At 36.3% G+C, this 51,278-nt stretch overlaps 3 protein-coding genes across 5 annotated transcripts in view; 2 read left to right on the forward strand and 1 right to left on the reverse strand.

The window, feature by feature from the left end:
• Nucleotides 1-6,089: 6,089 nt before the first annotated feature.
• LOC130742695 (protein FORGETTER 1-like) lies at nucleotides 6,090-25,428 on the forward strand. Of its 2 annotated transcripts, none has more exons than XM_057594796.1 (32): nucleotides 6,090-6,679; nucleotides 8,114-8,179; nucleotides 8,300-8,473; nucleotides 8,555-8,685; nucleotides 8,906-8,982; nucleotides 9,722-9,903; nucleotides 10,025-10,102; nucleotides 10,995-11,127; nucleotides 11,395-11,455; nucleotides 11,559-11,640; nucleotides 12,793-12,918; nucleotides 13,032-13,175; nucleotides 13,269-13,368; nucleotides 13,451-13,588; nucleotides 15,558-15,628; nucleotides 15,713-15,885; nucleotides 16,031-16,124; nucleotides 17,970-18,067; nucleotides 18,150-18,285; nucleotides 18,456-18,562; nucleotides 19,678-19,773; nucleotides 19,898-19,985; nucleotides 20,082-20,202; nucleotides 20,370-20,484; nucleotides 20,574-20,697; nucleotides 20,792-20,869; nucleotides 20,964-21,082; nucleotides 22,655-22,708; nucleotides 22,788-22,890; nucleotides 23,494-23,622; nucleotides 24,045-24,156; nucleotides 25,025-25,428. In XM_057594796.1, exons 1-32 carry the CDS (start codon nucleotides 6,251-6,253, stop codon nucleotides 25,054-25,056), a joined length of 3,771 nt encoding a protein of 1,256 aa, XP_057450779.1. In that variant the 5' UTR covers nucleotides 6,090-6,250; the 3' UTR covers nucleotides 25,057-25,428. The 2 variants fall into 2 exon arrangements, with proteins under 2 accessions (XP_057450779.1, XP_057450780.1); XM_057594797.1 differs by having other exon boundaries at nucleotides 6,424-6,679; nucleotides 8,300-8,468.
• A 1,200-nt stretch (nucleotides 25,429-26,628) lies between these two features.
• LOC130745763 (metacaspase-4-like) lies at nucleotides 26,629-28,934 on the reverse strand. The gene is made up of 2 exons (XM_057598136.1): nucleotides 28,434-28,934; nucleotides 26,629-27,736 (listed from the first exon to the last, which is right to left on the reverse strand). Exons 1-2 carry the CDS (start codon nucleotides 28,777-28,779, stop codon nucleotides 26,796-26,798), a joined length of 1,287 nt encoding a protein of 428 aa, XP_057454119.1. The 5' UTR covers nucleotides 28,780-28,934; the 3' UTR covers nucleotides 26,629-26,795.
• Nucleotides 28,935-47,027: 18,093 nt separating this feature from the next.
• The window catches only part of LOC130748637 (fatty acyl-CoA reductase 3-like), a 5,440-nt gene continuing 1,189 nt past the window's right edge, over nucleotides 47,028-51,278 (forward strand). For both annotated transcript variants that reach the window (XM_057601869.1, XM_057601868.1), the window contains exons 1-5: nucleotides 47,028-47,213; nucleotides 47,328-47,431; nucleotides 47,532-47,745; nucleotides 48,294-48,394; nucleotides 48,653-48,845. In XM_057601869.1, coding sequence (XP_057457852.1) covers nucleotides 47,546-47,745; nucleotides 48,294-48,394; nucleotides 48,653-48,845 — 494 coding nt within the window. In that variant the 5' untranslated portion in view covers nucleotides 47,028-47,213; nucleotides 47,328-47,431; nucleotides 47,532-47,545. The remainder of the gene's footprint in view (nucleotides 47,214-47,327; nucleotides 47,432-47,531; nucleotides 47,746-48,293; nucleotides 48,395-48,652; nucleotides 48,846-51,278) is intronic.

The raw sequence follows: 51,278 nt of genomic DNA on the forward strand, positions 1-51,278 counted from the left end.
TGGCACTGTTATAAAAGGAATTCATTTCAACAAAACGCCTCAATCAATACTTAAATGAAGATTGCACCGACCTAAGGTCATAACAGAAGGGGAACCTAAAAGGCTAAAAGGACTAAGAAGATAGCAACCCAAAAGACTGATTTTAAATCAGAAGAAAACCAAACCGGCAAGAGGAAGAATGCAAGGAAAGCCAAAGGGGAATGGTATAATCTTAGACCAGAAAAATGCCAGAAAAACATGCTGAAGGTCATTAAACTTTGACTTGGCCGAACGATCAATGGATGAAAATTCTGCAAGCAGGAAAAATGAAACAACTACACATTGGAGAAGAGAAATTGGTGTGAAGGTCAAGGAAACACATGCTTTAAATAATTACATGTCATTACAATAAGATTCACAACTCCCCAAGACCACAACAGTTTCCACAACAACTTCAAAGGCGCCAGGAAACTTTTCCGGCCAAGCAACAACACCTCCGGAACATGCTTCTAAAGTTCAAGCGACACATGATCTTGAAGGTTTGGTAGCGAAGCAAAAACAACTTCTCTTACCACAACATTTTTTGCAACAACTTCAGAGTCGTCAGGAAGCTTTTCTGGCCAAGCAAAAGCACCTCCGGGAACATGCTTCTTCAGTGCATCGTTGGTGCAAGAGCTCGAACAACATAATCACCATCATTGTCGGAGGTGGTGGACGTCCACTTCTTGAACGTGAAACGAAAGCGGTTGGTCAGGTGCTTTGGCAGCGGTGACACCGCCGAAGCTCAGGGTGAAACAACGAAAAAAAGAGCGGCGACCATGACAGAGGGTGGAAAAAAGGCAAGGCAGCCTTGCAATGGCATAGAGAAAACAATGAGGGAAAAGCAACACAATGTAGTGACAGTTAGTTACTATATTTATAGGCACCGAAAAGGGGAAATGAGAGAGAAATAATACAAAGGAATTGTGATACCACTATCAATAGCTACCTTTATTGCATACTAGCTATCGCAAACTGCTTCTTCTTAAGTTCCAGCAGCACATGATCTTGATGTCGAGTAGTTTCTACGACGACAGTTGTTTCCGCAACTTCAGAGTCGTTGGAGGGAGGGAACGACTCATTCATCTTGACCATCATCGTCGCTAGAGCTTTGAGCAGGCTGCTTCTTCTTCAGTGCATCATGATCTTGAAGCCGAATAGTTGCTACCACAACAATTGTTTCCGCAACTTTAGAGTCGTTAGAGGGAGGCTGGGGCTGCTTCTTCAATGCACTTTTCGGATGAACCGTCACTTGTGAAAACATGAAGTTTTTAAAACTAAGTTTTTATTGCAAATTGGTCCCTTATTTTTTAACTCTTACTAATATGACCCTTGGTTGTTCTGGCTAGAAAAGTCTTGGTACTTAAGCACATCCTTCGGGAGAATACCTCACTTTCTTATGAATTTTTTCGGATGAACCCCCGTCACTTGTGAAAACATGAAGTTTTTAAAACTAAGTTTTTTTTTGCAAATTGATCTCTTATTTTTTAATGGTTACTAATATGATGTCCGGTTGAAGAATTGGGGCGAGATATATATATATATATATATATATATATATATATATCTCCTCATAAAATATTGAAAATCAATCCCTTTAGTAACTGAAAATAAAAGTTTTAAAACAAAAACTTCTTCAAAATAAAGATAATATTAGGGGTTGTCTAAATGACTCATGTGGGTTACTAACCCACAACTCAATTGACCAATAAGGATTTTTTATAAATAAATAAATGAAATAAAGAAATTCTAACGCACTTATCTTCAATGTGATTGGACGATGAGTTATGTAACCTGAACTTTCTTATGGGTCAATTAGACAACCCCATAATATTAAATTTAATCATTATATAAGGAAAATATAACTAATTTAGTCACTATCATTTAAGGATTGATATATAAAATTAATTAGTGTAATATGAAAATAACTTTTTGTTCATTGATCAATTTTACTATGGATTCAAATCCCTGTTTGGTGACCCTGCTTTGTCCCACGCCACGAATAAAGTTATGTTATGTTATTTAAAAACCACACGTATAAGGTAATAATTGTCATATTCATAGTCTTTTTTTTACATGACATAAGTCAATAGGTGGGGAAGGGAAGAGGAAACCAACTGAGGATATAAATTAAGATCCTTTCACTATTTAGTCATAGGGTCGGAATTGAAAGAAAGAAAATAATTTTTCTCCCTCTCTTGTTCCCAAAAGCAAAGAAAAAATGGCACAACCAACAACACCCAGGCCTCCGCCGAATGCTGTTCCATCCCGACCCCCACCTTGTATCATCTCTATTCAATGTCCCGACTGCCTCATTATCATCAGTGTATCACATGGACTAACTACGTTTGCTTGTCATTCCTGCGGAAGGGTCTTTGTGCTTCCTGCTAACTTCCAACCATGCCCTAGCTGCAATGCCATGCTCGATATCCGTCCTGGCCACACATGCTTTGTTTGCCCTCTATGTGGAGTTCTCCTTATTAGAGGTGAATAATTTTTCATCACTTAATTTGTGGAGGAATAAGTTGTTAAGAGCATTTAGCTACTGTCTCGATTGTTTGAAGGGTTTTCATAGATTTCTCTTTTGAATTGATTTTTCCTATTTTGTTTCTCACCCTTTTCATGTACTCATGAGATTTATGATGGGAATTGAAATTTCTATTGCAGAGATTGGGGATGAACCCTAATTACATTCCAATATTTTGGTTTTTGGTTAAACAAGTTGGATCAACCAATCTAGTATGCTTTATTGTTACATGTATGAAAAAGGCATCTTATGAGAAAATTAGTTGGAATGTGGTTTATTTGAGGTCGACTTTAACTATGACAGTCTCTCAATATGATGTTTCAAATTCGATTTCATCCCTTCAATAAGGGAAAGTATCGTATCGGAAAATAAAGATATTATAAGGGGATTTTATTGGAAAATTCACCTCACATAACATGCAATTATGACTATGCATAACATTATCATATCTGCAATATTTGTTCATGGAATTTTACTGCTAATGAGTTTTTAACAATATATGCATTTATGTTTCTGATGCTATATGTTTCTGATGCTTGATTGAATATGGATTTGCTAGACAAGGTATGACTGAAGATTTCATAGTTTAAATCTGTTTCAGAATATCAAAAGGCACTAGCATTATATTTTTCTCTTAGGGGTTTTCAACATTTAATAGTTGTAATCTAAAACATTTGAGCAAGCAAAATCATGTAATTTGTAGTTTAAGTCATAGTGAGATTACAATCTGTTTGTTTGCAGTTTTCGAAATAGTTTTCAGTTTTTAAATTTGTTTGATACGACCTGCGACACGGTTTTTGAAAACAGTTCTCATTTTCAGTTTTTAAAACTAAAAAACCAAAATAGCTAAAAGATGTTTCAGTTTCTGTTTTTAGTTTTCAGATATCAGTTTTCTACATGTTGGAACACATGTCATTCAAACTGTTTTCTTATTCTGAAAACTGTTTTTAAAATTTGTTTCTGAAAACTGTTTTAAAAACTGATTAGTGCATAACATTTTTCAAAAGCTTTCTAAGGACTTACTGGTTGTAATTGTTTGATACACTATTTTTCTATTATGACATGGAGTTGAGAGTAATTGGACATGGTAGATTGTGGAATTACGTAATGTTGTTCACTGAATAAGAAAGACATATTAAGTTGAAATTAAATATATTATGTTCTTTTTGGGGTAAACTTGCTTTGGTTAATCATGGGGTGATTGAGGTGGATCTGGGTGATATGGAACCGTAGTTGATTGGTTTGATGGAAAATGAATTTGTTACTAGAAGTATTAGTAAGAAGATGTTCTATTAATTACTGAGACCTTTGCACCTTCTGTTTTGCCAAGTTGAACTCTATTTAATGGTATGAATTGTTCACTGAATAATAGAGACATATTAAGATGAAATTAAATGCATTGTTTTCTTTTTGGGGTAAACTTATTTTGGTTAATCGATCATAGGGTGATTGGTATGGATCTGATTGATATGGGATCATGGTTGGTTTGTTCGATGAAGATGAATTTGATTAACTACTTCTATGAGAATGACTATGTTAGAAACAAGATCAAAAGGTTGATGTATTATTGGTCAAGGAAATGAAATGGAAAATGCACCAGTGGAAAATAACATCCACAGAGACTGTAACTTTTCTACTGGATATATCGTGTAGTTTAAGGCCTTAGTAACCTAAAAGGGAGCCTATAAAATAGTGGCCACTGATCTTGAGCTAAATCTGGATCTTTGAGGTCTGTTTGTGCATAGAACATTAAATATTTTGAGGTCAGTTTGTGCATAGATCCGTAATTGAGTATGACATTTTCCATTTATAATTAATGTTGTTGTATGCATGCACATTCACCTCAAAAGCATATCGGTACCCTTGATTGTAATAGTGGTGGTCTGGTTACGTTTAGTAAATGTTGATGTTTTTTCTACAAATAACTGTTTCTCTAGTTTGTGTGGGTAGATAAAGTAGTCAATTGTTTTTATAAATAGTCAATGAGCGTGAGATTCTTTGCATAATTTTCAAACTTGAGTTACTTCATAGATATGTCAAATTGACGAGTCTCAATTTTTTTTATCAATTAAAGAACTATTTTCTTATTTCATCAATTAAATCCATGTGAATCTATCAAAGTCGTCAACTTATGTTAGAAAATTTGTTTTCACATGATCACATCATGGGCCGGCTGTTGGAGAAGGCCATAGACATCACAACACAAAGGATCAATTAATTGTTTACGGAAATGATTATGGGTATTTATAGTAACATATGCGTTTAGTAGAGAACATAAATAATGTATGAAATGCGTTTAAAATTTATAGGTAAAGAAATGAAAATTTTCTTACTAATAATTTTCATAAAATTATTAAACGAGCAAACATTTAGGGAAGTGTCACATGAGAAAGTAAAGATGTTATGAGACATATAGGAATAAGATGTTCTCCTAAGGGTTTTGGGGCCGGAAAAAAAGTCTTAAATGTTGACCTTAGCGGATGCCTTCGCTTGATATTGGTGTATGTTGATAAATGAGAATTTTTAGAGTTTTGCATGTCATTATGCATGTCATTTTAGCATCACATAGGTAGATTGTTTTATACTTTTATTTATTTTTCATGGATTTGCTACCTTTTTGCCTCTTGACATTGAAATTGGCTAAGAAGTCAAGAATAAAGACTATTAAGGGCCAAAAGTTCAATGATCAGCAATGGAAGTCCGATATTAATTCTTTCGATGATCCAATTAAATCAATTTTTTGCATTTTCTGACTTACACTTGAATATCTTTGATGAGATCTACCAAAATTGTAAAACTGATGGTGCGCCGAAAACCTGTTTTGGCGAATTCACCACATTAGATCAATAGCTTCACCAGTTCACCATCAGCCCTGAATCACCAACGAGTTCAAGGAGCGCAAAGCTTGAACTGCCTTTGCCACCTAGGCGACGCGGGACACATCAGAATGTTCAACTATCTTGTGCGTAAGGTCATGGAGCAAGTGTAGTGGCTGATGAGGTTCATAATGTAAGGGCTCCAAACGTGGGAGGGAATCTTGAGAACGACTTCAAATGCATAAAATTGAAATGAACACTTACAACTGCTATTATGGAAAACCTACTCAACCAATTGTTTATGCTCAATCTAAATCATTGACAATTTTAAATATATCTATAGGCATCTAACGATGGAAAATGGAGTGCTATATCGCCGAAACACTTGTAAGGTACTTCACCTTAGACACCACCCATATTAGATAAGGCCCCAACATCAACTTTATACAAGTCAGCATTAAAAAAAACCTATTGCGAGAAGCAAACTCTTGTACAGTTCGGTCAGCCTCGCTCGGTTTTCGTAAACAGTCCGATCTTAGGATTTGGTCTGTTCCCCTACGAGGTCTAGTTCCGCTTCTTGCGTCGTACAAGATGTGTCGTGTAGCTTCTTGCATCGTATGTTTTTAATTTTCCTTTCGCGAAAAAATAAATAATGGTTTTATCACGTGAGCATGTCACGTGCCCCATTTTCCTAGCTTGTGCAGAAGAAATGAGCCCAACTTCCCTAGTCCACAACTCCACGCTCTCCATCCATAATCCTCCAGAGAGAGAGAGAGAGAGAGAGAAAGAGGCGCAAACACAGAGAGAACGAAAAAAGGAGAAAAATCCCAACCCGCCAAACGCGAAACCCTTTCTATCGCGATTTCTCGCGGAGGAGAATTATTCAGAAATGACACAGCCATCGGTTCCCACGCCACCGCCGCCTCTTCCACCACCGCCTCCGCCGTCCGATATTCGCGTCCGCTGTGCCGGCTGCCGCATGATCCTTGCCGTCGCGCCTGGGCTGACGGAATTCGCCTGCCCTACCTGCCGAATGCCGCAGATGCTTCCGCCTGAACTCATGCCACCTAGGGCCGACCAAACCGCCACCGCAACAACCACATCGCCGCTTCCTGCTCCTCCTGCTTCTTCCGCGCCGGCGCACGGCATTGATCCTACCAAGATCCAGCTTCCCTGCGCTAACTGCAAGGCTCTTCTCAACGTCCCTCATGGCCTCTCACACTTCTCTTGTCCTCAATGTGAGGTTAACCTCGCCGTCGATCTCTCCAAGGTTAAACAGTTTCTCCCCTCCGCTCCTCCTCCCGAAGAAGTTAACGAGGTTCGGTTCCTTCACTCCAATCATGCTTTCTCAGTCCTTTGGTTTTTGAGCGTGTGCTTTTCATTGGATTTCTTAGTTGTGAAATGGTGAATGAAATTCGTGTCAGTTCTTTACTGTATAGGCTGATAATGACAGGGATTCTATATATACTTGGGTGCATTTTTTGATTGATATTGATGACAGACAATGTTGTAGTTTCTAAATACTTCAATGCTGGGATTAGCTACTAGTTCGAATTAGATATAAGTTTATATTTCGTGGGAATTCGTTGGAATGTGTTCTTACCTAATAGGATTTTGGTTCAATTGTCCCATTGCAGCTTATGCTTGTAACAAAGCATTTTGCACTGATCTTGTAGGGGATTTTTGGTTTATTATTAGGAATTCAGGTCTTTATTGGATAGTAGGTAATTTGGAGTTTCGGTATTTATTTCAAATATTCAGGAACTTTATTTATAAAGATGAGGTTAATGTCTTTTTTGATACTTTGTGGCTCAGTTGCGAAAATGTAAATGTTTTCAATTTTCAAACCTTATGTCCTGTCAATGTACCCCTTTTTCTAACCCGTTTTTCCAAATGTTACCTAATGTCCTTTTTTAATTTTGATATCGAATTGATCTCTGGACCTTTCCCTTCCCAACCCATGTGTCCCTCACCTCAGTTTTTACCACTTGAGCTATCCTTCGGTAATATTTGTATGCAGCCTCCTGGTGCATTTGCAAGTTGGGCATCAATAAACCCATGATTAGGATAGGAAGACGACAAGCCTTTCAAACAGAATTTTTGGTGGAAGAATTTTTTTTGCTAAAATTGTTCTTCACATGGTTGTTTCAAGGGTGTGGCTGCCTTGGAACTTGATTGATCTTTTGATGTTTTTCCTTTTTTCTAGGTAACCTATTTTGTTGTCGATTGTAGTTAGGTCGGTTCTGATGGTAACTGAAAATTCAATTAAAGAGAATGGTGATAAACCCTGCAAAATTTTTAGGGTCTGCAACCTCCCATCTAAAGGCTTCCAAAAATTGCTCACTTTTCCGTGTCCCATGCCTTTTCCCTCCTTTTATTACCATCGCTTCTGACAGTTTCCTCCATCTTTTCCACCTTCTGGCAAGGTTGTTATAAGTTACAACCAAATTCCTTTTTTTGCACCTGCCTTTATTTCCCAAGTGTTGTCTAGCATAAGAGTGTCTAATAAGTTCCCCGTTCTACTATTTATTTGTGAGCATAAAATCCTTTCAGGGAAAGCAGAATGGATGACCTTCCCGCTCTTGATATATCTGTTATTTCTCCATAGTCCACTGACATTTTGTTCCTTCTATTGATTTATTGGTTGCTTTTGTTGATTTCTGTCAAGGCTCTTTATTTTGAAATTTTTTGTTTGTATATTCTTCTTATATATATAAATATTTGTTTTTTGTCCCACATTAAATGAAATCAGGTTGCTGTTGATGTTGAGCGGGATGAAGATGAAGGTGGCATGGTTGGAGAAACATTTACAGATTATGTGAGTTAGTAATTATCTCCTTTAACAGCATTGTGTGTTAGAAGTTTGTTTTACTGAATTAACTATTCATTTTTTATTCCAAGTTACGCAAGCACAGTATTAAAATGTCTCATTGTGCAGCGACCACCAAAAGTATCTATTGGACCTCCACACCCTGATCCTGTTGTGGAGACTTCTTCCTTGGCTGCGGTGCAGCCACCTGAGCCTACTTATGACCCAAAAACTAGAGATAATTTGGAAAATTCGAAGTCTTTATCATGCCTGCAAATTGAAACATTGGTCTATGCTTGTCAGGTTTCTTCTATGACATAATTGACAATATATGATTCTGTTTTGCTTTGCCCTTCTTGTGTGTAATGTTAATTTCTGGGACAGAGGCACCTTCAACACCTCCCTGGTGGAGCTAGGGCAGGTTTCTTTATTGGTGATGGAGCTGGTGTTGGTAAAGGTCGAACAATTGCAGGTCTAATTTTGGAGCACTGGCACCACGGAAGGAGAAAAGCATTGTAAGTTTAGGACTTTAGGTCACGATCTTCGTATGCATTCATGCTTGTTTGTGATATTCAAAATTAAGATTGATGCTAATTTGTGCTTTTGATGCACATCAGTCTGCTGTTACCTGAGCATATCTCCATGCTTGTTTGTTATGTCCACTTGTTGTCTGGTTATACTTAAGGAGTTTATTTGTTTTGATGCTTTTGTCCTGTTTCCAATGATCTTACACAGGTGGATTTCTGTTGGTTCAGACTTGAAGTTCGATGCTAGAAGAGACTTGGATGATGTGGGTGCAACATGCCTTGAAGGTATTTTTCGGTGTTCTTATCTGGATAAAGTTGTATTGTATAACTTCTCTGACATACTTACTAATATGTTTGCATGCATGGTTAAGTACATAACTGGTACAATGTTATGGAATTTTTTAGTTTTTTTTCTTTTCATTTTTTAAACTCTAGGATATGTATTGGACCTGGGTATTTTATGGTGTAGTTTTGTGAAATTACATTCACATATGAAACTAGGATTTTCGATATATAGAGGTGGTTCATAGTTTGGTTTGTGGCCAGTGGTTCTCAACAGGATCAACTAGGGTTCTTATTAATCCATGAGTCTTTTTACTGTTAGAGTTAAAGGGCTAGGCTTGTAGCCTTGTACTTAGTACACTATTACCCCGGGTAAGTATTTGGCTAATTACCGACATAAAAACGTGTATAGATTTTAATGGTGTGACTATGTCCTCTTCATCACTTGCTATTTTTTTAGTCATACTAATACTCTTATGTACTAGCCGCAATATAACCAATCATTTGTTATTATTGTCTTCCTTCGTAGATTCTTACCTCTAATTATACTTCTATTATCCAAACATGGAAAATTTTCTGGTCGTTTTGTTATCTTGCTGGGAGAAATTTCCTTTTGTAGTTCATTACAGGTGTTGTACTTATGTGGGATTCAATCCAATTTTTTTTTGGTAATTATTTCATCTATGTTGCAGACAATGTTGTTTTAAATTTAAATGGACTCTTTTCTTTCCCCTTTATCCAGTGCATGCTTTGAACAAACTGCCTTATTCTAAGCTTGATTCAAAGTCTGTTGGAGTCAAGGAGGGAGTTGTTTTCTTGACTTACAATAGCCTCATAGCATCTTCTGAGAAAGGTCGTTCTCGTCTCCAACAGCTTGTACAGTGGTGCGGACCAGGGTTTGATGGTCTTGTAATTTTTGATGAGGTATGCAAGTATTTACTAATATCAATTGGTATTTCCAATGCTAATTGATGATTTAAATGCTTCTTGGATTCAATTTTATTTCATTACCTTATGTTACTAAGGCTTAATCAATTCATTGTAGTGTCACAAAGCAAAAAATTTGGTCCCTGAATCTGGAAGTCAGCCAACACGAACTGGAGAAGCCGTGCTTGAAATCCAGGTTTGTTCTTAATTCTCAATGTCTTGGAATAGTTATGAAAAGTTTCTACATTATTTGTTCTGTTTTTTAAAATTATATTCCTTGATTTTATATTAAGTTGGGTGTTCAATGATGGGCAAGATATATATTTTTTGTTTTTTTAATATAATTTTGGTTATGCATTTAATCTTTATTCCTTGTTATGTCTTTATGAATAATAATTTTTTTGGATTGTTTTGCAAAAGGTGAGACTTAGTGAACAGTGTAGGATGTAAGAGGAGAAGAGCAGGAAAAAAGATAGCAGAGGTCTGATATTAGTATGCCTATGGTAGGAAAAGGGGATTGATAGTTATGGGTTGGTAGATGTTGTTATTGTAATAATAGCTAACTAACCTGAGTGTGAATGGGTTAGTGATTTAGTTAGGAACTTAATAGACTATGGAAAGGGGATTCATTGTGAGGCATCCAGATGGTGAGCTTGTGGATTCTAGGGAGGGGAGCTGAGGCCCTCGAAACTCTTAGAAAGGCTTTACAAGCTATTTGAAACATCCCCTTCCCCCACCCCCACCTCATCAACATGAGGTCATATGGGAAGTAAATAGTTGCAGTGCAATTTTAAAGTGATAAAGTGACGCTTTATTTTTTATGTTTTTTTGTTTTGTCTCTGGTTTTAGACAATAATGAGTTAATGACTCCTATACAGTTATATATAATTTTTGGGCTTATTTTACAAAATCTCTTCACCTCTTAATGCCCTCCATCTCCCCCGCTCTTTCTCTTGCATGTGCCTGCATTTCTCTCCTTCTCTGTCGACATCTACGTATGTTAGGTCACATTATCACGCTGCAAGGTTTAGCATTGAAATGGTGGATAGAGAATGCAGTTTCTGAGTTATTGCAATCTAATTTCACAGGATCGACTACCGGAAGCACGTGTTGTTTATTGCTCAGCAACTGGTGCATCTGAACCTCGCAACATGGGTTATATGGTTCGACTTGGTCTTTGGGGAGCTGGGACTTCTTTTTCTGATTTCCGTGAATTTTTAGGTAGTGTTCTTATTTTGCTTTCTGTAGTTGATGATTTATTTATTTTCATCAAAATACTACTGCTTGTTTAATAACCATTTGTTACCTGTATTAGTACCTTTAAAAGCATTTATGGATGCATAGATAGATAATATTTTATGATTGTTTAATTTCAACTTATTATAGCTAATTTATGTAGAATGTTCAAGAATTTCTGCATGTGTGTTGCCTCCCATGGTCCCATCCCCTAAATGTTTATAGTTAACTAATTTGAATTTATACATCCAGGTGCTCTTGATAGAGGGGGTGTTGGAGCTCTAGAATTAGTTGCGATGGACATGAAAGCAAGGTTGTAATATTTTCACGTATACACCAACCCTCAGCCTTATGAACATAACATATGTGCTTACATGAAAAATATTTATTGGTTTCCTTCATTTTTCACATTGTAGGGGAATGTATTTATGTCGAACTCTTAGCTACGAGGGTGCTGAGTTTGAAGTTGTTGAAGCACCATTAGAAGATAAAATGATGGTATGCAATACTGTTCTTTTGACTAGTGAAAATTAGTTACTGAAGCTTAAATTGTCCTACTGATTAAATAATAGTGGAGATTAGCTGGTAAGATATTGACTGGCATCTGATATTAATAATCAGTACAGCATAAGCTGAAGAAAAAGGAATTCCATCTCCCAGTCTCAACGGGCTGTTTGTTAGTTTTGTGATATGCTTTCTCCCTTACATTTCGTTTACGTTTCATTGGTTTTCGTTTGTCAATATCAATGGTATTTATTTAAAAAAAAATTATCAACATTATACGCAGACATTCACATGTATATATGTAGATTGTATGTATATTTTACATCAGTGTTAATGTGTTATCAAATAGCGGCCATAGGAGTCAATAACTGTATAGGAGGCTTTGATGTGTTTTTCAAAATACAAAAGCATATGAGAGACAAGTACCAATTTTTTTCACAGATTCGAGTTTGAAAAACACATAAAAGCCACGAACAAGAACATATCCAAAAATACAAAAGCATATGAGAAATGATAGAGAATGAGAAAATAGAGAAGTGGAGGAGTTGCTGGTGAGAACTGGAGGCGTGCCGACGAGAACTGGGTGAGTCGACGGCGACGGTGACTGGAGTAGAGAGGTGGCCGTGGGTCTGCTGTTGCTCTTGGGTGAGGAAGACAGAGAAGAGAGGATGGGGTAAAAGTCAAAGGGTAAAAAGGGGGAAAATTTTATAATCCTATATGGTTGTTTTCTATCCCAAGTCCTCCCATAGGGTATAAATTATAGCTAAGTAAAAGAAGCATAATTTATCCCATCCTGTTGGGACAACAAATTGGAATATGGCCGGATATGATAAGTATCATATCCTATCCTATCATGTCCACCAAACGAGCCCGATGGGTATTTTAAGAATGTCAAATTATGAATGTACTTTTTCATTATGTTTTGAGTAGTTTAATTCCATTTTCTGCGTAGTATGACAGGGATTGGCATTGTAGAAAACTAGGGATATCTCCTGGCAGCTGATTGTTTAACTTTCTTTTCATACAATTAATAATTTTAAGTTTTTAACATAAATAGTCTTGTATATTATCCGTAGTTGCTTTTATTTATCCTTTGAATTCAGTATTTTTATCTTATGATCTTTTTGTTCATATCAAACTTCTTAGAACATGTATAAAAAGGCAGCAGAATTTTGGGCAGAATTACGAGTAGAATTGCTCTCAGCCAGTGCCTTCTTAAATGATAAACCTAATTCTAGTCAAGTTTGGAGATTATACTGGGCAAGCCACCAGGTATTGAAATTTAAGTGGTGTTTAAAGATACGACCTCTATTTGATGTCTCTTTTATGTATACTAAATATTTTCTTGAATCTTTTGTTTATTAATGCTCCTTGTAACGCTGTAGCGTTTCTTTAGTCACATGTGCATGTCTGCTAAAGTCCCTGCTACTGTGAGGCTAGCGAAACAAGCTTTAAGTGAAGAAAAGTGTGTAGTCATTGGTCTTCAGAGTACTGGAGAAGCAAGGACAGAGGAAGCTGTGACAAAATATGTGTGTTTTGAGTTCTGTATTCATTTCCATATAAAGCAATTTTGTTTTCTGCTGTTTCAACTTTTCCATTTGATTTATTTATCTTTTGAATAGGGTTCTGAACTCGATGACTTTGTTTCTGGACCTCGAGAATTGCTGCTTAAATTTGTGGAAGAAAATTATCCCTTGCCTGAAAAACCTGAACTTCTCCCAGGTTTGAGCTTTGTTTTTCTCAACGATTCTCAGTTTCCTCTTTGTTGTGCATTAATTGGATCTTGTTTTCAATTCCATTATAGGGGAAGGGGAGGATGGGGTTAAGGAGCTCCAACGGAAGAGGCACTCTGCCACTCCTGGTGTTTCATTAAAAGGAAGGGTCAGAAAAGTAGCCAAGTTGCAGCCACCTAGTGATGCTGAAAGTGATGAAGAATCCGAAAGTGAGTCTCTTAATAACAAAATTTGATAAGTCTTGTGTACTTCATCATTGTACCTGTTGTGCTTAAGCTCCACATGGTATTGAGCCAGTTTTCCAACCATCAACATCCAAAAGGCTTTATCGCACTATGTTGGGTCAGTTAAATTGAACAAATTAAACCAGTTTGCTATTTCAACAGTCAAACATTCAGAAAAGCCATTAGATGATTTTTTGGATGGTTTCTCTAAGTTCTCTTTGGCCTTCCTCTACCTCCACACCCGGCTAGTATTTTGATCCACTTTTCATACAGGAAAAGTTTGGCGTTCTCTTTTATATGACCAAACCACTGTATTATGAGTTTATGCAACCTTTTCCAAAGTAGATGCTATTTCAATTTTCTCTCAAGCACTGCTGTTACTGATTTTTCTTTCTTTCTATGTTCCCTAATTCACCAGAAATCCTGGTGATTTTTTTATTCTATTGCATGAAGTTGTCCAAACAAAAACCTTGAGACTTACATGTTAGAAGGAGCTTGCAAGCCTGTTTGATTTGAAAAATGATTTTCTGTTTTTATTTATTGTTATAGTAATGCCACTTTCTTTTCACTTTGTTTCCTGTTTTCGAATATTTGTATGGGAAATGTTAAAAATAACAATTTGCTGTCTTCACAATTTCCTATATAATTATTTAAAAACAGGAAACAAAATGAAAGACATATGTAATATTGTAGGTTCGGTTGTATTAAAGCTAGTTAGGATGAGATGTACTGGATTACTAATATAATTAGCTAGCTATAACTGGAACTGTTTGTGTAAGGCTTGTAACTTGTTAAGAGAAACAACATTTAGGGGAGAAGAAAGAAGAGAGAGAACAAAGAGGAGAAAACAGCGCTAGGGTTAACATTGTGAATCACGTGTTGTCTTTATTCTCCCTTTTCTTCCTGATTTTGATACCCTTCTATACCCTTCGATTTTGTTTTTACCTGCCGCATACTTGATACTTGTTTATCTCTCTCTTTCTCAAATTCTGGTTCGTTCTTGTAACACACAAAACCTTCTAACCAAATAAACATAGCAAGGGAGCTGTTACCATGGGAAAGCGTAATTCTCAATGTAAAAGTGCTGCAGCTTTGATACCGATGATGACAGTAGCGTGACCTTGATACCATGTCAAGAAAAACAACTCAAAGGGGAGAACAAAGAATAGAGAACAGAAGAGAGAGAGAGAAAGAGAGAGAGAGAGAGAGAGAGAGAGAGAGAGAGAGAGAAGAAATCAACAAAGAGGATAAAGCCGCGCTAGGGTTTACATTGTGAATCAAGTGTTGGTGCTATTCTCCTTTTTCTTCCTGATTTCTATACCCTTCAATTATGTTTAAACTTATTGTTATAATCAGTAACAGGCCATGTGCTTTCTTCTCCTTTTTCTCTCGACCTCTCTTCATCTTCAACAAACATTGATGTAACTGCTCATGAAAACAGAAAACAGAAATAGAAAGCCTTTTCGGAAACCAATCAGGCTGTTACCAATGCTAATCCTCCCTTGTGGGAGAACATCTATGAGAAACTGAAAGTAAGATTCACAATAATTGTTTTCGTTTTATACCCGTCCCTGCATTCCAATTACCATTCACAGCAGTAGTTGAGGGTTTAAATTTGCATGATAGCTGCCAGAACGGGGCTGTTACTGCTTGGTCTTTTGTTTGTGCTCTTTTGATCTGTGTCGCTTCAGTACCATGGATAGGTGTTGATTTCAGTTTGCCTTTATGTTTTATCCATTTGGTCCATTTCATTGTGCTTGGAACCGGCTTTCTTAGTTGGCATGTCAAACTTAAGGTGACATCGCAATTATCAAAAATCAAAATATAATTTGTCTATTCCTATGATGTCATTTTCAAAAGTCCGATGAGTGAAATTTGATAGTTTTAGAAAACATTTGAAAGTTTCTGGGTTGCTTGTTTGCATTTTTATCAAGATTACTCTGGCTTGATGCAGCTGACTCTGGTATTGAATCTACTGACTCTGATGATGAATTTCAGATATGTGAAATCTGCACTACTGAGGAGGTAGTTTTTCTTTGATTTTATTTTTTTAATTCTCTTCAATTTTTTTGATGCTTGGAATCGACAAATCATTAATTTTCCATGCAGGAAAAGAAAAAAATGCTACAGTGTTCCTGCTGTGGTAAATTGGTCCATTCCTCTTGCTTGATGCCACCAATTGGTGATATAGTTCCTGAAGAGTGGTCATGCCATTTATGTAAGGAAAAAACAGATGAATATCTTCTAGCAAGACAAGCCTACATAGCTGAACTCCAGAAGAGGTATAGAATTGGGGTCTCGTTTTCGTGAAGTTGAATATCTTTTTATGTTGAAACTGCAAGATGCCTTATCTCTTACTAACCAAATTTAGGAGAGAAAAGAAAATAGAAGAAGGGAAGTGATGGATGTTCTATTTAATTTTGACAGGTATGATGCAGCCTTGGAACGTAGGACCAAAATATTAGAGATTATTCGTTCTTTGGACCTTCCAAATAATCCTTTGGATGATATTATTGACCAGGTAGTGATCATATGTTTGATTCTCTCTCTTGCTTTGAAGAAATTTGCATGTATGTGCACAGAATAGTTTAAACATCATGCTTGAAATGAATTTTAAAGTGACTACATAGATGCAAAGGGGAAGTACAATAAAGATGTTGGCCTTTTCCTGATATCGCAATTGGTGTTGCGGATCAACTTAAATGTTTGGTTGATAAACCAAGTTTTGAAACTTCCTTCCTTTGCTCGTGCTGATTGTTTGAAATTACCTAGAACTCTCCTCAATTTGCTTTTTGATGTCAAGACATCTCCTTCTGTTCTATTTCCATTATACCTAATAAAATCCAAATCTGAAGCCCTGTTAGCCTAAGAAATTCAAAGCCACTGCAGAATTGCAACCTAACTCAAATTAAATTCAGGCAAACTGTTTTTTTTTTGGGGAGGGGGGGGGGAGTACCAATCTTTCCCTAAATTTCTCACTTGTCCTCACTCACGACACCAAATGGAGTAGGGGAATGACAAACATAGGCATACTATTACTGTTGGTTTCTGTTTATCCTTGCCTTTCTCACTGCAGTTTACCTTATCAATAGACTTCTCGGTACCTCTGTTAACTTCCAAATACCGTACTTCAAACTCTATCATTAAGTTGCTAATTACACTTTCGTCAAAGTCTTTCGCTGCACTTGTTATCCTCTTATACGACCCTACAACTCTCATCAATTAAGACTTTCAGTCTCAAGATTGTCTTTTTCTTAGATATTCAAATTCTCATTGATGCTATAAATGCCTTGTCACTAATGGCCATATCTGTTAGAATTATGATATACAATCGTTCATGTGTCCCCCAAGATAGTTGCTTCATGAGATGGTATCAGGGTTTCTATAACTAAGTGATCTAGAGTTTGATCCTTGTTTCCCTCATTGTTCTAATAAAAGTTGAATTTTAGTACATTGTAGGTGGGCATGTGCATTGTCCACGCTTCAAGCCTAACGGGCACTTGTGTGAAACTGTGAAAGTGACGTGTTAGAAATAAAATATAAAGCCATTCATGTGTCCCTTACCCAACACCTTAGGCAACGTTTGTTATATAGGTTGGGATGGGACGTACGGTTTTTTATTCTTGTTTGTTATATTTTTTTAGATTGAACAGAACATGACATAAGGCTCCTTGAATGGTATCCTTTGGTTCCGTGAAAAAGGGTGGAACCAAGGAGAACGAAATATGTAATATCACTTATCCTAGATCTGATAATTGACCCAAAGTTTTTATCTTCATTGTGGACCCTTAGCTACCTTCATTACAGCCACCCCCTGAATTTCTGCCTTATTTTCTAGCACCCTATGCTGTCTTCATTGCAGCTGTCAGTTCTACAAACTCCACCCTCTAGGTTTCTAATCTTGAGCTGGAGGAGTGTGTTAAGATCCTAGATTGTCTAGAGATATGGCCAAAATAGTCTGTATAAAGGCTTAGATATTCCTTACCTTACAAGTTAGCTTTTGGAGTAGAGCTGGGCCTAGCCCAAATTCTCAACAGTAACAAATAATAACTATTTCCAATTCCAAAACTCTAATTACTAAGTTGAAAACGTAAAGTACATATGTCCAGTCTACATCATTTTGGAAGGAAAGGAATGCTTTCAGTCTGGATTTTATTTGTTTTAGGGTTATTTTTTAGCTTTCTTCTAGTTGTTTGGTTTATGGTTTCTTTAAAGGTGTTTCTCAGTCCAACATGCAGAGGCATCGTTGACATGCTTTGTTACATTATTCAATCTCATAGGTTCTAGTTTTCCTCATTTGGTTGTCTTGTATATCTTATCCTCTTACTGGTCTTTCCTAGCTAATATATTTGCTATTTATATACAGCTGGGTGGCCCTGACAAAGTTGCAGAAATAACAGGAAGGAGAGGCATGCTCGTGAGGGCCTCTACTGGAAAGGGTGTTACTTATCAAGCTCGTAATACGTGAGTTGTTGTTCGTCTCCGGTTCTTATTCATAACTAGCATTTGATAGTGGCTGCATTACTGATTTTGTGTACCCATTTAGAAAGGATGTCACTACGGAAATGGTTAATATGCATGAAAAACAGCTCTTTATGGATGGTAAAAAGTTAGTTGCTATTATCTCTGAAGCTGGATCAGCGGGCGTTTCTTTGCAGGCAGATAGAAGAGCTGGAAATCAGGTTTGTCAAAGTGACTTGAAATATATTTGTCAAGGATATCATTTGCTGTCTTATATTTACGATGTTTAGTCTGGTTTGAAACTTTTGGTAGATTGAACCTTAGATATCTGTTTTATGCTTCATTTGGTGTTGTGTTTGTCATTATGTGTTCTTTGACCTTTGTACAACAGAAAAGAAGGGTTCATTTAACTCTAGAACTTCCATGGAGTGCTGACAGAGCAATTCAGCAGTTTGGAAGAACTCATCGATCAAATCAAGCTTCAGCACCAGAATATAGGTTATTAATTAAAATGCTTGTTGTTCTCTGTCTGTTTCCTTTTTGTATTTCTCTCTTATTGCATATTTGCAAAATATTTTACTTAAAGAAGAAACCTGGAGGGAAAAGATTTTGGTTGTTATTATTTGGGGTGACGAGAAACAGAGAAGTAATGTTATAATCACCTATGCACCGCACATAAAGTAACCGGAATTGCATAATGATACAGCTACGAACAAGGTTAAAACTAGGGGTAGGAATAGGCTTATGTCAGGCTAGGCTTTGTGTTAATAGGTCTGACTTGTTAGTTGTTACCTGTCATATGCTTTTTTTCAGGTTTGACCTGACATTCTTGATACCTTGGTCTTGTCTGGTAGCCTATTTAAAGGTCTGTTTCATAATAAGACCTTTAAGTAGGGAAAAATAGCTATTTGTAGATAAGTCGACAAACTTATAGGTTAATGAGTTAGAATAAAGAATTCTTTCTATAAATAGGCCAATAAGTAGAGATGAAAATAGGTTGAAATATGTTTGGTTTCCCAAGGTTTGAAAACCTTTTTTAAATTTTTACTTTATTATACGGTATTTAAATAGCTCTTAAATTTATTTCTAAATATAATTATATGCTTACTCATTATATAGGTCAACCTGTTTTAACTTATAAATATGTCAGGAACAGGAAGTATATAATGCCAAGGTATTTTTATAAAAATTGAACAATAACAATAATAGCAGTGAAAATATATTTTTATTAAATATACTTACTTTAATAGGCTAGCAGTGATTTTATTCGATGAAAATGAAATTGAGACATTGAGTACACACTATTATTTATAGGGATTCAGCTAACTGATTCTGTTAGCCTCTAATAAACTTACATTTTTCACACCTGAACTGCTTTATGTACAGTTAGCACTTGTGCCCAACGATCCTAGCAACTAAGACTCCTAGCTAAAAACTGGCTGAATGTAGCTAAATACTAGCTACTAGCTGAATGCTAGCGAAATATTAGCTAATGCTCCAATAAGATGGAAGCACATTAACCTGATCTCAATTGGTTGTAATGATAGTTTTTGTTGATGCTCTCTTTACTGGCTAACCAGTTTTATTAACCACTATTCTCATAAATACTTCAGGATACTCTTTACTAATCTTGGTGGAGAACGACGATTTGCATCAATTGTTGCAAAGAGATTAGAATCCCTTGGGGCTTTGACTCAGGGGGATCGCAGGCATGTTGGATTTCTTATTTTTTCTATTTTCAGTGAGGTTTTTTTTTTGTGGTTCTGTGAGCTGGCTTTAATGAATTCTGACATCTTTACTTTTTTGGTTCCTGACTTCCTTCATGGCTTACAGGGCTGGACCTTCGTTAAGTGCTTACAATTACGACAGTGCTTACGGAAAGAGGGCTCTGGTGATTATGTACAAAGGAATAATGGAGCAGGTTTAGTAGTTTTCTTCGAAAATGACAAATTGATATATGGAAATGCCTGTTAGGAAAACAATGCTGAAGCACTTCTACTGATAAATTGTTTTTTAGGACTCTCTACCTGTTGTACCTCCAGGATGTTCATCTGACAGACCAGATACAATTAAAGATTTTATTGCACAGGCAAAAGCTGCTCTTGTATCTGTTGGTATAGTTAGGGACACAATTCTTGGTAATTCATTTATTACCCTCAAATATAAGTTACATGGAATTGTTTGATAATATTGAATTTTTTTCATCTCTAATAGGGTTGGTTATTGACTGTTGAATATTTTTGGTGATAACACATTCCACTTCCTAACCTTCTTATGACTATACATGTGCCTCCTATATATGTAGGTAATAATGGTAAAGATCTTGGAAGGTTATCTGGTCGCATAATTGATTCAGATATGCATGAAGTTGGACGATTCCTCAACCGGCTTTTGGGACTACCTCCTGATATTCAGAACGGGTCTGTATTTTGTGAACTACATAACATGATGGTTCTAGTTTTTAGTATTAGATTTCTTATTCTAATGCTACATACTACTATATCTGCAGGCTGTTTGAGTTATTTGTGAGTATCTTGGATCTTCTCATTCGAAATGCTCGAATTGAAGGTAACCTTGACACCGGCATTGTTGACTTGAAAGCCAATGTCATTGAACTACAGGGGACGCCAAAGGTTTGTTTGCTAGACTCATTGTGAGTGATCAGTTATTTATGTTAACTTCATTGTATTGCTAATATGGACGGGAGTACTCTTCATTTTCATGCAGACAGTTCATGTTGATCAAATGACTGGGGCTTCAACAGTTCTGTTTACATTCATCTTGGATCGTGGGATCACGTGGGAGGTGCTTGTTCTTTTCTGTTTTACCCCATCAATGGTGTGTGCTTTACTCGAATGAATTTCACATGCTGATTAGTTTTTTTTTTCTTTCATGTCAGTTGGCAAGTAACATGCTGAATGAAAAGCAGAAGGACGGGCTTGGTTCAGCCCATGATGGCTTCTATGAGTCCAAGAGGGAGTGGTTGGGAAAACGTCATTTTATTTTAGCATTTGAAAGGTATCATTTATGGTTTTTGCTACGTGTTCCTGTTCTACTTTTCGGATTCAATTTCATTGAATATCAACTTGAAGTTGATTTTAAATTTCTAGCATCTCTCTCTGCTAAGTTAAGGTCACTGAGTTAACCTGAGCTTATTTGTGCTTGAAAACACAGAAGTAGCAGAGATAGCTTTCCTAATAATCTCCTTACCTTACCTTTTCTTCATTTATTTTGTTTGTTTCCCATTTCTGGTTTAGCAGTTCAGTTTTTGCAACTTGAATATGTTACATGCTTCTCAATATTTATTTTCAACATCATGACATTTGACTTATTTACCACATCAGTGCCTCAGACATCGAAGTATATCTGAATTGCATATTATGTTTTTGTTTGAGTGGGTGCTATTTTTCATACCTGTAAATAAAAAACATTTCAACATGCAAAACCTATATTTGAGATTCATGGCAGTGAACTGGTCCAATTCTATGTCTGAGACATGGGTGGATGGGTTCACATGTCTCTCGATTTTCTCTTCCCTCAACATGATATCTACAGCCTAATGAGTAATGAGAGATGACCCTCATTTGCGATGTAATCCTTCCAGCACATTGAGTCATTCAATGCAACTGGGTCCTGTTTTTCAGTAACTGTGTAGTTCAAACCTCTGCCACCTGACTTGTCTAAAGAGATCTACAATACAAGCTTCTTAAGTTTCGGCCTCATCTGACAAGCTCACAACCACAAACGGCAGCCCCGCAGGTGTGCACAGCTGCGCATCTGGCAATATCTCCTCAGCTCTCCCTGGAATTATCCTTTCTTTAGTCTGACCTGCCTTGCATGTCTCTCTTAAATAAGTACCTTTCCGGCACCTGTTTCAACCTATTCCTAATTACCTGATGTGACCCTTGACTAGTTCTTGATTCCGTGCTATAAAAAGTTGTTCCCTCTATTTTACCAAAATGATAACCATGGATATCAACATTAAATCTTGGAAAATTGGGTATGATCTTTATGTTTCAATGAAGCCTAATTTGCATTTAAGGCATGGAACTGACCCAAGCACTCATTTAGTTCCTTTCTTAAAAAGATGGAAACAGGTAGAGTCCATTGAAAATCGATGTCATTCATGGTAAAATGAGGAAGAGCAATTGATCTCCAATAAAGTTGTCTTGTTTAAGTTTTTATTTGCGTAGCTTGGGCAATGGGCATGGCTTAAAATGTTATTTTTAATAAAGAAATCAGTAGTAGTCCAGAACAGGAGAAAAACAATAAAAGAGAAAGCTATTCATAAAACAAGTATGAAATGTCTTAATGTTCTGGTGGTCATTGTATTCTAGATTGTTTGGTTTTTTTTTTTAATTATGTTGTTTGTTTGATGCTTTGATTTTTCTCCAGATTGTAATATATAACTGTCAAATTCTGAAATTAGCATTGTTAACCTGCATTCTTGATTCCAGTGTTTTAATTTGTTCTTATTATAGATGTAGTTTCTCAAAATGCACATAATGATCCTGACAAGAAGCAACCACACACGCACAATGTCCATATTGTTCTTCTTATGTCATTATTTTGCTCTCCTTTCTGTTCCAGTTCTGCTTCTGGTATGTATAAGATTGTTCGTCCTCCCGTTGGAGAATCAAACCGGTATGTATTGCAGTAGTTAGGCCTTGTTGAGCCATTCAGTTAATTGTTTCCGTAACCTTGATTTCCCCCAATTATGTAGGGAGATGCCACTGTCTGAATTAAAAAGTAAATATAGAAAAATCTCATCTTTAGAGAAGGCTCAAACTGGTTGGGAAGAGGAATATGAAGTTTCATCTAAACAGGTACATTTCTTCAGCAAGTTATTTTTCCTGTTTGTAAATTTGCCACAAAACCAATGTAATTGAGATATTGAATCTTGATGTTTGGCATAAGTTTTGCTCTTTTATCTGTGTTCCAGTTTTGTTACAAGTACAACTGAAGTGATAGTTTATCTATATGTTACAGCCAATGATTATATGTGAATTTTAAGAGTAACACCATTCCTCTGTTACTGTCCCTTTCTTTATTCCTCCATTCATAAATAAAATCCACTAAAAAACACAGCAAGGGGACTACACAATGTTGTCATATGCATTAGGAACTTGGTTCTTTCTACTGTTCTTTTAAGATAACTGATATGCTATTGTCCTTTCTAATTATGAACTCCTGGGACAATTATCATATATATTGAACTGAGTCATACACTTAGTGATAGGTTGATCATCATCATCAGTTTGTATTGCTCCCTTGATATATCATCTATACCAACTAAAACCTCATCGATCAGTACCTAAGTATGCTGGAATGCATGCATAATAGTACCTAAAACACATTATAACAAACTATGTAATCTTTGTTGAAACTACCTTGTCTCACATTGACTTCATTTTCACCTTTGTTGTTAGTGCATGCATGGTCCCAAATGTAAGATTGGCGACTTCTGTACAGTTGGCAGAAGACTACAGGAAGTAAATGTCTTGGGTGGCCTCATTCTTCCTGTTTGGGGAACCATAGAAAAGGCTCTTGCTAAGCAGGTATTTCTTTATCATATATGATGCCAGGAACCAAAACATTCTAGTGAAAAAATTGTCTTGATGATTGACCTGCTGATTGGAGTTGAGTTTTGGCATAATAAGGTTTGCAACATGGTTATTGTAATGGATGGCTTGGATTATAATATAAATTGAAGTAATTTATTATAGTAACAGGTCACACAGATTCGTTCTGCAGGGTAGATGAACATTTAAACTTCATAAAAGTTATATCCTTTTTGAAATGGTTTTCATTGTAATGAGATTCTGGTTCCTTGCTGAATCGTTATCATACTTATCTCATGTCTTTACGTGTGACTCGTATGATATTTTTTTTAATTGGAACTACTTTCAGAAATTACTTAAAATATTTCGCTGAAGAAAAATAAAAATAAAAACTAAACCACAAATCAACATCCATGCAGGCCCGCCTTAGCCATAGGAGGCTTCGTGTTGTACGCATTGAGACTACTGTGGATAACCAACGTATTGTTGGGCTTCTTGTTCCTAATTCAGCTGTCGAAACTGTGCTTGAAGGTTCTTTCTCTATTTCTCTAAAACACATTCACGTTCGTGAATATGCATTTATGTTTTGCTTACATAAAGGATAGAAAATGGATATATTTGTTTGTACTATGTGCATGTTGAATAGTTTTTTTTTTGAAGTTAGACCTGGTTTTTGACAGAACAAAATGGCTTTATTTGATCTATGTTGCTGACATCACTTGGTTGTAAAAGACTTTTGTTATTGTTGTATTGTAAACCTAACTTAATTGAATTTATTTTGAACTATAAGTTTTATAAAATTTATTTGATAACCATACATAAAATTCTGTCCACATTATATGGAAAATATTGTATTGAGAAATGGTTTGATAGTGCCATCTAATTGATATGCATCAAAATCTCTATCATGCATTATTTTATTTTTTTGATAGGCAAATGTTAGTTGTTAATTGTTAGTAAATTAGGGTTCCTTTGCCAGGATTTGAACCCTGGCTCTTCACCCTGCAAATCCCTTCATTTCCCTTAGCTCACCACATTATTGATATCAGATTTAATCAAAATCAGTCTTACACAACTTAATAATTATTTTTAGATTAAGCATTCCACAAAATATTCTGTTGGATTGAAAGCATCTTGATCCTATATCTCTTATTAATACCGTCATTGTTTCCTATCCCATTCGATTATATTTAAATTCATATATATTTGTTTACCAAAAAAAATTCATCTATATTTATTATTTTTAAACTTCATTGTTAGATTATTTGTCTGATGGAAAGTTGGTTTCAGTTCAATACATATGAAATAAGTGAATGATAATTCTCTGAATTTTGAGCTCATTCATTTTTGTCAACTGTGATGAAGAAACTAACCTAACTTTTCCTGACATCATTTGCAGGTTTAGCATGGGTAGAAGAAATTGATGATTGACCTGTGATAATAGCTCTTTTTCTTTCTTTTTAACAAAGTTTGAGCTTAGGTGCTGCCTTCTGAAAGTTGCTACCACTACTGCCAAAGTTTCTCAAAATGCAATTTTTGTTTTAGGAGAAGGCTCAACCTTTATGCTGAATTTTTTCCAGAAGGGAAGGACTCATCCTTTGCGCCACGCTACGCAATTGTGCAGTCTCATTTTTAGTCATTTTATTATTTTTACCACCCCATTGATTTTGTATATTTGTAAAGATAATTGAGACAGTAGATGGCTAGGTTGTATCACTTCTAGTCCAGTCTGAACTTGAACTAGTTTGTATCAGATATCATAAATGATTACTTTAATCATAGTTGAAGTAAATATTTCTTGTTTCTTCTTTCAAAAAAAAAAAGAAAATTATTCCTTGTTTCTTTTGTCACCAAGTAAATATTATTTGAGCAACATTGACCGTCAAAATTAGTGTTTTGCAAACCAGTGGGTTCATGGTTGTTACATCATTGAAACCTGGAGAAATTGATCTCAATATATTTTAAGATTACATTATAAATAAAAGTTTTTTAAAATATTATAGAATCGAGATAATTGTTCAAAATTATATATAAATGATCGTGTATATTATTGGTAAGAATTTGCGTAAATGAATCTTTACAGTACCTAAAAGAAAGTAAAGTTGAGAGAAGCTTCTGAGTATTCTGTGTTCTGGATAATGTACAACATCTGTCAATGCTGGATTTAATAACCTAAGTGTTGACAATATAATATTTTTTTTTGGTTACATGGAGGGCCTGAAGCCCAAGCTAACTACCAAAACCTCTGGGAAAACCTATGCTGCAAGTATCAGCAAACAAAGCCAAGGCGCATTCCGCAGGGGGCTCTCTTAGCAACAGAGTATCAAAGTTTCCACCATGAGCCAAACCTGCAATGATATCTGCCACCTGATTTCCTTCCCTCTTGATATGGATGATCTTGACCTGCCAGTCTCTCTGTAGAAATTCCTGAATTGAGTTGATCATCGCAGCACAGGAGTGCTTTGGTGGGCAAGGTTGGTTTATTGCCGAAACTGCAAGCAACGAGCGGTTGGATCAAATGCAACGTGGACGGGTCGGTAGTAAACACAGGAAGGAATGCCGGATGTGGAGGGGTTTTCCGTAATAGCTTGGGGAGCTGGACAGGGGGATTCGTGAGGAATTTGGGAATGGTTCCAGTACTTTTGGCAGAGCTCTTGACAATATAATATTGTACTTTTAATTAAAAATATTTTTAAAACAAAAATGCAAAATAAACATATAAAGTTTAGAAAAATAAAAGTTAATATGATTAAATTGGTTATTCACTATCAACAAGGCATTTATCTGAACAAGAGTATAAGTTCGAATCTCAGGGATAAAGGAGAAAAATGGGTTCTTCACCATTGATTTTTTATTATTTTCACTGGATTTGGCACATTGCTTCAATCAGTTGTTTTTTTGATTTTGAGATCAATTTAAGTATAAGTGAGGATTTGACCAAAAAAAAAGTATAAGTGAGGACTAAAAGTGCAATTAAACCGATTAAACTGATACCGCGAAGCATAACACAACACAGATGGGGACTGTAATTCAAATACATCTCAACCGCCAACCAAGTTTGTTTAGCAAACAAATAATACAAACTAAACGTTTGTAGCACACACATTCTCTCTGTATTTTTTTTTACCAAAATAAATAAATAAAACACATTTTCTCTGTATGACAACAGATCAGCACACAAAAGAAGCATCAACATGGTGGTCACTGCAATAGAGTCCAGGTCTCTGAGTGAAACCCTGCCTCTCCAGCTCCTTCCTAGCCTTGAGAACAAGCTCTGAATTTGTGATTTCACCATCACTCTTCTCAAGTATACCCTGAATTGCATTGCTGAAAGCTCCATAAGCATTGTTAGGATTTCCAGCAGGAGTTGCATCTGCTGAAGTCTGGTCTGTCTGGCACCCACTCAAGAGAACCCCACCATCTGGAAGCCCGCGTTTGGCTGATCCGGCATAAACCTCTTGCTTGCTTCCCACTTCTGTCTCCATGGCCGGTTTTGCATACCCCTCATCATTCTCATCCAGCTTTTGCTTCAGAAACTCCTGTGCTAGGCTCCCCACCATCCCCAATATTCCTCCACCACCACCACCACCACCACCACCCTCACCATGTTGGAGCTTGTTCAGGATAACCTTCATGAACTTCTTTACCTTAGGGCTGGCATCTTCCCCAAAAACATCAAAAAGGGTAGGTCTCAATTTCCCAACATCAATATCATCCTTCCCAGTTTTCTGCTTGAGAATATCAATGAGTGTTGAGAGTGGCAGAGACCTATTCTTAACATAGCCGCGGCTCCCGTCTGGAAGCTCAATCTCCCTATCTGCAACCTCATCATTATCATCTTCATCCCTATTGCGTCCGCGATGGCTCAATGCTGAAGGAACGTGAAATCCCCTAGACTCGATAGCATCTTCCACAGTCCGATGCAGAAAGCTTGACAATCCAAAGCCAGAGCCAGAGCCGGATCCAGAGTGCTTTTCCCCTTCTTCTTTGGTGCTCTCTCCTATCTGCTCCTTAGCTTCTTCAATCAGGCCACCACTATGACAAGAATCTGATACAATGGTGAGCTTAACACCTCTTGAGACTTTTTCCACGAATTCCCTGAAATCATCATCTGTTTGCACACACACAAATAGCTCAGTACAGTACTTATCACCCACAATATCATGCCAATGAAATGCAAAATTATCCTACAAGCCCGTCTGTTTGGATACGAACTAAAAAGCACTTATGAAAAGTTAATCACATAGAAAAAAACACTAGATAAACTCCAATAAGTGTGCTCTTTGGTCCGCATTCAACCCGCAGGACTATCCATCAAATTACTAATAAGTAACATCAAATCAGAATCACTCATACACACACAGAACACACATACATTACAAGTAACAATAGGCCTGGCCTGAAAAATCAATCATGGATTGGTTATAAATCTCAACACAAATTTACTAATAGATGAATTTTCTTGATTTCACCCCCAATCCCAAAAGTAACCAGATTTTGACTCCAGATTCAGAGGAAATTCACATAAATTAAAATCAGTAACAGTTAGTTTCATGTAGTTGGTTCCAAATCAAATCATAACACAAGCACACCCACCTAATCTCGGGTCAGTGCGTGTTTGAAAATTCTTCTACAACTGATTCTAAATCGCGAACCAATTGTGTAATTGGTGTTTCAAAATTAATTCTTATCAAACATAAGCGGATCCAAACATACTATTAATCTTAATTCTATCTAAAAACATTACATACAGAAAAGACAACAACAACAACAACAAAAAGTTAGTTAGAATTACAAAAGAATATTACCAGTGATGAGGTTCATGTCGGAGGGAACGATGCACTCATCAAACCCAGTATCATCATCCTCACCGGTTTCAGCGGGAAGGCGGGTACCATGACCGCTGTAGTGGACGACAAGGACGTCGCCGGACTCAGCCGATCGGACGAGTCTAGTCAGCTCCCGGCGGATGTTCTTCCCGGTAGGCTCCGTGTAGGAAGAGTCTGTATCGATCAACACGGTGATATCATCTTCGGAGAAACCGTACCTGTTGATCAAGCATTTCTGCATCCTCCACACGTCGTTCACGCACCCTTTCAGCTCCGCCTTTGTTCCCGGGTAGTTGATCCCGATCAGTACAGCCTTCTTCGCCATTGTTCCACCACCACTACCAATTCACAGTCTCTTTGGTTTTCGGATCCGATCCGAAAAGAAGAAGAAGGAGAAGAAAAGGTAGTGGCTTTTTATCTGTTTTTTTTAGAATTGAAGACTTTCTGTTACTCAATCATTCATTCTTGGTTGGGGAGACAATTTGAGACATTCATTGTCCATAAGTGCTTTTTTTATATTTAATTTGTATTATTTTCGTTTACCAAATTTTCAGTCTTATCTACATTTTTTTTTATTATTAACGGGTGGTTGGTTCGAACAGTATAATTCTCTTTAAGAAAGGTTTTGAGTTCTAGTTTTGTAGATTGGTAAGGTTCTGCTAAAAGAGTTTAGTTGATGGTACAAATGTTATGGACATTGACCGCTCGTTTTAAAAATTAGGACCAGTCTTGCACAATTGTGTTAGATTAGGGACCAAAATTGCAATCAAACCGATAATGTAGTTGATATAGAAGAGTTGTGGTTGGTTAATATGAAAGTTGATAAGGGGATCATTGTTGTACAATCGTGTTAGATTAGGAACCAAAATCACCCAAAGAATGTTGATTGAAGTGGAACGGTTGAATTCCGGTGAGGAAGTAGATGAATGAAGACTTTAGTCCGAAGAGAGCGGGGGCAGTGCTATGATGCCGACCACCGTCACCAATTTTAGCTATGGCCTGACTTTTTATACTGTGTGAGGATTAACGATGCCTATAGTTGGTGTAATGAGTGCCTAGTCCTCGGGTAGTAGACCTTAACCGTTGGACCACTTGCTGTCCCTAGAGATCTAATGGTTGAGGCTTTCTCGTTAACGAGGCCTAGGCTTTGAGCACCACGCTTATGCCTGTAGCTAGGTTGTACAGCTTGTGACGAGATGGGGTGAAGTGATGAGGGTCTTAACCGTCGAGAATGAGACCCAGTTGGGGTCGGGGAGGTCACTTGATCGGTCTCGAGGGATCATCGTACTCGCCTAAGCACGTTCAGCGAGAGTTCCCATCAGAACAGTAATCACACAGTTCTGGTCTACAAGGACTTGTGGGACAAGAGGTAAAAGTATGGAAGTTGGTGGTAGGGGATGACCATAAGTTCCTGCCGGAACAGTGGTCTCCTAGCTCTAGTCCACAAGGACTTGTGTGAAGAGGTAAAAAAAATGGAAGTTGATGGTCGAAGGATGACCATAAGTTCCCACCGGAACATTTGATTTTATAAAACAATATACATTTTTAAAACATTAAGAGAGACTAAAACAATCATTTTTGTGGAATGAAGGTAGTATATATATGGTTAACTTTTAAAAGAGAAAATAAAAACTTCATTTATACAAGCGAATATATATTGGAAATTTTTGTTTGTTGATAAATGTTAACCTGTTCGGGATACAGTGACAGTCTCTCTCCTTTCAACAAATGATTTTCCCATGATTTGATTTTGTGACATCTCTCTTATAATTATTTATTTCGTCTACGAATTGACCAATACATGTATTGAAAATTATAATAATAAGTTACAATATAAGGATTGTTCAATAAATAAATTAAAGCCATATTAAAATAAATAAGTTCTGTAGCTTATTTATTATTATTTTTTAAAGCTTGCTGTTACTTTCTTTAATAATACGTTTTTTTCCTATCCATTTCTTTGCACGTATTTATTTTTTTGTTGATTGATTGGTGATAGTTGGATGAGCTGGATTGGATGATGGTCCATGTGTTCTGTTATTTTGTGCGGTAGCATGTCATTTTTTATCATTAACCACGAAAAGAAAAGAAAAATACTACTCCTTCCGTTCCTTATTAACTGTCCACTTTGAAGAAATTTTTTTGTTTCTATATATATGTCCACTTAGAGTTTCAAGAGAGCATTAATTGATGTTTTTCCAAGAAATACCCTTACAGAAATAATAAATGAAGAAATATAAAATACATTTTAAAGGGTGATATAGGAAAACAAATAATACTTTTATGAAAATCAACATAATTAATTGCTTTCCTTAATTTGTGTGAACCTTCTCTTCTTGTACAGATAAATAAGAACGGATGAAGTACTCCATGAGAATAATGACCTCCTTGATAATCTTTACAAAGGATACTAATTTATTTCTGTCAGGATAATTTTGTTGGGTTCATTCAAGATTTCAAGGTAATTTTGTTGGGTTCATTGACAATGATAATTTTAAGCTTTTAAGCATTAGTAACAATGTTAACATTTAGACTTTTTTTATACATTAAAAAAGAGCATTAAGACTTTTAAGAAAGCACCAACGTTATTAAAAATACATCAGCGTCGAAAAAAAAATTAGGATTTGCAACACTGTAATGTGGTTTTCTTTTATTAACTATGGTATTGTGTTAAGTTAAATATAATATTCTATGAAAATCTTTAACAATAAAGTTAACTCTATTAGATAGCATGGAGTACGGTGTATATTTTCAGGGTTAAATGTCATTGTGACAAAATAAATTCGAAAATTTGTTTTGACACTCTTATGTTGAAAGTGGAACCCCAAGTATCTTTCAAGATCATTTGTTCTAAGAAATTCAAATTCAGAACTAATTTAATTTCTCACATTGAAATTGACATTTTTAGAAAAGAAGATCCTGGTTTTATCTACATTTAGCTTATGCCCTGAACTTTGACGGAACAAATTATGAACAATTTTAACAACCTCCACTTGGTCAATATTAGCTTCTTCAAACAAAAGAGGGGTGAGAAACCTTGAGACAATTTCTATTGAAATTTATAAGCTTCCATAAACCTTGATAAATAACTACTTTGATTTAGTAAGGAGAAAGTGCCGCCTTGCCTAATCACTCCAGAAGGTAGAAAATCTTCTAGTGTTTCTCCATTAAGCATGGTTCTCAAGATTCAGGAATTCTTGGAGGATTATATCATCAAACTTTTTAGGTAGCTAATCCTGAAGAGTTTCCAGCATAAAAGCTCATATTTCACTAAAAACGACAGAATTAACTGAGGTTGTCCAAATATATAGATATGGGTCAATTAAACGGTTCTATCTTAATATCCATTTAGCCAAGCTCCCCTTTCTTCATTCTCAAGAGCGGATCAGCTCTCGAGTTATAATTATATTGTCACTATTATGTCTCCAACCAAGGCACAAATTAAAGATACACTAATTTATAAGTTGGACAAAAAGATGATTCATGATATCTTTTAGTAAACATAAGAAAAGTAACACAAATTTAAAAAATTTCACGCGATAAATAAATATGAATATCCACTGCATGTTACCTGTTAAATACTAGTTAGTAGAAGTGTACAAGGGACGAGTTTTGTTAACCATAATCCGACCCTAAATATCGATCGGGCCAATTCTTAGACCCTAACCCGTCCCTAGACCCGAAACAACCTGACAATATGCAGGTCCAATTTAGGACGGGTCTATGTAGGACGGGACCGGGTTGGCCCGAGGACAATAAATCGAAGTCCTTTTGATACTAATTGTAAAATTTAAAGATAATAACATACTAAAAGAGTTATGAGTGAGAACTATTTTTTAGAAGAAATAACTTGAAAGGATCCAATTCTTGCATAATCTATTGCACTTAAGAGGCTTACATTTTGTTTGATATATATGCACGTGTCACTCATTTTGTTTGATCTCTTCACTTGTCTTACATGTGCATAATGCATATGCATGATTTTCTCTTCTTAGAGCATGAACGTGTCAATCTTTTGACTTTAATTCATAAGATAGATGTTAAACATTTTCATCTCATCCACATGGTAAGATAAATTTAAGCATCATCTATCACATTTTGACCATTATAACAAATTAAAATTTTATAAAATATATATGTGGGACGAGTCGGGTGGCCCGAGTGTCAACCCGAAACAGGATAACTCAATGATCAACTCAAACCCGGCATTTTTTTAATGATTGGGTCGGGTCAACTCAGTCCTAAAGGCTTGGGCTAGGACGGGCTGGCGGGTAGGACCGAGTCTTGTACACCCTACTAGCTAGTCGACTCGTAAGGAAACTAAAAAAACCAAATAAAAAAAAAGAGTAACAACCCAATTTTCTAATTTCCCAATAAACATAAAACAAAACAATTTATCGTTAGGGTATGTTTGGTTGGAGGGAAAAGAAGAGAAAGGGAAGGAAAGCACAGTTACCTAGAATCCTTCCTCTGTTTGGTTTATTATAAAAGAGAGGAAAGAATGGTAAAAAAGACATGGGGCCCACACAGAAAACTTTCCGCTCAAAACGGACGGAAAAGGTGAAAACACATGAATATTTTGTGTAAATGACAGTGGTGCCCCTGGAAATATGTTTCATTAATTTTTCTAAAATAACAGTGTTCCAATCACCCCCACCGCCCCACGCCATGATTGCAACCTTTTCTACCTTTTTTTTATTGTCCCTTTTCTACCATTTTCAGATGTTAATTGTTAGGTTTAATTTTTTTTTTTCACAACATTTCAGTTGCTATTTGTAATTCTTTTTTATTTGACGTAGTTAATCTTTTCTTTTGGCTTTTCTTAGTACAGATCTTTAGCTAGCTGTTAAATAATAATAATAATATAATATTATTTTATTTATTTTAATTGTTATAATTGAAATAGAAAATTATAAATGTATATCATAGTAGTATAGTACTTAAAATGTAAATTTTTAATTTGTTCACATATAAAAATTTATATATTAAGGGTAAAATAGTAATTATTTATCATAATTCTTTTCTTTTCTTTCACTATATTCTCTCATACCAAACAACCTAAAAAATCATCTCACTTTCCACTCTTTTCTTTTCCTTTCCCTTTCTTTTTCTTTTCCTTTCTTTTCTTTTCCTTTCTTTCACAACCAAACATACCCTTAGGCTTCAATCTTTAAGATGAGAAGAGCCCTACAAAGTCATATCATCTCACTACTCTGAAAAGCAGGAAAAAAACAACCAAACAACTAGTTAGGCTTCAATCTTCATTGCATTTGAATCTTGGTCAAATAAAGTAGGCTTCAATGGATGTATTGGTATCTATCTTCCTATTGCGCGCACCTGTAAAAGCTGCCGCGCGGATCCCCCATTACCCCAGCAAAGGCCGCTACCATCATGAATTATGAGATATCGTTTTTTTAATAGGTAAATATTAGTTGTTACTCCCTCCGTTTAACAAAATTTGTTGTTTTAGACATTTTTTCAACATTCAAAAATGTTTGTTGTTTTAAAAACCAATACAGTTTTTGCTATTTTTTTCCAATTATATCTTTATTTAATAAATTTTCTCTCACTTATGACCTCTCATATCAAGTTATCAACCAACTACAGCTCTTTAATTTAATCGTTGCATTTAGTACTAGTAAAGTTAAATAAGGGTACTATAGTAACATTACACTATTAATAATTGTCATTTTAATATTTGTGCCACATTCTTAAATAACAAATTTTGTGAAACGGAAGAAGTACTTATTAGTAAATTATGTAAATTATCTCTTTTCAAGATTCTAATCTTGGTTCCCCTCCTACAATTACACTTCTGTAGGTGATAAAAAATAGAACAAACAGAAAGATCAGATGGGACGAACAAACAGCAACCAAAAACTAGCGGCATTGCCATTAATATTGCAAATACTGAGATATGGTGACTAGTTGTAATGAACGTTTTGCTTCCATATAGCACCACGTGACCACGTTGCTTATCAAAATAAAATAAAATATAGCACCACGTTGTCTAGTTATTTTATTGCAAAAGTGAACTGTTGTTGATGACTTTTGTACGTATTCATTAAATATAGAGTGTCACTGCTCGATCTCCCAACTCTATTATTGAGTGCTAGCTAGTTTTTAACATTTTTCACATCATAGCAGCTTTTGTGGCGTTGACGCCGGCGAGTTTCTCGGCAGCTGAGGATTGAGAAATGTTGGTGGTTGTGGCACCGACGGAGGCGGCTGTGGCACCAGCAGTGGACTCAGCGGCAACAGCAGCGGTCGCACCGGCGGTGGCAGGAGTAGAAGCTGGTACGGTGGTTGGCTCGGTAGCCGCGGCGACGGAGGCTTCAGTGACATTTTTGCCTTTAGGCGCAGCAGCAGTGGTGGGCTGAGCGCCAGGGTTGGATGTACCGGCGCCGGAGGAGGCTTTGACCAATCTTCTCCTCTTGGGAGCTTTGGTGCTCTCGGCTTGGTTCTCAGCACCGCCCCGCTTTTTCACGTCGCCCTCAGCGTTGAATTTTGGGGAAAAGCGAGCCATTCTCCTCTCGCGGGCCTTCAGGAGCTCGGCGTTCGTGAAATTCATATCTTCTGTAACAATAAAAAAATACGATCAGTGACAACATAGGAGACGAGAAAGGAAATGTCAATAATAAAAGTGAGCTATGGACAACCTAAGTATTTGGGAGTTCTTGAGAGGTCAGCGCCCTCAAGGACTGTTGTGTAGTCAAGGATGGGAAGTGGGGCAAGGAGATTAAGAAAGGCTTTGTCGTTGGCGGACAAAGATTCCTCTGAGGGATCGGTGATCCCATTGGGCTTCTCCGTCCAGTAAAGAGGAAAAAGGGCGGTCCCGTCTCTAAGGGTGAATGCCTCTGGGTAGGCGGGATGAACCGCCACACGGAAGTACTTCCGCGCGAAGGAGGACTGCGCGTTACTTTTGTGGGGATGCAAACACTTCCGGCCGGCTCGGGCCTTCAAGAAAATCCATCCTTTGTTTTTGATGGACTTGGGGTCGACGTCGTAGAGGTAGAAGAAACTGGTGGGGGATGGGGCGATGCCGACAGCGGCGCTTAAGATTTCAAAACATCGAATGAAGGCCCAGGCGTTGGGGTGGAGTTGGCAGGGAGCCGCGTTGATGTCGCGGAGGACGGTTTGGACAAAGGGAGAGAAAGGAAGCCTGATTCCAAGCTCGCTAAACATGTATTCATACGCAAAGAAAAAATGGGATCTCTTTACGTCGCCGTCTGGCTTATGAAGCCAGGGGCGATCCCCAGGACTGCAAATCCAGATCCTGAGTTTGGCGTTAAACTCATCGTCATTAGACAAACCACCCAGGGAGTTCACGAACTGCACGATGAGATCGCTATTCTGGAAAATAGAAGGTTGGTCTATAGCCCCGTGAGTGGGGGCTATTTGGACTGGAAGGGGCAGAGTGGCGTAGGTTTTTAGTCGGTAAGGTGGGATCTCCGGGACCTCTAAACGGAGGCCGCCGGCGGCGGTGGCATCAGGGTCGCTTCCGGAGGAAGAAGAGGAGTGGTTAGGGGAGGTAGGGCTTGAAGCCATTTTTAGAAGACAGTGAAGTGAAAGAAAGGAAAAGATGAGTATGTGTATGATGCAAAGATAAGGACAGTGGGACTCACCGGAGTAGGATGTGAAGAGTGGGTAGCGGAAAGGGTGATAAGCGACGGCTCTGGAACGGAAGTGGGCAGAGGGAGTTTGGTAAGCGATTAGGGAAGTAAAGAGAGGTCTAGGAAAGGGATGACTGTGGGGAAGAAGGGTTTTTATAGGAGAAGGGGGGAAGCTGGAAGGGTGACGCGTGTTGGACGCGTGTGGAAGGTTGGAAGTCATGATGGTTTTGGGGAGGTGGGTCGCGTGCAATGGGGAGTTACTGCGCACGATGGGACGGTTATGAAAGGTGAAGTGACGGTTCCGGAGAAAGAGGGAAATTGATGTAACTGACACATCACGTGGGGCAGTCACGTGGGGCAGATAGGGATTTGAAAGGGTTTTAAAATAAGGGAAGCGCGAAAAGCCTCGCCACTATAAAGATCAAACACCATCGCCTGACAGGTGACACCAACAACAAAGTTCAGTCGCTCGCCGGGGTTACCGCCAGTCAATGATTGAATGATCAGCACGTGACCCATGCCTGCCACCTTTCCCGCCGGCGAACGATCATACACCTGCTCCAACTTATCGCCAATACGAAGTAATCGCTCTCGCCGCTCGTGGACTTGTGGACTTGCCAGCTCGAGTTGCTCGTCAAGTTAGTGGACTGGGTAACTGAAAATGCTAGTTTCCTTTTGCTCACGCCATGTTGGCGATATAGTTTACTTCTCTTTTCTCAAGCCATGTTGGCAGTGCAGATTCCGGTGTACTGTAAGACATATGTAAAAGCATTTAAAAGACACACTTAGCTCTCATACTTCGAGCTCGGTGTCTTGTGGACTAGTGGACTGGGCGAGCCCCTAGAGGGGCAACGCCCAGCATGTATCCCGCCCTGAGGCGGGGCCCTGGCCTTCAGTTGGGCCTTGACCTCGGAGGCCCAATTGGCCCAATAGGTAGTACCCAAGCTCTATAAATAGGAGGTAGTTATCAAGTGTAAGGGACTTTTTAGCTCATTTGAGAAAATCACGCATGAAATTCAGCACTCTCTCTCTCATTCTCATTCTCTCTTAGCACAATCCTCTACCTCTAGGTACTATACCTCTCTTCAATGTTCATTCCAAGAACAATAGCGCTATTTGCAAGAGTAATAATTCATTTTTTTTATCTCATTTTCACATTTTTTTTATATTTATATTTCCTGTTATATCATATATTATATCATTGATTTTTTTCTTTACACTCTTTTAAAGTAGAGGTGCAAAAAATGGAAAACACAACATTATTCTCATTGCAAGGGGTATAAATAATAGAAATGAAATGAGTATGTATTTATCTATTTAATTTTACAATCATTTTTTTTTTTCGATTGTGAATAAATTAAAATATATGTTTGTTTTTTATTGTTAACGGCAGGGGACAATTGCCCCACTATGTTTTCTAATAATAGACCTATCACCTATCATATACCAAAGTGTTGTAATATCCAATGATATATTAATATTACCTCACGATATGTAAAGTAAATTGCCCCCACACTGTACTTTTGTGTTTAAGATGTTGTGTTATAGTTTCTTCTTTTAGTTTATTTATTTTTTTCTCTTTTGGATTCAAGGTTGTCTAAATTATCCGGGGGGGAAAGTTTGCTGTTAAATTACTATAGTCCTAGGTGGACCTCAATAGCCAATTTATAAATATTATTGGTCACTTAGAACTAAATGATTTATTTAGACAACTTCTTTGTATTCATACAATTTGTTTTATACTCTTTTCTGCTAAATAAAAGAAAATTGTCTAGTTGTTATTTGGTACTATTTTATTTATATGCCTTTTGTTCAACTCATGTTTTACCTCACACTAGCTAGTCAATTTGTTATAAATGAAGCCACAAAAAATTTAATAATATTGAAAATGTAAAACTTGGGTAGAGTTTACAGAAATTAAGAACTCATATATTTTTGAAATTTTTACACTACAAAAAAATGTATTTTTAGTGGCATTGATATTGTTAAATTGTGGCATTTAAAAAATGCCACAAGTGATATTACTGGCATTCACCTTAAGTGCCCCTATTGCAGGTGCCACAACTGCCTTTGTGGCATTTTTTGCTTAAATGCCGGTTTTTTGTATGCCACAAATGCTACTGGCATCTTTTAAATGCCACAAATTGATACTGACATCTTTTTAAATGGCACAAACTACATATATGCCTCATTTTATCAATAATATTTAATTTACTTATATATTCATACTTTTATACTTTGTATAGCCGAAATCCTTATGTTATATTTTTTTTTATGAAAATGAAATCCTGTTATCTTTTATAGAGAAAATGATTAATTAAAGGAAAATATTGTTAACAATCAATATAAGCTCTACCTTCACAAGAGAAATAAACAAATGGGCATGAACATGAAATGACATATATGGTTCCAGCATCTGAATTTGAGTACATAAAGATTGAAACACCAAAGTACATAAATCTATTAGAAGAAGATATATGTAAACAACCAACACTAGCTAACCAATTACATAAAGATTTAAAGACTCAAATATTGTTAGACATTTCCTTCATTGTATCTATATTGCCATCAATTGACCCTGCAATGAAAAGAGTAGGCATATGTCAAATTTCTAATCAGTAGCTGAAATCCAAAAAAAACCATAGAGTAGGTTATGTCCTTTCTCCATTGAGATCGAACTAGAAGCCTAACTGACATGCATGACTCTACTCATCCATCTCATCCATTAATTCAATTCAATCTATCTTATCAGCTACACAAGGGGAAGATGGATAAGGTGATGCTATAAGAAATGAGAGAATAGTTGTGGATGCAAGGACCCAATCAAGTAATCACTTCAATGAGAAATAGAAAGGAAAACATTCAGGATTCAAAACTAAATTTCCAAACTAGTGGCAAACATGACTAACCTCACTAACATTAGTGAAATCCTTTTGCATGATCAGCAGTTTCAACCGGTTCATCGTAAAATTGTTGGTTTAAGTTAGTTCTTGTTCCACCTGCTCCTATATGTCATTTGGGTAAATTGATAGCATGTCATTAACTTAACTTATTTTAAATCAGCAGCACAAAAATACAGTAAAATTAGTATGGCTGCATGTATAACATAATAATCATAACTTAAATAAACTTAAAAACATATGACATACAACCCAAGGGTGGAGGTTAGATACTTAGGACATCAATCAGCATCATCAACAATCTCCATTGTCACGAAATCAAACCCATAGGAAAATCCAACTCAAAGGTAAGGAACCAAAGCATCATAAACACAATACCAAATGTGATTGAAAACTTTCCAATAGAATAGGTAAATACCTTGACCATAGTTTGACTGAACCTAGAAATGAGACAATATCGATTCAAATACCAGCCACTGCAATAAGGGCACCAAACCGCAGTAGAGCCTCCTAGGAAACTCCCTCGGGTAAGCACTCCTTCAATGTAGAGGTTAGTGTTCAACTCACAATGTTATCAATATGGAACAAGAAATAAATACAAGTAGGGACTATGTACCTGCAACAAATATCTGCTTCCCATTTCATGAAGCATCATTTATACTCACTTTCTTTGATTCTGATTGTAAGACCCAAGTTTTTAAGCTTAGAATAAGTGGAAGAGATTTCCATTTACGATTAGGCTTGACGTATCGTGAAGGAAAAACCTGAACAAGAGTTTATCGAATGAAATAAATTTATGAAGGAGAAAGTTCAGGAAAAGTCTAAGAATTGTATCCGAATCGATAAAAGGTATAGCACGATCGATTCACTTAAGCCTAGGACAAGAACCTTAGGAAAAGATTAAGTTCCACCCTTGGAACACTGTAGGAATTTATTCCAAAAAAAAACTTCAGAGAAATGTTAGAACTTCTCTTTTTCCATATATCACAATCGTTTCGAGGCGAAACTCTAGAATCTACGAACGTCCGATTCCAATCATCGGAAGTTTGCCGAAACCAAAACCCTGGTATTTCAAAACCCTAGAATCAACCGTCAATGAAGACTTTTTCTATTCAGAGCTTCAAATGAAGATTCTACACGCGTACACCCATTTCTCTCGATGATTTCAATCTTTCTTCAGAAGGAAGTTTTCTATTCCGACATCCGATGCAAAAAGCAACTTATCGGGTAAACTAGTTTTACACCGACTTTGCATTAGTCGCCTAAAATACAAGGGAACCTCTTTTTAGTTTTGGAATTCTTTCGCCAAAACGTATCTTAGAATTCACGGAGAATGAAGCCGGAAAAATCAGAATCGTGAAACTTTCATTTTCCCGCGTTTTTCCATCCTCTATATAGCAAGCCTCGAAAACCAAAAATCATGCTGATATTTCTTTGAAGAATTAGAAGATTCAGCGGGGTGAATATCATGTCTAAAATACGTTGGAATCAGTAGGAAGAATCGGAAATCACTCTCATATTTTTATCGTAACTCTATGAGCCAAATCCTCCGATATCTAAACAAACTGTACCGGTTTACTAAATATCTGTTCATACTTATCCAATCTTTGATAAATATCTGTTCATCCTTATCCAATCTTTGATAAATATCTATTCATACTTATCCGATCCTTGCTAAATATCTTCCATTTCATTCCCTATATATATATGTTGAAGCTTGAGACAAAACCTCACACACACACACACACACACAACACGCGGCCAAGAGGAGAGGAGGAGAAGAAGATTTTCTTGATTTCTTGCTTGATCGTTGATCCGACAGTTGCTACTTCAAGGTGTCAAGGTATAGTCGCTAATCCTTACCTCTGATCGTCTTTTCCATAGCTTTTCTCTATGTCCTTCTGTACTCTTAGTTTTGAGGTTTTTGCAAAACTATCCTGAATACTTCATTTTTTATTCTAAACATCTTCCTTACGTGCCCAAGAGCACTTCTGTCGGATTAGTTTTTCCGTTATGTCGCCGGAACTCCGCCGGAATCAATTTCTGCTTAAAATACCCATTTTTAAGCAAAGTCTCAACCTTTAGGCTGAAAACTATCGCCTTAGCTTAGTGCTAGTAGGATTAGTTGTCATAAACGTCGTTGGTGACGTCCCTGCAAAATTTTATTTTTGGGATTTCAGTTTTGAAAAATCCTAAGTTAAAAATCATGACCAAAATACCCCTGCGACAGTTTTTGATCCGATAATTTTTCCGAGTTCAGAATACCCTTAGTTACGGCTTATGATAGCATAGGAACCAAGTTTGATCGAAGAAAAATCGACACACACAATTACCATGTGTGGCCGAGAGCTACCCTAGGAGGAGGAAGAAAATTTCTTTTTCAAAAACTTGTCCTTTCGCGCTAGATTATCGTACCTCGGAATATATGCTACTTCGTGTAACCTTAGTGAGTATTGATTGCTGAGTTTCGGTTAGATTCTGAGGGAATTCTGTGGTTTTTACTCTAAAGGTTATTTTGAGGAATTTCCTGAAGAACAAGGAGCTGATTGTGAAGGAGCGTTTGAAGAGAACTCTGGAAATTGGCTAAGGTGAGGGCTACTCACTGAATACTAGATAATGCTTTAGGTGTCGACGAATTCGACTTGATTTATTGTTTATGCACTTATTTGTGTTTGATTGAGAAATGTTTTCTGAGGCTTCGGCTGACAATGTAGATTATTCATCTACTGACTGTTTCTTGAGTTTGAATCATATGCTATGTGCTAAATGGTTAATTTAGGATGTGTGATATCTGCTCTATATGCTAAGTGCTACATGGTTAATCTAGGATGTGTTAATATATGTGCTATGATTGTTGGACTGTGCTAATTTAACTATGCCATTACACCTATATCTGTTATGCTTCAGAGTGAGGATAACGGGCATGTCATGCCGATTTTATTTTGAGATTTTGGGGAAGTTGATGGGACGGACCGAGGTTCGTACCCTATTATTGTTTTAGTGGATCGAGACCTTCTCAAAGGAAAATTGATTTTGAAAATGATATTGGAAAAACCCCATTTGAATTCACGTAAGAACTTGGGTTGTTCTGTCTAAGGCAAGAAGGGATTTTAATGAGGCATTGTGCCCGGCCAGCTTACCTGGGAACTTCTCGGGCCATTACTTGGGTGATGATGGACCTTTTGTTTTGAGACCATCTCCAGGGAATCATTGGAATTATGGGATCTTTGAAACTAATAGGATTAGAGACGAAACTTAAACAATTTCATAATGAACCTCCATAATGTATTAAACAAACTCAAAACCCTTAATATAATGATAAAAGACTCAGACGAAAGTTTAGGGCTCGAATATTAGTTTTGAAAAATGAGAAGTGTCGTCGAGTCCAAGTCTTGAGGAAACTTACAAGTTTCCGAGTATGCTTATACTCTTTCGCTCGATGAGCAGTTTAATGTTTGGCTATCTAAAGTTTAGCCGGAGACTATAAGTTTCCAAGTACTTCGGTACCCTTTCGCTCGATGAGCAGTTTATTGATTGGCTATCTAAAGTTTAGCCGGGAACCATGAGTTCCCAAGTACATTCTTCTTCTTTTGATTAATTCATTTTGTCGCAGAATCGACATTTGCCTTAGGGTAGGCTTTTTAGAGACATTAAGTTAGTTAGAACACGTGGCGACGTGTCGAGTGAGGTCGGAGACGTTGTTTGGCTAATCACTTGCATTCATGCACTCATTTTGAGGTTAATACACGGCGGATTACCGGACCTCGGTGGATTCCAAAATGGTCATAAGACCCGGATTTCCATATAAGAACACTGCGGTGATTCTTAGTAGCAGACGGAAATGGCAGACCTTCGGGTTCACTGCTGATCTGACTACACTTTGTGTGGTGTAAGAGACACGCGAGCGGAAACGGTCCCACCGTTGCTGGTGCTAGGATTGACTCGTTGATGCCCATCCGTTCCGGAATGCATTTGTTAACCAGCATTGCATTTCATGCAACATGCATACTGACTTAGTTGCTGAGTGTGATTGATAATTGTTAATCTTATCTGATGCATGTTAAGTGTTATTACTGTCTTTTATATTCATTGTGAAATATACAACCCTAGGATGCTATCCCTAACTTATAAGCCTAAGTAAGCTATCTATATCTGTATCTATTGGATTTATTATTTACATAATTCTTTGGAGTTGACCCTCGCATCTTCTGTGTGTGCTTTGGCGGACAAACGCCCTTTGTCAGATGTCTATGGCGGACTGATTCACGATGGTTCACCCTTCGGGGGGAACTAGGTTCGAGATGCCGGGATAGGAGCGCATCGCGGTAGCGAGAGGAGGACGGATGGTGTACATAGACTTGGTCGTTCTGGATTCAGATTCGGACGACGATCACGCTAGTATGTAGGTTTTAGTGCTGGCGTGAGCTCCTCGAGATGGGATTAGTGTAGGAGTAGAGTCTTAGCTCTGACCGTTATGTTTTCTTTTGGGAACAGGGTAGTTTCCTACCTATAGCTTTTTGTGTGGCTTCTTTACGGGAATCACAGAGAGTTGGTTGGACTTAGGAGGTCTTGTTTTAGGCCGTTTGGGCTAACTCATTCTCATTTTTGAGGGATAGTGTTGCGAACACTTGACCTTTCTTTTGGTTTGGTACTACAGCGGGGGCTGTATTTATCGTATATTAGTTCGGATATCCTTTGTTGTAGAGTTTCTATTTCTTCCAGTCTTTGGTTCTATTATCGAAAACAAAAATATTCACGTTTTTCCGCTTTAATTTCTTTTTGGTTACTAAAGTGACGCCACCGAAATCGGGGTGTTACACTGATGGATTTTACAATGTATATTCTTAGGAAAAAAATACTTCGACATGATAGTTTTAAGAAATTATGTTTCCTCAACTGAGCTAGTTCACTAAGAAATCAGAAATGCATTTCCACATAAGAAAAACCAATGACGAAAATGGTTAAAAAGGGAAAAAGTGAATAGAAAATGGTCAGGTCAGTGTCCGTATCATTTCCAAGTTCATATTTATAGCAATTAGTTAAAAGGGAAAAAACTACCAAACTAAATAACATGTCTTGTAGAATAATATACCACACAGACATATAAAGAAGAAAGACTTACAATAGCTTGAGGATAGAGCATAGGTCTGTAAGCAATAATACTACTAATATAAAAATCAAAATAACATGTTTAACACTACAATTGTCAGATAAGGTATTTAATCTTAACTTAAGAACCATTAATATTCAGGGAGATGAATAATAAGATATAAGTGCGGGAAAAAAGAGGGAAATGCAGGGCATACAACCCCAATGATCTGATACTGTTGTATTTGATTTGTTTGTTTAGTTGTCATTTGAGAGTTTGATGATGAGTTGCTTCACGCAGCTGCCCTGCTAGCACAGGAACTTCAAATGGAAAGAAGCACAAAAATTTCAAAACACTGTCGAACATAAAGAGCAAATCATCCATATATCTTCCATGCATTGGATTTGAAGAAAAATTAAAACAATTGAAAATTCAAGTCCCAAAATCAGACTTTACTCAAAAGGTATACCTTCTCCACGGTGATAACACGCCCTTCAAGTACACAGTGAATCAGAATATCAGATACTTAAGACATCGATCAGCATCGTCAACAGTCTCCATTGTCACGAAATCAAACTCACATGATTCTGTAGTCCATGGATCAACTAACATATGCCTATATATCACCTAGGAAAATCCAACTCAAAGGTAAGGAACCAAAGCAAAACAAAGACTGCCACATGAATAACAACACCAGTGGCAGCTAAAAAAACACAAGTGAACAAGTCACATCCAAAAATAAGATTTAATCCCTGTGTCATGCCCAAGATCTTTCAAAACAAGTTAAACCATAGCTTAAAGTCAAAACAAGTTTGATAATGAATATAATAGATGAACATGTTTAAATCGAGTTCACTATCAAGAGAACTAGCCAAACCTTTAAGGCTAATCAAGACTTGAGAACATATAGATAAATTCAATGGCCAAAAAACCAATTCATCAAACAAAATTTCACCCTGAAACTATTATCCAAGCAAATATGTAAGTTAGCATTAATAAAGAGAAAAACCACCACTTCAGACTTGTTCCTAGAATCGGAAATGTACAGGATTAAAATTTACAAGCAAAGAACAAACAACTAAATACTGCATAAATGCTTGGCATTTCATCAAACAGTTGGTGTACAGTTAGTCGATCTTTGTCATTTCAACACATACTGAGTATCAAATGCAAGGTACCACAATAAATCAAGGAAGGGAACGTTGAGCAATCGAAGCTACCTGGAGACCACCACAACCTGCTGCGATTAGTCATGGTTTACTCGTGGAAGCAGGGAAGCTCAAAAACCCTTCGAATTTGGAACTATGCATCGCCGTTTTGCAAATTTCCTGAACCCTAACATGCATCCCCTTCGCACATAACGTCTCCGCCAATTTCCTCCGCACCCTCGCCGCAACCCTGTCTTCGAGTTCACAGTTTCCAGCGCCATCATCGTCGCCCTCCTCGCTCAATCGAGCAACTTCTCTGCCAAAAACGCCGCCGGTGGAATGGTACCAACATCGCCGTCGATCCTCCGCCACCTGAGACGATTATCTCCAAAACGGTTCAGGATTTGACGCCGCTTCTCCGATTTCTCGCCGCTTCGCTCGGAGACGGAGAAGCTACGAGAAATCGATGATCAAGGGAGAGAAATCAAAAGTTAGAAGGGAAAATGATATTTGCAGAAATAAATAAAAAAAATTGACTTAAAGTTTTTGTTTGTGTTGTAAAAAGCTTTTAGAAACTTAAGCAATGAATGTTTGATTGCACAGTCTCTCTAGCACACTAGTAATTAGGCGAAATGACCACTTTAGACAATGTGATGCCAAATAGCTACTAATTCGCTAGGAATGCAGTAGTGGCATTCTATTTAAATGCCAGAGTAATATCAGTTTGTTGCCAAATAGCTGCTAATTAGCTAGGAAGCGGTCCTGAATTAGTGGCATTCCAATTAAATGCCAGAGTATTCCATTTTGTTGCCAAATAGCTGCTAATTAGCTAGGAAGCGGTATTAAATTAGTGGCATTCTAATTAAATGCCAAAATAATATCAGTTTGTGGCATTTTTTGGTAAATGCCACAAATGTAGTGCCACTAAAAACAAGTTTTTTTGTAGTGTTAATATTAATATGTTATATTTTTAATTTTTTAAATTTATATGTATATATATATTTCCCCCAGATTTGACAGTTTCTTGATCCGTCACTTCATATGAGCCAAAATTTGCAAAACTTGCCAAGGAGATGAGATGAGTTAAGTACTTGGAAAAAAGGGAATCATGAGCTAAAACAAAGGGGCTCAAATATTTTTCATAAATACTCCCACTAGTCCTTTATATAATAACTAACCAATGATTTCACACTCTTTACAAGAATTGGTTAATTTGGTTGATTGTTTAATTTATTCTTACATGCATTCTGATGAGTTTTCAAAAATATGCATGCATAATCCAATTTTTCAATGTAAAAGCAAAGTTTTGGAAAGTAAAAATGAGATACATTATAATTAATTAGTTAATGTAATATTTTCATAATTAAAAAGGGTAATATTATCAAAAGTATAATTCTTATATAAATTAAAGTACCAGTTCGGATGGGGAGTACAATAATTGAACAATAACTTTAACAAAAGATTGCAGACTTTTTTCATTATTTTAATATCACTATAAAAAAACACAAGAATTTGAATTTTATTTTATGGAGTTGTTATTTGGACCCCACATCTATTTGAACCCCCTTTAAAATACAAAAATATTTTTTTACGCACATTCAAAGTGCGACCATAACGCACTTTAGAGGTGCGTTCATTATGCACTTTTAAAATCACTTTTAAAGTGCGAGCAAAAATTGAAAATAGATGTGCGGGGGTCCGAATAGATGTCGGAGAGTCCGAATAACAATAAAGGCACGAGCTCATAACTTGTTCTATTTGGAAACGTTTCCGCATATATATAGTATAGAGAAGAAGAACAAAAACTAGAAGAACAAAAAAGCTTCAGCCCAGTTGGCAAAAGCAAAGTTCACTCACTCAACATACATACATAAATTTGTCCAGGATATCAACAAACAGCTGCTAGAGGACTCATTGTTTTCTAGCAATGAAGGAATTTGAAAGTATTCATGATTTCTTTAAAGGAAAGACCATATTGGTTACAGGTGCAACGGGATTCCTAGGAAAAGGTTAATGTCTCATTCTTCTCTTAATTATCTCACAAGCATATCTTATGATTCAGTTCGAGAGGTTTTAATTCAATTATATATAATGTTGTTGTGGTTTATTTATTGTTTATGAAGTTTTTGTGGAGAAGATATTGAGAGTTCAACCAAACATAAAAAAGTTATACATTCTTCTGAGAGCATCAAATCCTTATTTAGCTACCCAACGCTTGCACAATGAGGTATATATGTACCCATTTTCAGCATTTGTTTTTCTTTTTACATGAATTTGAAATTAATAATGCATATAATGTGTTTATGTACGCGTGTATGCATGTGCAGGTGATTAACTGATTATGAAGGACTTATTCAGGGTTCTACGAGATAAATTGGGTGCGGATTTTGATTCTTTTATATCAAAGAAAGTTGTTGCAGTTGCTGGTGATGTTTCTAGAGTGAATTTGGGACTTGATCAAGACAAAAATCTGAAAGATGAGGTGTTGGAAGAGTTAGATGTTATAGTACACACTGCTGCCGCTACCACTTTTGATGAGAGGTAACATATAAATGAACTAGTAAGCATAAAATTATATGGTGCTTGCTAGGGTACTTTAAGCCAGATTAAGGTGTAGTACTCAAAATGAGTTGGTTCAATAATAAAGATTTATGCACGGCTTTAAATTTTGATTTTTTTTTCTATCGTAGTAATGCACTGTTCCATTCTTAGAGACGTGAGATTTGCGAGCTGTGTTTTGAGAGCTATGTTCATCCATCAACAATGATCATATTACGCGCATCTCTATCACCATCATTCGTTTTCACTACTCGTTCATTTTTCATTAAAAAATGAATTTATGAGATAAAGTTAATTGACAAATAAAGTAAAAACTACGAATGTAATATTTACCTTGAATAACATGATAATAATCTATTGAATTACTTAATACGGGTACCACACAAAAAAAAAATTCAGGGTACCACAAAATTTACGAAATTCCTAAGTGAATTGATATTAATTTAGTTAACATATACTTATAACACATAAAATTAGTTTAGATTTACCGTGGCTCAATATGATTATTAAAGACTAGTTAATTTGTGCAGATATGATATTGCAATGGGCACTAATACAATGGGAGCTTTCAATGTTGTTAACTTTGTTAAGAATTGTCATAAACTGAAGATTCTTCTCCATGTATCCACTGGTATATAATGATCTATCATTAATTCACACTTCTATTTATCGTTTTTCACTTCATTTACGTACTTATCATTTTTTATCTAGCTCTTTCTTCTATTTCAATCATAAATCACACGGTTCTTACTTTGTCTATACTCTATATACATAAATTTCAATTAATTATCGTAAGATTCAATGCCTAAATATCTCATTATTATTTATTTTGTACAAATTCGTTTACTTTACTCCACTAATTCTAGGATTTTTGTGTGTGTGTAATTAGCTTACGTGTGTGGGGAGAAAGGAGGGCTGATAGTTGAGGAACCCTTACATATTGGTCAGATGAAAAAAGGATCCTCAAATTTAGATATCTTCTTAGAAAAGCAGATGATTGAGGAAAAACTTAAGGAGCTCCGAGCACATAACGCGAATGAGGGAACAATTAAATCAGTGATGCAAAGTTTTGGACTTCTGAGGTAATTTGTGAATCTCACATTGTAATGTTTATTTTATTTCGATTTCAATGTAATGCATCTCTTAAAAATTTGGTTCTTATTACTATTTAAATGTTGACATTGTGAGATCTATACAACCTCATTAAATTAATATTTTTAATGTGGTCTATTCATCTACATGTTTGAAATATATTTTTGGTTTCACATCTATTCTACTTATTAAAAAGAGTTTAAACCAAGTAAAAACATATTTATGCTGATATATTTATACAATAAATTAAAACGTTGTGCAACGCACGGGCAAAAAACACTAATTTATATAAAAACAAATCTAAACGGTTATTAAATCATGTGTCAAACTAAGGTGCATGCAATATCTTAGTACTCTCTGCATACTGTTTAATTACGCTAATATTTCGTGGCCATGGTTCTACTCACTATTTGCCCAGATTTTCAATGTTTTCAGAATTTGAAGAACTGTTTAGCCATAAAAACTTAATGGATTAATCATTAAATTAGTGCTTGTTTGTGTAGCGAAATTTGAGTTTCATCCCTCCCCGAAAAAAATTAGCAAAATCTCTTCACAGTTGTAGCAAGTTTGGTATTAGTCCTCATTTAATGCAGGGCCGTGCAGCCCCTTAGCCAAAAAAGACTGCTGCCTAAGGTTAAACAAAATTTAGGCCCAAAAATTTTGTTATTACATAGTTTATTTTTGGACAAATATAGTAAATTAAACAACCACCCGTGGCACTAGATGCATACGAAAAAGTGGAGTTCGGAATCAAACAGCTACAAAATAAATATAAGATATATATATATATATATATTAGTGAAATATTGAGTATTTTTATGCATATTAGCATACCAATAGAAATATTAAGTTATATTAAAATTTTAGATTTTTAAGTTTTCCAAATATTTATATTGCATATACTCAAAAAAACTAGAAGATTAATATAAAAAAATATATTTTATATAATATACTAAGTCTCTTTGAGATTCTTGTATAAAGTCGACATTTTGCCTTAGGTCCCAAAATGTCTGTACACGGCCCTAAATTTTAGTGGCGGAACTTTTGCCAAGGTTCTAGGTGTCAAGCAATTGTTCACACATGACACGCTTACGAGTCCACACTATCCTCATTAGATTGATCAACTTCATTTTGACTAATCTCCGGATTTTGAGTGATTCTTATTAAGAACTTTCTTCTCTTTTGAGAAACTTTCTTCAAACTTGTATTTTTCAAGCCTCAATTTCTCAATTTATCTAACCTTATAAGCCAATTAAGTCATATCTCTCAATTGTTGGTTGACTATAAATTTTTTGTAATCGAACTGTTCAGGCCTCCTGCAGCCATTTGAACTAATTCTTGTACAGACACATGAGTAAACATGGTCGCGGAAGCCATAAGGCCAATTAGGCACATGCCTAAGGCCTCAAAAAAAAAAATTACTATCTATAGGCCCCAATTTTTTCTTAACAATAACCAAAAGAAAAAGTGTAAAATTACTGTACAGTAGTAGTTTACATGACCAACTATTTATTAGGAAGAAAATATTAAATCAAATAAAACAACAAAGGGAAAATGGGTCTTCTCACTAATTTAAAAAATTATAGGAACTTTAGACTCTACACAAAAAAAATAGCCATGGAAATTGATATAGAGTTAAAATTTCGTGAAAAATGTAAATTCATAGAAAACCTCATTTTGATGAAAATATTAGCAGTAAAATCACACATTCATCTGAAGAACATTTCCACATTGAGTAATCTTTATACATATTAGATCAATCAGTTATTATATTGAGACACAATAAGAACATATTACATTCTTTTCTAAGTGTAAATATTGTCTATAGAATTTTATTGATAATTCCTGAACGTCGCTATTGCTAAAAGAAGTTTTTCAAAATTAAAATTGTTTAAATCATAGCTAATTAAGGTCAATAATGTTATAAGATAAATTGAATGTGTTATTGAAAGCGAAATGTTAGAACTGTTTGATTATAAAACTCTGATAAATGATTTTGCAGCTCAAAAAGTTAGAAAATTAATATTAAAAATTGAGAATTTATATATATATATATATATATATATATCTGTGTGTGTATATTAAGTATCTTTAAGCCCCTAAATGGTTTTCGGATTAGGCCCTCAAAATATACACGGCCTCGAGTAATGCATTATTTACCTAAATCTGAAAAGGGCAGAACTAAATTTATAAAACTATAAACTACAAAAGAGTAGAACTAAATTTATAAAAATGCAAAACAATTTTTGGTTTCTAAAAGTTTCGAAACATAAATTTATTAACCTCCCTCAACGGCCATTAGATTTTAAACCTTTAGTCAATATTATTTGTTTCGTTAGTTTCTCATAATTAAGTTTAGCATTAAAATAAAATACGATTTTTAGTTTACCAATATGTAAAGGAAAAACATCTCTTTCAAAAAA

Source organism: Lotus japonicus, chromosome 3 (genome assembly GCF_012489685.1).
Source record: "Lotus japonicus ecotype B-129 chromosome 3, LjGifu_v1.2".
NCBI classification, from domain to species: Eukaryota; Viridiplantae; Streptophyta; class Magnoliopsida; order Fabales; family Fabaceae; genus Lotus; species Lotus japonicus.

What these genes read in the sequence shown, in the direction of transcription:
- LOC130745763 (XM_057598136.1), bottom strand. Translation starts at nt 28,779, where the DNA reads ATGGCGAAGAAGGCTGTACTGATCGGGATCAACTACCCGGGAACAAAG. An exon ending in CGACATGAACCTCATCACTG is followed by an intron (nt 27,737 to 28,433) that starts GTAATATTCTTT and finishes GTGTGCAAACAG; the next exon opens with ATGATGATTTCAGGGAATTC.
- LOC130742695 (XM_057594796.1), top strand. Translation starts at nt 6,251, where the DNA reads ATGACACAGCCATCGGTTCCCACGCCACCGCCGCCTCTTCCACCACCG. An exon ending in GTCTTGTAATTTTTGATGAG is followed by an intron (nt 9,904 to 10,024) that starts GTATGCAAGTAT and finishes AATTCATTGTAG; the next exon opens with TGTCACAAAGCAAAAAATTT. An exon ending in CCCGTTGGAGAATCAAACCG is followed by an intron (nt 22,709 to 22,787) that starts GTATGTATTGCA and finishes CCAATTATGTAG; the next exon opens with GGAGATGCCACTGTCTGAAT.